General features: G+C 34.8%; 2 protein-coding genes across 5 annotated transcripts; both read left to right on the forward strand.

Annotated features, from left to right (window-relative positions):
* The first annotated feature begins 4,064 nt into the window (after positions 1-4,064).
* Positions 4,065-5,861, forward strand: LOC131058673 (uncharacterized). The gene is made up of 2 exons (XM_059221595.1): positions 4,065-4,568; positions 4,802-5,861. Exons 1-2 carry the CDS (start codon positions 4,198-4,200, stop codon positions 5,658-5,660), a joined length of 1,230 nt encoding a protein of 409 aa, XP_059077578.1. The 5' UTR covers positions 4,065-4,197; the 3' UTR covers positions 5,661-5,861.
* Positions 5,862-37,267: 31,406 nt separating this feature from the next.
* Positions 37,268-44,573, forward strand: LOC131039532 (uncharacterized). 4 transcript variants are annotated; one of them, XM_059221596.1, is made up of 3 exons: positions 37,268-37,799; positions 38,033-38,901; positions 43,599-44,573. In XM_059221596.1, exons 2-3 carry the CDS (start codon positions 38,888-38,890, stop codon positions 44,455-44,457), a joined length of 873 nt encoding a protein of 290 aa, XP_059077579.1. In that variant the 5' UTR covers positions 37,268-37,799; positions 38,033-38,887; the 3' UTR covers positions 44,458-44,573. The 4 variants fall into 4 exon arrangements, with proteins under 4 accessions (XP_059077579.1, XP_057828301.2, XP_057828300.2 ...); XM_057972318.2 differs by having other exon boundaries at positions 43,604-43,739; XM_059221597.1 differs by having other exon boundaries at positions 37,269-37,799; positions 43,791-44,573.
* The last annotated feature ends 27,516 nt before the right edge of the window (positions 44,574-72,089 follow it).

Consider the following 72,089-nt stretch of genomic DNA (forward strand, 5'->3'; position numbering starts at 1 on the left):
GAGAGAGAGAGAGAGAGAGAGAGAGAGAGAGAGAGAGAGAGAGAGAGAGAGAGAGAGAGAGAGAGAGAGAGAGAGAGAGAGAGAGAGAGAGAGAGAGAGAGAGAGACCTATATAAATAGTAAAGAGAGGGATGGGGATGGAAATAAATAAAGAGATGATAGAGAAGTAGAGAGATATAAAGAGAGGGATAGATAGGGATAAAAAGAGGGAGAGATGGAGAGATTGATATATTAGGAACGATAGAGGGGAAGAGAGAGAGAGATGCATGAAGAGGTAAGGAGATAGAGATAGGGGAGAGAAAAAATTACAATATATAGTATATTATGTTATATTTATAATATTTGATAGAGGTGCAATGGTTACGTCGATAGTAATATATGGTTTGAGTAATATATTGAAGGGCACACAAAAGTTGGAAGAAATAAACAGTCTTTTTCAGGAGTATTTATTTAGAATACCATTGAGTTGATCTTGAAATGTGGAAAAAAGTTGAACATTCAAATGAATGCAACTTATAATTTAAATCAACAAGCTATGCAAAATGCTTTTGTAATGCAAATTATTTTTACGATGTATGAAGACAAATAACTTAGGATATTGATTGTACATTGAGTAAATTTGTTGTTGGTTGTTGAGACATCTTATATACAATTGTTACAATTCAGGAAATATATAGAATTTTGTTATTTACTTCAAGGATATGTAAGTTTATTCATCCATTGGTTTGTCCCCCAAAATCTTATTTTTCTTTTTCAGAGCAAGGTGTCAAACAAATGTTGGATTGTATTATAAGTACAATAGAAGTTATGATCTTTGTGTAATAGTCTTGCAAATAGTAGATTGGCCTTATTTATAATTTTATTTGTGAATTATGAGTCACTTTACAAGTGTAGTGTCATATTTGTAGATTGTATGTCTTGGTCTATAAGATAAGTATAGCACTTGCGAATGACAAGACAATATGTATACGTAAATAAATATCCATACCAACTACCAATTGATAATATTAGGTCACAAAACTTATGATGAGGATCCCCATCATCACCAACCTCTCCTGCTAAGTGAGATGAGAACGAGAATGCAAGACAATTGTTATTATTGCTATTGGGTGTTAATGTTTAATAATGCCATGCAATGCCCAATGTGCCAAGGGTTCAAAAATATTTTTAAATTTTTTTTCACTTTTTATTTTCCATATTTTTATTTTGTAGGAATCCACTCCAATGCATGGCAAACTCATCTACAACAAGTCAACATCAAGGAAAGATAAATATATTTACTTCAATCAATTTCCATTACATAATGTAAATTATATATATATATATATATATATATATATATATATATATATATATATATATATATATATATATATATATATATATATATATCCCTCACTCAACTTATTCTCTCAAAATTTTATTTTGTAGAAATCACCTTTAATTCATGATGATGCCATCTTCAAAAGGTCAACATCATTTTGCAAGAATCAATGCCAAATCATTAGAAGATCACCTTCAAAAGGTCAACATCAACAACAAATAAGACATATCAATGATCAAAATTGATCTTAATCCTAACCCTAACCCTAACCCTAACCCTGACCCTAACTTAAGCTTTATCTTAGAATGGAAACCTTATTTTTTTCAACTCTTAATCTTGACCTTAAGCTAACCTTAACCCTAACCCTACCTACAATTAATAGGTGGTACATATTATTAATCTTGGTATATATTATTTAATATTCACATTAGATTGAGGATTGTAATTCAATTCATGAAAAATTGTGTTGTACATATTGCAATAAAAAAATTCTACAGATTTTCTCATCATTTTTTTATTGCAAATAATTTTAAAATTATTTAAATTTTCAATATTTTTTCAAAATGAAACAAGTTTTTTTTAATTTTATATAATATTATTGGATACAACTTATATGTGCACAATTTTAAAAAATGACAACAAATAATATATCAATAGACAAATTTCCTTACAATATAATTGAAACTATTAGTAGTGGTTATCTTTTTTACTTAATTTCATCAAGGTTGGGTTTTTAAAATTTGGTTCATGGTGAAGTTCGTGTTAGATGGGTAAAAAATAATAATTTAAAAAAACAACAATTTGAATTTATAATCAACTGCGGTCACCCATTTGTTATTTTTTTTAATTTACAAATAGCGTCATTTCAATGTTACCCTAGTTGATTTCATTGAATAACGTCATTTCAATGTTACCCTAATTGATTTCATTTCAATAATTTATGAATAGTGTCATTTCAATGTTACCCTAACTGATTTCATTTCAATCTCAACATAAAAAAAATTTAAATATTAAGTAGAACATCAAAAGTTAATTTTTCTTTGTTCTCCCCTCCCCCAATAAATTCTATTTTGTGAAAATTTTAATTAAAGCCCTATCATTATATGAATGTTGACCTCTTGCTTAATTTTATTTATATTTATTTCATAAATAAACTCACATAACTTATTTTAAGTATGAAAACTATGAAGTTAGGCTAAATCAATAACAAAATTAGATTAATGATGTAATATAATAATATTATTTTTTCCAATTTCAAAATTATTCAAAGAAATTTTGAAATAAAAAATCATTTTTACCTTTATGTTTGTCCAAAAATAATTAAAAAAATGTAAAGAAAATTTGTCCAAAAATAATTAAAAAAATGTAAAGAAAAAAAGTCATAAATTAAGATTACTTTTGTTTAAAGTTGCTTAAAAAGCTATAAATAATGTTCAAGTCCAAAGATGTAAAAGTCACTCAAGAATAATAAAAATTAATCCTACAAATAAAGCCAGACAAGAATAATAAAATCTCTCTATGAATGAAAGGGATAGAAAAAGAGAGTAAGGGAGAGAAAGAAAGGGAATGAAAAAGAGAGAGTAAATTTGAAATTTAGTTATTATATAAATAAAAATATAAAATATAAAAAACAGAATCAAATTTGTATTTTAATACTTAAAATTATTATACAATCAAATTTAAAAACCCGTTTGTATTCATCCATATTTTTTTATTTTTTAATATATATATTTCTATATAAATTAAAATGAAAGTTTAATAAATAATTTTCTACAATATTTCAATAAAAAATAATTTCAAGCTTAAATTTAAATTTTACAATTTAATATTTTCATAAAATTAAGCTACTATACAATTAAATTTAAAAATGTTTTTGTTTAAACTAAATTTTATAAAAAACATACAACAAAATTAAAATCAAAAATCAAAAATATTATTTATCACTTTAAATAATTTTAATAATTTTTAAATGTAAAAAATTAATAAAATTAATATTAATATTTCATTATATAATTACATATGATAGCTGAAAATAATTTTAAAATATTTTTTATAAATTATGAAATATAATTTTATATCTTAGTTTTAATTATAAATTATAATGAAAATAAAACTAAGAATATTAATTAATTTAATTATATTATCATTTGACATAAAATATAAGTGAATTTCTTTTTTATATATATTTTCCACTAATAAAAATATCATATAGAATTTAAAAAACATGCCATATTCTTCATATACAAAATATAAAAATGTTTTCTTTAAAGTAAAAGTAATAAGATGATTATTTTTTTTATATTGTGCCCTATGCCTTACGTGAAAAAGGAAAATGAAACGTAAGTATGTATTATTTCTTCAAATTGAAAAATAATGAAAAATAATGAAGCATGTTATTTGTCCGTATTAAGACTTCGTAGGGCATGCTATATGAATGGTCAAGCCGTCGGAAACAAGGATGTGACGTGCCAACCCATTTGAAACGGACACGGCTTTTGCGGGTTACTTCCATGAACCAAAAATAGTGTATTTGCCCGTGCAGTTAATGAAAATATCTAATGGACAAAACCATTCCAATCGTCTTGCATAACATAAAAGCCACAATTTCAAGTCAAAGTTTCTTCTGAATTTAAAATAAACTAGATAAACCAAACAGATGACTATAACAGGTCACACATAAACATATTGCTATATTACAACGTCCTATTACTTTCCAAGTATCTACGACAGTTGTTTAAATGAAGAGCTTACAGGAAACCGTCAAAAGCCGTGAGCAGGTTACCAATTGACTAAGTATACCTCTGGAAGGCCTATTACCATATAAATCACAAACTAGACCAAGAGGTTCCCACAACAATTTTTCTTTGATCAATCATGTATTCCACAATATCTATGGCGGCCTACAGGCAGGCCTATGCAGCGGCAGGAAATGGCATGGCTCAACAGCAGAGCCCACTTCTATTCCCACCGCCTGCGGATCCTTACTCTGCATATCTCTTACTTGAGGACGACGAAGATGATGAAAATGGTGACTCTGCTTCTACCTCATGCTGTTGGGGATGCTGCCCAAATTACCTGCGAGAATTGCCATTTCCCCAAGATAGATGCTTAACAGTCGAGTACACTACACATAACGGGGAAAACAGTCAAACAAAACACGATAGAGTGTATTTTATTCCTGTTTTGGGGCAACCCATCTCCTCCCATTGCTACTATTGCGTGCGAGCTGAAGGCAAGCGCAAGGGGTAAATACAATAACTACTTTTTTGTGATTCGTTCTCTATGGGGAATTTTCCCTCTCTGGGTTTTTCTTAGACAATTAATAGCAATATGTATAGATTAACAATGAAATTTAAAGTTATGCCATCATCCAATGTCCTTGCATGGTCTATTGCTCAGAGTATTGAATCTGTATGTATAGGTAATTAACAATCACATGAATAATACCTACCTAATTGTTTGTTGGTGGTATGGACAGACTAGTGGAAACATGCTCTACTGAAGAAGACATGTCGACACTTTGCTTTTGTAGATGTGTGAACGACATTCGTCCTAGACCTTTGCAACCCACCAACTCATATCAACATATTCAGATAATCTCCAAGAGGAAGTCTAGATTCACAGCAAAGAGTATAGTTTCTGATGGTTTCCCCCCTCAATTTTTGCGTCGTAAGGGTTGGAAAGTGTGTGCCAAACACATGCGTGGCAAACTTGGCAGACTTGCACATGTTGGAGGGGAAAATACTGACCTTAGAAGACTACCTCCCCCATTTGATTTCTCTTTGTTACAGAGGATTTCCCCTGTTGTTATTGTTGGGGAGTGGTACTGCCCCTTTATCTTTATCAATGAATTAGGTACCAGATTGGAGGATCCTAAAATTCAGCTCTTGGAGTGTCCCTTCTACAAGATGGATCTAGAAAAGTTCTGGGAAGAGATATACTCTACTCAAGGTACGACAGAAAAATATGTTGATGTGGAGAAAACATTAAGGGTAGAAGAAGGGTTATTGTTTGGAGAAGAGAGAACTGAGGAAATTACAGATAATGATGGAAGTGTTTTGTTTAGAGGTTTGGGGAACCAATCGGGAGAGGCTAGTGGTGTGAAACTTAGCTGGCCCATTATTGCCAAAATGAGGGCAGATCAACACAGGTATGGATTAGAACAAGCAGGAAGAGATGTAAGAGTGAAGAAATCATTTAGTGGCAGTGGGATGGAAAGAAAATTCGCCTGTTATGTCGTAGTGGAAAGATATGTTTTGAAAAGAATGGATGGGAGCATTGCCCTTACTTATTCATTCAGACATTCAAACCAAATTCAAGGGAAGTGGGAAGTATGAGGGGCAAAACGTAAGTGTTATAATGTTGTCTATTTTGTCAGATATATGCTATTTTTACACACCAAGGAACTATGCCATTTCATTAATCTTACAAAAGGCTTTTATGGGAGGCTTCTTCCTTAAAAGGGAAGAGCATATCTAAATCATGACTGCCAGTCTTTTCATTGAAGGTGTATTGAATTGGCTTCGTTTATACAACTAAATTTGTCTTGTATAAATAATGGTATTTCCTGTTTTATGAATAATGTGGTTTATCTTCTCATGGGGATCAATTATGTATATACTATATGGTAGTTAGTCCATAGGCTTTTTCTAAGTGGACTTACCAGTACACAAAACCCCAATAAGCCTGTTTCACGCCTTCAAATGAATTGGCGGCTGTCGCAAAACAAACAATGCTAGAAAACCTTTGTTTAACCTCTTAAAAAAATTAGTCATAAATGCAGTTGTAATGCTCTGTTCAGAAAATTAAAGAAATTAATGCATTCAACAATGTCTGGCTGTTGCTTTCAGCCATCCTCAAAATCTACCACAGCATTCCATCTTTAATGCTCCGCTGAAAAATTTAGGGAAATGAATGTCACAGCATTCTATTTTTAATGCTCCACTCAGAAAAATAGGGAAATGAATGCATTCAAGAAGTTAATGTATGCCACAATAAACAGCAGTACAAAGATACCATTATAAATCCAGGAACGTGATTTTGGTTATGGAGAGAAGAGGAGGCGGTAGCACAGGGTATGTAGTGCGTCCAGATGCCTTTCAACAAACTAACCAGGGGTTTCAGAGTAAGTTGTCACTTCAAAGAAACTCCTCTAGACATCAGAAAACCCAGAGAAACCAGAGTTTTTAGAAAACCGCGCGCTTCCAGAGCCAACAAATAGTTCAGGGGCTTCATAGGAATCAGAGCAAACAAAGCCACTTCTAGGCAGGATTTCCTTCACGACCAAGTTCATTCTCTCATCGTCGCTCTGATGATAACCAGCAAACCTATAATCAAAATCTCATCAATAACGAGATTTCTAAGTATCATAGCTTAGATTCTTGGGCTAGGAAAGTAGCAACAGGCCCTAATAGCATCCCCCTTCTGTCAAGGAAGCCAAACTTTGCTCCATCTAACCAGGCTTCCTTATTTCAAAAACAGAGACACCATCAGAGCTTGCAGACCCGCCTTCCGACTTCAAGAACGTTGTCTTCCCACAAAGATCAGAGGGCGTTGGGCTTCAAAAAGCCTTTTCCCCCTTGGCAAATCCCTCCCTTTGATCATAAACTTCAAAAATGGAACAGGAAAAACATGGGGAGTAAGTTGTTTGTGTTACCTTGAGACTCTCTAAATCCTACAATCGCCCGCTTTAAGGATAATGCCTTTTTTGCGCAATGGTGTGGTTGCAGAGGGAATAGCAAAGAGATCATATTCTGGTGGACTTCTTCTTTTCCAAGAATGATTTCAGCCAGACCGTTGCAGAATGACTTTTTCTTCTTAGAATGTGTGGACTCAACACTTCAAAATGCAATCATTAATGGCTGCCCACTATTCTTTCAAGGCTCGACTTTTCATTTCCTAGATTGGAAACCAGGCTTTGATCCAGTGAATCATAGATTTGAGAAGTCTCCAGTATGTCTTTCTCTACTGGGTCTTCCATCTGAGTTCTGGTGTTTGGAGGCTCTTTTGAAGATTGGTGATGCATTAGGATCTTTAGTGGGAATCGAGGAGGATTTCTTGAATGGTCTCAAAGGGGATGTGGCCAACATCTATGTTGAGATTGACCTAAAACAAGGTTTTTATAGTGAAATAGAAATTATTTCAAAAGTGGGTAGATGGAAGCAGAAAGTGTTGAGATTGGAAAAGGAGAGTCCTGGAAAATGTGTTCTCCAAAACCAAATCGTTAAAAATTGTTCACTAGCAACAGCTAGAGGAGCTTTGAATCCACTCCATACAACAACAGATCCAAGTATTGATGGCCTCGGTTCACAAAGGGTGGACAAGAGTTTGGAGAGTCTAACGGACTCACCTGTTTTAGATGTTGCTCTTGCAACTAAGGATATTACTCTGTAGATGGAAAACAGAGGCTTGGTTTCTCCGACTGTCTCCCCTGTTCCTGAAGATTCCCACCATCTTCATACTCCAAGAGCCAATCGGCACCCAGATGAAAAGTTAGAAAATTTGATTCAGTCTCCATCAGGCAGGGGATCCCAATCCCGCCCTCTTCCTATTTCAAGTTGTCCCCTCTCATTTTATCCCCGATTGTTAAGATCCAACCTCATAAAACAACAAGGATCTTGTTTGGCCAAAAGAAAACCCCTTCTCTTAGTAGAGGTGTCTTTAACATCTTCTCCCAGCATCCCATAAAGGCCTTAAAAAGGAAGAATAAACTCAGGCGTAAGCGATCTAGGGTTGCTCTAGCACTTATAGAATCAAGCAAAGGCAAACCCATGCATCTAGCTAATATTTTACAGGAGGAGGATGTTATTGCAAAAGATATTAAAGCTGATATGGAGGTGGAAAAACACCCACACTTCTCTGAAGATGAGCTACTCCCTTCTACAAGACCCTTATCTACAAAGTAATGTTTTAATCTTTCGGCAGAGATCCCTTATCCACTCTTGTTATCACCTTCATTAATTCCACAAGGTCTGGATATGATTTTGGATCAAAATACCCATAAAATCTTCCAGGAGTACATGAAAGACGATGAAGATTAGGATGCAGTTCTATATACCCCCCTAGCAATATTGTATTCTCAGATCAAAGAGAAAAGGAAATTGGGTTTGCAGCAGAATCAAGAGGGCATGGAGAAACCTGACTTTGGATCCTCCTCCCCCCCCCAAGAAGGGCCGCAGATCTCTCATTGAAGCTAGAGCTCAAGATGGAGTTGCCGAGAATCAATCAAAAATTACAGATCTTTGGAAAGTAGGGAAGGGAAACCCCCTTCCTTAAAAACAATGAAAATACTATCCTGGAATGTTAGGGGCTTCAATGCCCCTAACAAACAGAGGGTGATCAAAAGAAGGATTCTTTTGTTTAGTGCAGATGTCACCCTCCTTCAAGAAACCAAATTGGATTGCCAGCAAGTTGTCTCCTTTGGTGTTGGAATTAGCTCCTTGTTTCATTCATCCCTACAAATGACCGTAACCATAGAAGTGGCCTCTGGGGTATAATGATAATCTGGAAACCTTCTCAAGTTCATGTTAAGGGTATTGCTTCTAGCAGAAATTGGTTGCTAGCCAAAATCACTCATCTTCAATCAAACTCATCATTTTTTGTTATCAATACTTATGGCCCAGTGTCTCCTCTTTAAAAATGACTTTTCTAGCTCTCTTTAGATGGGGTCATATTGCAATTGGCTAATAAACAACTCATTATAGGAGGCGACTTCAATGCCATTAGGTATGCTTCAGACAAAAGGGGAGGCATCATTCGATTAGGCGGATATCAATAGGATTTCAATGATTGGATTGATAGGAATGGACTATTAGAAATAGACTCAGGGGACTCCTTCACATGGACAAATAGGAGAAAAGGTTTTAGCAATATTTCAGAAAAAATTGATAGATTCTTTTGGCAGGGTGACCTCAGATCCTTTCCTTTTGCTTTCGACTATTCAATCCTACCCTGCTTAGGCTCAGACCACTTTCCCATTATGCTTTCGCTCCAAGGTACCCAAGATGCCTCTAGATCTCCCTTTAGATTTGAGAATATGTGGATGAAAGACCCAAAGTTTCTATCTATGATTGAAGATTGGTGGAAGGAAGAATCATTTGAAGGATCAAAATTTTTTGGCTTCATTTCAAAGTTGAAATTAGTGAAGCAAAAATTGTTAAAATGGAATGCTCATCATTTTAAAAACATTTTTCCAACAAAAAAATCATTAGAGGAGCAGTTGGCAGTCCTAAATGATAAGATTATCTCTGAGGGAATGGATCAAGAATCTTTTGAACAAGAAAAGAACCTTCTCATGGAATACGAGGATATCCTCTCCAAAGAAGAAATCTTTTGGAAGCAGAAGTCCAGAGAGAATTGGCTCGGAATGGGAGATAAAAATACTAAATTCTTCCATAATGTGACAAAGATTCACAGGAGTAAGAACTGGATTTCTAAATTGGAGACGAATCAAAATCAAACTATAGAGGACCCTGAAGAGATTAAGAGAGAAATCACCACATATTACTCTAATCTTCTAAACAATGTTGAAGGCTCTCACCTAACAGAACAGAAAAAGTTTTGGGCTTTGATCCCAAAGATCATAACAGATGAGCAGAATCAGAAATTAAATGAGAAAATCTCTCTAGAAGAAGTATCTCAAGCTCTAAATCATCTTCCCTCTGGAAAGACTCCTGGAACGAATGGTTTCCCCTCATATTTTTTCAAGAAATGCTGGCATATATTGGGTCAAGAACATTCAAAAGCTTTAGAATGCACAAGAAGATCAGGTAAATTGCTTAGAGAAATTAATAACACGTTTATTGCTCTCATTCCAAAAAAGGAGAAAGCATCAAACCTAGGAGATTTCAGAGCTATCTCTCTATGCACCACAGTTTACAAAATCCTTTCAAAATTCATGACAAACAGAATGAAGCCTCTTATGGACAACATTATATCAGATGAACGGACTGGTTTTGTTCCTGGCCGTTCAATTCTTGATGGGGTTATTGTAGCACAAGAAGCCATCCACACTCTTCAAAGCACGAATAGACTAGGTATGATAATTAAGTTAGATATTTCAAAAGCTTATGATAATGTAGATTGGTGATTCCTTTGTAAAATTATGCAAGCCTTTGGCTTTGCCAAACAATGGATCAACTGGGTCTATGAATGCATCTCTACACCAAAATTTTCAATTCTGATAAATGGAAAGCCAACAGGCTTCTTCTCTTCTTCAAGGGGCATCCGATAAGGAGATCCTATATCTCCATTCCTCTACATCATAATGGGGGAAGCTTTAGGGAGGGCTATAAAATCAAGACAAACTAATAACCTTCTAGAGGGACTCAAAGTAACCACAAATTTTGTTGTCACACATCAACGATTTGTTGATGATAATCTTCTGTTGGGAGAAGCAAAAGTCAAGGAAGAAACTCAATTAAATCTGCTATTAGAATCCTTTGGAAAGGTCTCAGGACAAATAAGTAACAAAGAAAAATCCAAAGTATATTTCTTTTCCACTCCAATCCTCATACATGCTAAGATCCTAAGAATCCTCAAATGCAAAGCAGGGACCCTCCCATGTATACATCTGGGCTTTCCAATTGATAGAGGACTAAGGAACAATAAACTCTGGGATCCTCTAAAGCTAAAGATGGAGCAAAACACAAACTCTTGGAAGGGGAAGTGGCTTTCATGGGCTAGTAGGCTAGTTATGCTTCAAGCAATGATTTCAGCCCTACCTATCTACCTATTATCCATCTTGTCTCTAACAGCTAGTGCAAATTCCTACATAATCAAGAAGATGAGAAATTTCTTTTGGCAAAACTCTGAAGAAAGCATAAAATTGCCTTAATTGCATGGGATAAAATAATCAAACCTAAGACAATGGGGGGTTTAGGAATTAAATATCTAAAATTGCAAAACAAACCCCTTGGGGCAAAACTAGCTTGGAAGTTTCTAAAAAATCCTAACGCAACATGGGTTAGGATGTTGGCAAGTGAATATCTTCTAGATCGGGATCCTCATAATCTCCTTAGACCAAACAATCATTTGAAGGGATCTAGAACTTGGAACTTCATTGTCTCCTATAGAAATCTGATTTATGATTCCATCTCTTGGGATATTCATGATGGAACCTCTAGCCTATTTTGGGATGACTCACAGGGAGGATATCCTAGCATTGTAAATTCTCTCAAAAATCCAATAACAGGGCACTGGTTTAAGCAACATTGGGGATCTCGAGTCAGTGACTATATAGCCGTGGAAAGAACTTTGAATATGCAAAGCTGGAGGTGGAAGTCTATGGATGGATTGCCTATTCTAGGGGTTGAATTAGAACAACGTTTAGACCTGTTAAAAGCAAGAAACATCAACCCTAGAAGAGGGAAAGATACTTTAATTTGGGCCTCCTCAAAAACAGAGCAGTATAATTCTAAAGATGGTTACAGAGTTTTAGTCAGTTCTCCAAATCAAGATGACCAGGACATTCCAATTAGGTTGTTCTGGAGTAGTAAGATTATTCCAAAAGCAAGGATTTTTGCGAGGCTAGCTTTCCAAAAAAATAATTTAACTACAGAAAAGTTCACTAAAATGGGATATGAAGGGCCCTCTAGATGCATTATGTGTAAAGCTCATGCAGAGACAGTTGATCACCTTCTCTTGAATTGCTCCTTTGCCTCAAAATGTTGGTGATGACTTTGTGCAAAATTCGAGTGGATTTCAGCTCTGCCTAATGACATAATTTCTCTTCTTCAATGTTGGCCTCTTTCTTTGAAGGAAAGCACTTTGAACCAGATTTTGGAAGTGTCTCCGTCTTGCCTGGTCTGGGAAATTTGGAAAGAAAGAAATCGAAGGCTCTTTGATAATAAAGCCAGAAGGTTTTAATCAGTCCTAAACTCAATAGAAATGTCAATTGTTGAGACAGTAAACTGCAAATTAGCTTTCTCAATAGAATCGCCCAAAGTTTTCTCTTCTTGGGATGAAAGTATAAAGAAAAATTGGCAGAGAATCAAGATTCCTCCCTCTTTTGGGCAAAAATCCAAGTCTAGAAAGGAAGCTATTTGGACCCCTCCTAAACGTAGGTGGTTAGGATTGAATTTTGATGGTGCTTCCAAAGGCAATCCAGGCCCTTTAGGCATAGGATATGTGATTAGAGACCACTCAAGGTCAATCATTGGGAAAATGGCAAAGCCAATGCCACCGGACACTAACAATATAGCAGAATTTAAAGCCTTATAGCTAGGATTAATGGATTGCATTAATCATGGATTAAGAAATATCACAATGGAGGGGGACTCAAAGATAGCAATCAACGCAATCAAAGGGCAAAAAACCCCAAACTGGCGGCTACAAGCAATTCTAGACAGTATATCAGAAAACTTGGCAAAGCTAGAGCAATATGAGGCAAAACATATTTTTAGAGAAGCGAACACAGAAGCAGTGCCCTCTCAAAAATTGCAGCAGAGGGTACTTTTATTCATTGGTGGGAACAGGGAGCCAGTTAGCAAGGCTAACTATGACAAGTTAATTATGCAACAACGATTCCCTCTGGTTTGATGAGTGCAAGGAATGGCTATCAAAGCAAACGAAAAGGTCTAGCAGATCATCTTCCTTCTTTAATTAATTTTCAAATTCAATACATGGCGCTTAAGTTGAGGGAACGACTACCTTTTTGAATTCAAATCTTGACCTTCTCTGGCAATAAAGAGGACTCGGTAGTAGTGACGTTACTTAATTTGCCCTTTCAAAACAGTATTACCTTTTCTGTCTCCCGAAAAACTAGTTGGTGGTAGCCATCATTTCTAGCTCAAGGCATGCATTGTCCACAAGATAGACATCATTTCAAAGTCAGGGAGATTTGGCACGATTAGGGACAAATATCCTTCGCCACCTTTGTAGGCGAATTTAAAGCAAGCAACTCCTCATTAGTGTGCGTTAAAGAAAGTGTCGCCTAGGTTCTGCTTTACTTTCTTTGCAAGCTTTTATCTTTTCCTAATCTGCAAGTGATCTCATTAAAGATTAAGCTGCTTCATTCCCTTCTCAGACCGGTGTCAAATAATTCGTCATCCATGTCTGGAGAGGAGCCATATGGGTTTATTATGAGCGTTTATCCAAGGCCAATCTCATGCTTTGATGCAGACACTCCCATTTCCCTTTCGGCTTCCACTCGTCAAGTCTCTTTCAGAAAAATAATAGACTTAAGATTGAAGCAGCTATTGCTTCATCCAGAACCAACGATCATCTTGGCGATAAAGATGATTCTGGGAAATGGGCATTTGAACAGGGAGGAATACCCCCGTGACAACACAAGTATTTCATCCAGATTCGTTGCCTCTCTTTTGGATTTGAAGCTAGCTAAGCAAGTTGTTTGGATCCTCACAAAGAAGCTATTCCCAAATGAAATCCAGCTATAATTGCAAGAGATCCTCAACAAGGTGCACCATGATTTAGGAGCTCCTCGACCGAGTGATAGAATTTTGTTCATCATTCTTGGGGAACTAATTAAATATTATCCCTTTCTGTTGGACCTTAAAGGTAAGGACCTAGACAATCACAGAGCCTTTGTAGGAATGGGCCTTAGATACCTCAAATGGCATTTCCTGTAGAAGTTGAGAAAGCCAACTTCACAAACCCCGAAGATCACCTGCATGCAAATAACCTGTCACAGAAAGAAGAGATGGAGACAAACAAGCAAGGGTGCTCTGAAAGCTGAAAAATGTATTCATCCAAGAGAGATAAATTACAATGATGAATCCTTATAAAAGGATATTGTGCAACCCTAAAAGAAACCCTAATAGGTAGACATTTAATAATTAATATAATTATTAAATGTCACAAATGCAAACTAAAGTGAAATCTTAAGAGAGGAATAAAGGTAATTTAATCAACATGATTAAATTAAAACCTTTACTCTAACACCCCCCCTTAAGATGAGCAAAAGTGCAGTTACAAACATGTGCAAGAAAGCAAAGGTAACTACAATGCAAGAAAGTAAACTTGGGTCCCGGCAACAAGGCCTAATCAGGTACCCAATTACAACCAAATCTCTGTAAAGTGGAGAAATAGAGAAAACCTCATGGGAAAAACTCTACTCCAAAAAGAGATGAAAGAAATAAATGCACTAATAACAGAAAGATAGGAGGTGGATAACATGATACCCCCCATAGACAACTTCTATCATATAAGTACATATACAATGGTCTCCATAGGAGAAAAAGAAAGAGACTAGAAGCCCCCCCCATAATGAAGAAACTCCTGTCGCACATATGGATGCGTGAGGTAGAATCCAGAAAGAGATCTTGAAGCGGCATATAATATTCCTCCCCTTGGGAAGAAATGGATCCAAAGGACGAAGATGAAGAAACCCTGTGAAGAGAGAAGAATCAATCTGTCTCAAGATGTGTGCCATAATAGGATGCTGAAGAATCCCTCTGTCTGAACTGAAACAAAAGATGTCAAATCCAAACTGAACTGAAGACTCAAAAACTGCAACCTCTGAATGCACAGATGATGGTGGGCTAATAGCTGGAATATGGCTATCAACAAAGAGGAGCTGAAAATCCTCAAAGTAATCCTCCAAGTCTGCAATATAGGACTCTACAAACAAAGATGAAATGCCTGCAAGATAAGAATCCCAAGTAGCCATGTCTGAAAGATGTGTGATGTCCTGCTTAGCTGAATCAATAGGAGCCAAAGAAGAGGCAATATCAAACTGATCAGGAACAAAAAGAGATGATGTTGATACATGTATAATCTCAGTCTGAAGAGTAGGAACTATGAGACAATCCTCTGATTCATCGGAATATGTAAGGGTGTCTAAATATTGAAGTTCCTTTAAAGTATCATGATCAAAAGGTGTGTTATCTCTCCAACCAATGGGTACAAGACAATCTGAAGCAGGATCCTTTGGGAATGGAGAAAGACTGGGGTCTCCATAGATCTCCCAAAGACGTGTCCAAAGTGAGTGAGGACAATCAATGCCCGATATAGCCCACACAGTGTCAGAATCAACACTAGACAAAATAACTCCTACTATGTGATTTCTAATGATATCCCAAGCTAGTTTTCCCTCTAAAGTTGCTGGTTCAGGTATGAGATCATACAAATAAGGCAAAATATTAAGCCACCTACAGTGTGTAAGTATGCCCTTTGCCCATGACTCATAATTACCCCGTTCTAGAAATACAACTGAAGGGTGAGTAGAAAAACCCATGATAACTCTTCAAATTAACAAATCTGAGACTAAATGACTTTAATACTGATAAAGCGGATCAAATGAAGCCATCCCATGCAAACAAATTATTTCCAAGTCTGAAACGTCCAAGTAAGTGACAGATGTGTGAAAACACAAAGTACTGAATAAAATGTACCTGGTGCAGATTCTGGAAAAATACATGATAGATCTGGAAAGAGCACAGAACCACCTTTCCGACGCCTATTTGCTTTCGAAAAACGGAGTCCGTATGCAAAAGATATGGCTCCTGGAGTGCAAAAAACTTGTTCTGACTTCGACTGGCAAAAAACACTACAAAACGGAAAAATCAGAAAAAAAGATCTCCATCTTTTAGATCGGGCTCGGAACCAGCTTTCCAACGCCTATTTTCATTCGAAAATCCGAGCTAAAATGCCCGAGTTATACCCAATTTAGTAAAACTGCTCCAAAAAAGCCCAAATAGGCCCTTTAAGCCCTCAAGGGCTTAAAAAAAAATAAGCCCCTGGTCCTCTGGGTGACCAGGGGCAGGCGCAGGAGGTGGCGGCGCGGGGGCGGCGCTGGGGCGGCGTAGCTGGCGGCGGGCGGCGCGCTGGCTGGGCGCGGGCTGAGAGCGGGCCGGCTGGCTGCGCGCAAGCGGCAGGCGGCGCGTGGGCGAGATACCGCCGGCGGCGGTGGACGCCGGGCTGCTTACCGGCGGCGCGGCGGTTTACACTGGCTGCGCCCGGTTTTTTTGAAAAAACCGTGGTTTTTGTTTGTTTTTTTAATTTTTCCGCCTCGGTTTTCGTGCCCTAGGGCCGTACGGCCTTGGGGCCAAAATTTTTTTGCCTCCTGGTGCAACTGTGTCCAAATTGGATGAATTTTATATGGAAATAGGGGTTTTTGGGTGCTACGAGCTCAACGGTGAGGTCCGTTTGGGCTCAAAGTGCACCGAAAAAAAATACCCCTATTCCAAAATAAAAAAACAGAAGACACACAGATCTGATGCAACCAAAACCGGAAAATCAGATCTAACCCTCGTAGCTCCAAATTCTTCAGAAGACGAACAGGAAGCAGCAGGTCTGGAGCTCTGATACCATGTAGAAGTTGAGAAAGCCAACTTCACAGACCCCGAAGATCACCTGCATGCAAATAACCTGTCACAGAAAGAAGAGATGGAGACAAACAAGCAAGGGTGCTCTGAAAGCTGAAAAATGTATTCATCCAAGAGAGATAAATTACAATGATGAATCCTTATAAAAGGATATTGTGCAACCCTAAAAGAAACCCTAATAGGTAGACATTTAATAATTAATATAATTATTAAATGTCACAAATGCAAACTAAAGTGAAATCTTAAGAGAGGAATAAAGGTAATTTAATCAACATGATTAAATTAAAACCTTTACTCTAACATTTCCTTGGTGAGAATCCAAAAGATTTGGGTAGGGAGGATGAACTCCATGAATTTGCAAGGATGAATGGAATTCTACCACCAAAAGCAGAAGAAGAGGATCCCCATGCTGAACAGGGCAGGAGAGGTGGTGGCAGAGGTTTGAATCGTGGTTTTGGTCGCAATCAAGGACGGCCTCTATGCAGAGGCCTTGGAAGAGGCGGAGCCCCAATTCCCCCTATCGAGCCACATGAAGATCATTAAAAAGATAGGTTTAAATCTGTTGGTTTATGTTGAAGACATTGTTAAGCCTATAGTTGGTTGTTGGTTTCTAAGCTTTTTTATTCTAGATAATCTTTGCTAAACCTAAACTCATATTTTGAATGTTAATTTTTTATCTTCATTGCTATAAACTATGAAGGTTTTTTGTTATGGATGAAGAAACTATATAGGGTTTAATGCATTGCTTTGAAACTAGATTCCCTTACAACAAATCCAGGGAATGATTTCAAATGTATATTTTTAGCTTTATGATCTTTTTGGAATTATGGACCTATACTGTAATCTTTTCAAAATGAATATATAAACTCAGCTCTACCTTTACTAATTAAAAAAAAAAAAAGTTAATGTATGCCTCGCTATTTCTTATAGTCGCTCTTAACCACCACCCAAACTTTTCATAAATACTGTAGACTGAATTGTTCAATCCACTGACGCCCAAAGAAAGCTCCTAATAACTCACTAGCCAAACAACAAGTATTTCCATTAAATCTATCTTTTGTTCTACTGAGTTACAGTAATTTTTGGAAATTGAAAGCCATACAGTCCCTTAACCACCGCCCAAGCTTTCCATAAATACTATAGACTGAATTGTTCAATCCACCAATGCCCAAAAGAAAACTCCTAATATCTCATGAACCAATCAATAGATATTTCCATTAAATCCATATTTTGTTCTATTAAGTTGTAATATTTTTTGGAAATCAAAAGCCATATAGTCTCTATTGCATCTTGCTTGGAAAAACTACAGTAATTTTACTTTTGTTTAAATGATATGATGACTTATGTTTGTATAGATTTGAAACCCCAAATATATTCATACTATGGATATATCTTTGTATTAGATGTTGAGTGAAGAACACCAATGCGGTTTGCATACAGTACCCACTATCTACCTTCCGAGTCATATAATATGGATAGAGAAATTGTTTCCTTTGAGAAATCATAACAACAATTGAATCTTAATGATGGATGTTCTAGTGATTATATGTCTCCTTCTAGTTTTAAGAAAATGCGATTTGAGGAGAAGGATCCTTCCATTGTTCAATCAAAGAGCTTTGGATCAATTTTGTAAACCACTCCGGTTCTATGCTGGTCCTTGTTTGTTTAAGTGTTGATTTGCCTCTTATTGTTTTATAGCTATTTTGCTATTGTATAACTGTTTGTTGATCTGCTGGACTTATTGTTTCATCTTCCTCTTTCTACAAGAGATTTTTCATCTTCCTCTTTCTACAAGAGATCGAAACTTTTTCAAAATCCCTGCCTATCTAATAAAAAGAAGTAATAAAAGCCAAATATTTGTTGCTCCTAACAATAGCTAAATAATTGGTACATACATCTCCCAGGGAATCGCTGATGACCTCCTATGAAAGTCTCTTGTCAAAAATGGTACGCCTACTGGTTCAAGCTTCAGATAATATCTATGATACCCATTTAGTTTTGCATCCTCTGAAATTGTCCAAACTCATATCTTATGTAAATGATATTGTGGAGGGGAAAAAGCGATACCAGGTGACTAGGACCTAATCCCACTTTTGCCAACACATTGGGAATACGAAAGAGCCTAGGGAGATAGCTCACTTTGGCTACTTCTTGTGAGAAAGAGAGAGCCAAGGATTACCTCTTAGGGTTTCTATTCCTCTTGTTGTAAATGAAAGGAAGATATGAAATATTGATCAACTAGACTAGGAGATGAATAATGAAGCATACATAAACTGAAATTGCACAAACTTACTTTAGGAAAGATAGCAAGGGAGGAAGGGAAATATCTTTCCAATATATTACAAGTATAATTTACAACCCCTTTCTATAGAAGGTAGTGGAGAATGACTTAGATGGAGCATTTCCAAACATCCCAACCAACTTAATTTATAGAGGGTGTAAGGAAGTACATTCATAGAAAGCTCACCATGTAGACCATGACAATATTAAAAAAGAAACAAAAGCTTAATAAATCTAGTAAGTGGATAATTATTGGTGTAGTATATCAGTATTAAAAAGATAAAAAATGATATTGGGAATATTTCCTATTTTTTTTTATAAATTTGGCTAGTATTGAGTCACATACACAATGAATTCAAGTACTTGGACAATCTCTTCCTTATCACCAAAGAAGAAATCCTTTGAACAATGGGATTATGAAAAAAAGGAGAGAAATCTAAGAACGTTGACAAAAAATCTATCACCACACTCATAGGCGCTATTTCATGAGTGATTCCCATTGTTAGCAAGATTGGAGATCCCAGTGTTAGATAAGCTACCAAATTCATTTCTTACAAGATGTTTTATATTAAAAGACAAGATTCAATGCAAAAAAAATGTATCCATAAAAATATGAAATGGTCATAAATGGTATATAATTAATGTGTAATCATGAGGTAGAAACTAATAGATAGCTAGAGAAAATAAAGAAGAGCCATCATGAATTCAAGTATAACTTATTAAAAAATTTCCTATCCATATATTTATTAAGAGAATTACAATGGATTAATCCATGCTTATTAATATTCGACACTTCTAATTGGAACAAGTAATTGAAAATATGGAAAAAAATCTTAACACTACTATTCAAGTTGATATGGATATAAGTCTCTCATTGAAAATGTCTAGAAAATGATTCGATGAGGGAAATGGTTGAGCCATAGTACTATACAAATATTAGAGAAAGTGATAGTTTTCATGGTCAATCCAATAATTACATCCTTTTGGACATTTTAGAACTATGACTTTCATAGTCACACTTTCATGCAGCCATGTAAAGACATAGTTTATTATATATTCAAATATGAAACAAAATACTCTTTATTCTTAAAGAAACTCATAATTCTTCTAATAAGTCTATTTTTTACACTTTTCCATCCTAAGCTCTTGTAGATGATTCCAATGTTATCATAATAAACATGAGATTTTTATAAATAGATAATAAAAAAATTCATAAAATAGGAAATTTGTAGAAGTATCTTAATCTTATCTTCATACAATACTTAGGCTTTTCTAATGCCTTAAGTTTAAATAAAAAAACATAAAGAAAAGGAAGAGATGTGTCCTTTGATCTGCAATCCAAGCTGTCTTCAATAACATCTTTACAATGAAGACGAGAACAAGATTCAGGTGCTTTTTCCGCCCAACCTTGAAGTTTACACTTCCCCAGAATTCTTGGTCAATCAAAAATACCTGACCCTACACGAATTGCTTAGCAAAAAGAATTTAATAGACAAGATGGAATCTAGTGTGTGCCTAGAATGATACATGCATTTTTATTTTTCTAATTCAATAAAGAAACAAGCAAGTTCAATCAAGGATCTGGTAGAGTGGATAAATAAATAAATTCATCTATTTCAATGGTCAATTGGTTACTCGGCCGAGTATAATGCCATGCATAGCAATAAAATATAGTTTGGAAAAAGCAAACTCTCTCTATAACCCGCATTCGGCACCCGTCCTAGAAGGTAACTTTCCACAACACGAGCCTATCTAGTTTTGTTCATATAAATCTATAATAAATATATATATATATATATATATATATATATATATATATATATATATATATATATAAAAGACAATCTTTCATTTTTTTTGTTAATTCTAGCTTCCTATTTCTTGCATGATAAAAATACAATGTTAAAGAAGACAATCTTTCATTGAATAGAAATAGAAAGAATCAATCTTTTGTTACAACCAATTATATTTGACGGGAAAGCAATCTTTCATGGATAAACAAATATATATCTGAAAAGAGACAATCTTTCACTTGTATTTTGAAAAGTAAATAAAAAACAAGTATTAAAATAAGAAGGTGTAACGCATGTATGTATTTTTCCATATAAACTAAAAGAATATGAGTACACATTCTAAAATTCAAATAGTATAATTCTTCATTAACTAACTCTTTGTTTTCTATGGTTCACGTGTTTTGGATTATCTAGTTTCTAAGTTTTCTACATAAATTGTACAATAAAACTATCCTCGTAATGCATCTACGTCTATATGACTTTCCAGGATTGCATTTTGTTTCAAATCATTATGATTTTTACATGCAGAAATCTAATCTATAACTTTAATTCTTTTCTGCATTATCATTCTAAATCAAACTTTTCTTAAAACAAATCTAACTCTATTCTTTCAGATTGCTACCATAAAAGATTACTCAAATAAGTGCCTACCTGTGAATTTCGAAGCCAAATCTGAGATGACCGATGCTAATTCTCCTTTCTAATTCTTTTGATTGTGTTACTTTCCTTTACTTTCTTCCTAACTTTTCCAATATTCTTCTTTCTCTAAGTTTCCAAGTCTGTCGTTGTGTATGTTTTACAAAATTCACCATCTTATTTATGCTAAAATTGAGCTATCTTGTCTCCTATCTTTTTGGGTGTCTCACAATATTGTTAAGGTTTCTTACGCCACCTCGCAACTTCTCTAACAATTACCTTAGCCACAAGGGGATTATTTCAACCGAAATTTCCATGTACCTCCTCACTCACAGAGGTGTATTATATGCAGAGTGTTTAAGTTAAACTAAACTCCACGTTGTGCTTTATTCCTTGGAGAGTATGTGATTATTTCAAATGCTACAAGTATGTTTGTTGCATGCTGGATGTTATTATCGACTCCTTGTTGACTCATAGCTTTCTATGAGTCACAATATCATTTCCTTAGCAAGTTGTTTCCAATTCATGGTGGCATTAACTTCATGCCAAATCGACTTCTCTTGTCGACTCCATTTAACATGCGATAAGCTTGTCACATAATACTTGACTACAATTTGGTTCTACTAACTACGCTTTGCATGATTATGTATGTGTATATATATACATAATATGCATGATTATGTATATGCATACATATACATAATTTCAAAAAGTAATGAAATTAATTTATATATATATATATATAAAATAAGTTCTAATAGTGGTATGTGAGATTCCTCTATTCTAGCGAAGTCTATGAGCTAAGACAACTCTACCTGAACCATGTTCTCGCCTTCATTCGCGTTCACTTGTTCTTGTACTCATTTGCACTCAATAGATCATTAGCGATGATGATCCCAATTTATAATAAAAATAACACTGATCATTCAATTGCATTTACATAAGTAAAGTAATGTAAATCATTTCATTGCATTTGAATTCCTATTTCATTATCATCTTATTTCACTAAAAAATTCATTTCTATTTCAATTTCATTGCATAAATGAAAAGTAAATATTATTTTCCCAATAAAATAATTATTGGTAAATATGGTTCGTGACAAGCTATAACCGGTAAAAACCCTCAAAAGAGTCAATCGGCTTATGCAGCAAGAGAGACACAACGAAAGCAGTAAGAAAACATAACAAATTCACATAAACATATCATATTACAGCCTTAGAACTTCCGGCAATCATCCGGTAATCATTAGATTATCATCAAAGAGCATCTGGTAATTAACTGGTTACATGCAAGCTTCAAGCTATAAACAACCCAACCGGGACTCTAAAGATCAACCAAATCACAACATGTGAATCTCAGTCCTTATTCTAAGTTCTACTTCCTCTGCCTTCACAATTGATTACATAACATCATATTTATACCCACCGAAACATATCTGGGTTGGCCTCAAAAGATTAGATTCACCAATGCAGGAAATCAAATGTGTAATTAGGTCGGCCCTAAGATTTTAGAAATCTTTCTGGAAAATAACAACCAAGTGATGCGGTTCAGCAGGAAGGTCAGCGACTCGCCAAAGAACATTGAACAAGACCCAAGATGGATCAACACGCTAAGAATCGCCTCAATAATGAAGGAAAACTAACCGGTAAGCACAAGAACTATCTTGAGAACCCAGAAACAGCCAACTGGAAGGGATAACTGACTGGAGAAGAACCCAAATGAACTAGAAATCTAGAATCAACCACATGAAGCCATCAGGAAACTGCAAACAATATCTGCCACGAAGAACAAGCAACTACCAATACATACCGGTAAGGGTACTGAAACTGCACAAAGAACTAAACAAGAAAGGAAATGTTTTTGGTTGATGCAAGATTGCTCATCGACTAGGGATGCTCCTACATCAGACAACCCAGGTAGAAAAATATGTTCCATGAGAGGCAACTCATGAACATCTAAAAGGATTTGGGATGAAGATCCCATGCTCATTTTTTATCCAAACATCTTCTTTATCTGCCAATCTCTTCTCTATCTCTCTCAGTGCTTCAACCGACTTCTCTAACCTTTGACTCCCTTTGTTTTTCTTTGTTTGCTTCAGATCTGCACATTCTCCCTAAGTATTGCCTTCTTTCTTCTGCAACTCAGGATTTCTTCTGCCACAATAATTCATCCGGTTTGTCACTATGAGCTCTTTGTCATCCAGTTCCATCTGTCCATCAGACTCATCTGTCGGATCCTTCTGCCAACTCATGTCACCTTCCAGTATAATCTCTGCAACTGGTTCTATCAGATCTTTCTTCAAAACCTCTAGTATAACCTTTGCAACCAGTTATGTCAAACCTTCCAGTATAACCTCTACCATCGAGGTTCTTTAAAACCTTCTGATATAACTTCTGCCACTGGTTTCCTACAAATTTTCTTAGAAATCAGATTCTTCAGCTCCTTCTCTTTCTCCTTTAAATAAATCAAAGTGAACTTCTACCCATATTTTTCAATAGTAACAAGGTTTCTTCTACAGTTATAAATAGCTCCTCTATCATACTGCCAAGGTTTTCCCAACAAGACATGACAAACATTCATTGACACAATGTCACATAAAACTTCATCTCTGAAAGGCCCAATATTGAAATTCACCCAACACTACTCCTTCATCTCTTCCTTCTGATCATCTTGTAACCAACTTACCTCATAAGGACAAGGATGCTCAAGCCTCTTCAACCCAAGCTTCTCAACCATCTCCTCAAATACTAAATTATTAGTACTTCCACTATCTATAATGACCTTGCAACACTTACCACCTAATTTGCATATAGTCTGGAAAAGACTTCTCCTCTGAGTAGATCTGGTATCCTTTCCATTGAACATAAGGGATTCTCCTTGCTCCGGTGCATAGTCAAATCCGGTATCATCCAGTTCTTCACTTGCCACACAACTTCTTGTCATTTCTTACTTAAATTGATAGGATCTATATGTCTGGTTTCTCCACACTTGAAACATTTGCCAACAAATTCTCTACCGGTACTGCTGCTACCCTTCCTTGGTGTCTTTTGTTTCGGTTCTTTACTCCACTTAGGTTTTGCCTCCTCTTCTTCAACCGATTTCTTCACACTATCATTCATCTTGAATTTCTATTTTCCCTTATTCAGGCATCTTCTTCTCATCTTCTGCTCAGCCTTCAAAGCATATTGGTAAGCTTCTTCAACTGTTGAAACCTTCAACATACTCATCTCATCTTGAATGTTAAAAGCAAGCCCATTGATGTACCTCGCCACCTTTTCTCTATCCATCTCTCTATGTCCAAATCTGATTACCACCTTATAGAATTCCTTAGTATATTCCTTCACAGTCATGTTTCTCTATTTTAGGTTCCGCAACTTCTTGAATAACTCCAGTTCATAGTCTCTTGGAATGAACTTGGCCTTCAACCTTGCAACCATCTATCTCCACCGAGTGATATTCAATTCACCATTCTCCACTCTATCTTTCTGCAACTCTTTCCACCACAGGGCACCATGTCCTTTAAGCTTGGTCTATGCCAACCGAACTCTCTACGGGTCCTTGACATCCTCAAACTCAAAGTAGTCCTCCAACTCTTCAATCCAATCGATCAGATCCTCCGGGTTCAGCGTTTCAGAAAAATTAGAAACCTCAACTTTATGCACTTTACTTGCTTGTGCCACTACTCTTAGGAATCTCTCCTCTCTCTCATGTTCTGGTCCTTCAGCTTCCTCAAGCTCTTCACCGACTTCCTCATACTCATCCTCAGAGTCAAGGTTTCTTCGCAAACCAGCCAAAGCATTCTGGATTTCATTCCTCACTTCATTCTTGAAGACTTCCATCATTTGTTCTACCCTCTGGGGGTTTGTTTTCCTCAGCGAAATCTCTCCTCCCACTCCGGTGAACTTCCTCAACTGGGTGATCTGACTACCGGTTTCAATTACCTCCCCTCAGTGATCTAATGAACACCCACGCAGACTGCCTCCAATCGACGATCTATCCACCTCAAGGAATGCCTCAATGCTCACAAGCAGTTCTTCCACCAACCAGTCCATAACCAACTCTGATACCAATTGATGCATCCATAACCGGTAAAAACCCTCAAAAGAGTCAATCAACTTATGCAACAAGAGAGACACAACAGAAGAAGTAATAAAACATAACAAATTCACATAAACATATCAGATTACAACCTTAGAACTTCCAACAATCATTTGGTAATCATTAGATTATCATCAAAGACCATCTGGTAATTAACCAGTTACATGCAGGCTTCAAGCCAGAAACAACCCAACCGGGACTCTAAAGATCAACCAGATCACAACATGTGAATCTTAATCCTTATTCTAAGGTCTACATCATCTACATTCACAATTGATTACATAACATCATATTTATACCCACGGGAACCTATCTGGGTCGACCTCAAAAGATTACATTCACCAATGAAAGAAATGAAACGTGTAATTAGGTCAGCCCTAAGATTTAAGAAATCTTTCTGAAAAATAACAACCAAGTGATGTGGTTCAGCCAAGTGATGTGGTAATGAAGGAAAACCAATCGGCAAGCACAAGAACTGCCCTGGGAACCCAGAAACAGCCAACCGGAAGCGATAACTGACCGGAGAAGAACCCAAATGAACTAGAAATCTGGAATCAACCACATGAAACCGCCAGGAAACTGCAAACAAGATCTGCCATGAAGAACAAGAAACTACCGGTACATACCGGTAAGGATACTGAAACTGCACAAAGAACTAAACAAGAAAGGAAATTTCTTTGGTTGATGCAAGACTGCTCATCGACTAGGGATGCTCCTGCATCACACTTCATCCATACGAGGCATCTAATGAGTTATAAATACTGGTGTCTTTTGTTGATAATGCCCTACTAATTTTGTTAAGTGATAGTTGAATATTTATTTATCTGTACCATATAATATAAAAGTGTAAGAGTAACCAAAACCAAATTATTTTCTTGATAACAAGGACAATTTAGCTAAATAGAACAATAAATAAGAACACTTGGGTCACAACCCAGTCCAAATCATCCTACAAGTCTTGTTAATTGGCTCACGGAAAGGCTATGAACCAATTCATCAAATGAATGAACATCAAGTGAACTTCCTTTAATGGTGAACAAGTGACCTTTGTTGTATTGTGCATGTAAACCCTAACTCCCAACTTTGGATTGAGAGTAATGATGAATCTGAGGAATCACAACAAACTATTAATCTTGAAAACTATTTGTTTGAGCTTTTGACATATCTCTCTTGAAATGGTTAACATAACTTTGCAAACAATATATTTTGTAATTTTCTCACTTGATCTTGAGATTGAAACTATGCTTTCTTCTACTATGAACACATCAATTTATAACAAAATATTCTATACTTTATTCTTTGATGGACATCCATACTTATACCTACCCCTCACAAAACATGTGTCAATCTACTTAATTATTCAATGATGGTAGCCTTCTATGCAAATGGACACCAGGCTTCTTTAATGGTGTGGGACGCTACTCCCTTCACTTGGTGCCTATGCCTGACATTTAATCTTCTCTCTTAACTAAGAATGAAAAAAATGAATTTTTTTTATAACCTATTACAATATCCTCATTTTCTCCTCTCCTTCCATCAAACTATTATAATATACATTAATTTATATATGTCCCTATCATGCCTATAGAAAAGGATATGTCACATTAAACTATATAATCCATGTACTTGTATTATCAAGATCAAGGAATAAAAGAATGACATATAGTGAGTTAGAAATAGATATACCTCATGAATTTATTTGGATACAAAATTTGGAAGGCTTTTCAATAATGTTAGTGTTCACTCTGATTCCTAACGTTTCAGTACAAACCAAGTGAAAAACTTGGATACAATTAAAATGAATTGTCGTAAGAACAAATGACTTAAAACATTCATGCCAATGGACGCCATGCTTCTTTAATGGTCTGTTGCTCCCTTCACTTGGTGCCTTTGCCTCATATTTGATATTATCCCTTGAGCAAGAATGATAGAAAGGAATGTTGTCCATAACTTCTTCCATTCTCTTCATTTTCTCCTCTTCTTCCATCAAACTTTTGATTTATACATTAATAGATGGCATTATCATGCCTATGGAAAGGGATGTGTCCCATATTAAACCATTTACATGTATTATCAAAATCAAGGACTAAAAAAATGGTGTCCAATGAATTAGCAGCAAACACACCTCATGAAAGAATTTCGTTATAAAATCTGAAGAGTTTTTCAATATTGTTAGTGCTTGTTGTGATTCCTAATGCTTCAATATTAACAAACATAGTGAAAGACTTGGATACAATTAAAATACATGACCTTAAGAAAAAAATCCTCAAAACTATCACAATATTAACTCATAAAATATATATATATATAGACAATATTATGAAACTCCACTAAGTTGTTATAAAACAATATAGAAAAAGAAAATAATAAATGTGATTATACAACCCAAAATCAACCTCTCTATAACTCACTCTCTATGATGAATTTTAAAAGAACAAATTTAACTAGCAATTGCACCTTAGTGTACAATGGGTACGCCGATGAGGTGTGGAAGGTCAATTAGGAAAAAGTTAGATCAATTTCTTGTATATACTTGTGTTGTACATGAGGTCAATTGGTAGGGCATTTAGAGAGAGAGAGAGAGAGAGAGAGAGAGAGAGAGAGAGAGAGAGAGAGAGAGAGAGAGAGAGAGAGAGAGAGAGAGAGAGAGAGAGAGAGAGAGATCAATGGATAGAGAGAGGGATACATGTTTAGAGATATAGAGGGAGAGAGGAAGATAGAGGGAGAGAAATAGATAGAGAGATAGAGAGAGTTCGAGGGAGAGAAAAAGATAGAGAGTGATAGGGAGATAGGTAGGAAGAGATAGAGAGACAAATAGGAAGAGAGAGATGAAAAGATAGAGATATAGATGGTGAGATAGAGTGATAGATAGATAGAGATATAAGGAGAGATATAGAGAGGGGTAGAGGGGGATAGAGAGATAGGCAAAGTGATAGACAGAAATAGAGAAGTAGAGATGGAAAAATATGGATGGAGAGATGGAGAGATAACTAGGGAGAGATACAGATAAAAAGAGGGAAAGACAGAGATACATGGAAAGAGAGAGAGTAAGGACATTATAGAGATCTATATAGAGGGATATGTAAAGAGATATAAAGATATAGAAAGAGAATTAGGGAAATATGGATATAGAGGTAGAGAAACATATGGATAGAGAGATAGATATAGAGAGATAGCAAGGGATAGGGAGAGAGACAAAGAGGGATAGGGAGATATAGATAGAGAGATATGGATAGAAAGAGACAGATAGAAGGCAATATAGAGAGATAGGAAAAAAGATAGGGATGTAGAGTTAGAGAGAGATATGGGTAGAGAGAGGGAGGGATATAGGGAGATCTAGAGATCTAGAGATGGGTAGGGAAAGAGAGAGATAGGGATGTAGAGGTAGAGATATATAGATATAAAGAGAATGAGATATAGATGGAGAGGGGGGGGGAGATAGGGATAAAGAGATAGAGGGTGTAAGAGTGGGAAAATATCCCACAAAATTAATTGATTTAAATAATATAGAGATGAGGGGAGGGGGAGATAGAGATATGTGAGAACTAAACAAGAGATAGATAAAGAGATATGGGAGCAGAAAGGAGAAATAGGTATATATAAAGAGATATATAGGGGCTAGAGAGAGAGAGAGAGAGAGAGAGAGAGGGAGGGAGAGAGAGAGATGTGCATGTAACCTATATGTAGATCATTTATTTATTAAAAAATTATTCTCTATTAAATTTTCATTGTTTGACTATGTGAATTATTTAAACATTGAATGATTTTTAATAGTAAAATGTAGCAATAAATCATATAGAATGCTAGAAAAAGTAATTTATGAAAACCCTAACAACCCAAACAAAAAAAGAAACTCCATTATAAATTGTGATGTAGCTCGATTGGACCATTCATTATTGCTCTACAAGCTAGTTAGCATCATATGTCTACCAATATGCTACTTTTAACTACTATACTTGGTAGGTAGTTACATTCATTGATCTCTCTCATTCCCATATACATTATATGATATTTATTTTGCCATTTTTATATTCTAAGTGTAATGTAGAAGAAGCATTTTTCCGTCAAAAAAAGGTTAAAATTTTACTCAACTTGAGATATAAAGAAAGAAGCCTATGCATGCCTAGTATTATCTATTCCCAAAAACTAGAAGACAATTGGTCTTTTACCAAAGAATAGAAATCAAACAAGAATTTATATAGAAAAAATGTAAGTTGTAATTTTGAAAAAAAAAATTAATTTTTAAAATAAAATTAATCCCATTAGTATTTAAAGGGATAATTTATAAATTCAAATTATTATTATTATTATATAAAGGTTCTTTCCTTTGAATGTTTCACAAATATTCTATTAAATGTCAATTTTTGCTGGTACAAAGGTCAATATTTTTTTAAGGAATAAGATCATGATCATGTCTAAGGTGGATTTCTTTAACTTATTATCTACCTCAAGTGATATTGTTTTTTTAATTTTTTTTGCATTCCATGTCACCTACATCTTGTCCACAATCCACATAAATAATTATGAAATAAAATAAAATAAAGGCATACCTTAATTGATAATGAAGAACTTTAATTTTCACTCTAAATGAATTCATCTAGTGATTTAGTATCATATTACATTTAAAAATTTAACGATTAGTAGGTCTTATATTAAAGCTCTTTATTTATGATAGATTGAAATTCATGTCGATGAATGAAACTAGTGAAGTCTTACTCGAAATACTCAATCAAATCCAACAGTATCAATCCTAATTTCTTACTCCAAGTTGATAAGTATTATAATAGTATCTTAAAAGGAAACATGCAATTCTAAAAGTGCAGATCATCAAAAGAAAAGGAAACAACCTTGAACGTAGAGAATGTGGGAAGCCGTGTTTGCAAAATTTTGAATTTAAGATGGACATCGCTAATGATTGAGAAAAAGAATTGACAAAATGTATCTCATGTCAAAGATATCACCACTCAACATGATACTAAAAAAGAAAAAAGCGATGAACGGACATAAAATCGTAATCGTTCTTTATTGTTGTCAATATTTTTAATACATTGATAGACATTTCCACTACTTTCATTGAATTTATTTCACACCTGTATTCTTATATATTGTTAGATAGATGAGTATTGCTATGTTGTGATGACAATAAAACCCAAACAAATAAATTTGGAAGCTTTAAAATTTAAACAATGCTTTGGCTAACATGAATTCTAATTTTTATTATATAACAGTGGGATTGTTGTAAAGATGTCCCTTGATGCATAAAAACTAAAAGAAAATTTTAAAAGTCTACTTAAATGAATTGTGAAAATCAAATTCTGCTATTTCTTTATCTTGACTATAGTTACAAGATATATCCAAATTGAGAATTAGTGATTAAAAAAAAACGTAGAAAACATTTTCCTATTAGATTATTTAAAAACTTTAAACTTCTTTTATTTGAATTTGTGAAACTTAATTTTATTATTTATTTTAAATATTATTTTTCTTTAAAAATTTATCCACGTTCTATTTATTAATTACGATAATGAATTTATATTTTTATTAATGTTAAAATTATTTGATACTAATTATATTTTTTATACATATTTAATTTATATTTTAATTCTAATAAAACTAAAAACTAGTACTATTTTTTTTTAGTACCTGGCTATCGAGGCGGGAACTAATGTTTTCATCGTGTTCTTTTGCTATTAATCCACTACTCGGGAATCACGTGCAGAATTTTATCCTATGGTCTGCATTTTATCATATAAATTTATTTTTCACTCTTAACTTGTATTTTTTGATTGGCGAGTCTTAATTTTCCGAGTGGTTTTTTTAATTTCGCCATTGACACATTTAGGAAAAATAGCGACCAAAAAATGAGGCAAAATGTTCAATTCTCCCATGCACGTGTCCGTATTGGTGGGTGTGTGGTAGTCTGCAAGCTCATTCATGTATTGTCTCCGACATAACATTTTGAAATCATATTCATTTAGGAATTTATGCATTTTGTGGATGTATATGGCTAGCGAGATGTGGCCCTGCTTGGTCTCGAGCGCACCCTCCACATCATGGGCAACTACGGCCTCACCTTCGTCAATAAATACTTAATTTTAGTCTCATCTTCAAAGCCCAAGAAAAAGCTGACAAGATTGACTGTGAAGGGTTGACTACAAAGGGTTCCATCCATCAACCTCGACAAATTAAAAGCAACGAAGATGCAACGGCTACGATGCTTTTGATCGTCTTGCATCCCATTTCTAACCGTTTCTACTGTCGATGTCTAAAATGAGCCCGTCCCTTTCATATAAAGCACGCCTTCAGCGTAATTATGATTTTGGGATCCTTCAAATCTCAATTAAAAAATAATAATTACTAGCAATTGCACCTTGGTATGCAATGGGTATGTCGAAGAGATTTTGGAAGGACAATTAGGAAATTCTTTGTTTTATTATTTGCATACACTTGCACAACACATGAGGTTAGTGGAGAAGTGATAACCTAAAATCAATTGTTTGTCCATTACCGAGAGAGAGAGAGAGAGAGAGAGAGAGAGAGAGAGAGAGAGAGAGAGAGAGAGAGAGAGAGAGAGAGAGAGAGAGAGAGAGAGAGAGAGAGAGGCAATGAGATGGAGATGGAGAAGGAGATGGATATGAAGAGAAGTAGAGGGAGAGATAAAAAGAGAGAGGAGATGGGGATAGATAGAGATGAAAGAGATAAATATATAGAGGGGGAGAGATAGAGGTGGATGAATAGAGGGAGGGAGATATGTCCAAAAAGAGATAAAGATAGAAAGGAGAGATAGAGAGGAAGAGATAGAGGGATATGAAGGAAGAGGGAGAGATGGAGAGAGATATAGATGGTGAAATAGAGTGATAAAGAGATAGAGATATAAGGAGATATAAATATAGGAGGAGAGGGAGATCAATAACGATAGAGAGATAAAGAGAGGTACAAACAAAGAGAGGTAGATATTGACAAACAGAGATGAAGAGAGGGAGAAATATCTCAATATATATGGAGTGGTAGAGGGAGAGGGAGAGAGGGAGAGATATAGTGATATAGGGAGGTAGAAAAAAATATGGATAGAGAGAGGAGTGAGAGAAAGGTAGATAGAAATAGAGAGATAGAGATGTAGAGTAGGAGAGATGGAGTTAATATGAGAGAGAGGAGGGGGGGAGAGGAGAAGATAGCTCAATAGATATAGTGGCTCAGGGAGAGAGATAAAGAGATCTAGGGAGATAAAGGTAGAGAGATATGGATAAAGAGAGCAACAAGAGGTAGGAGAGAAATAGAGAGAGAGATATCTAGAGTAGGAGAGATGGAGTGAATAATGAGATATTAATAGAGAGGAGGAGAAATAAGGAGTGTGTATATGTGAATGTGAGAGAGAGAGAGAGAGTGACCAAAATAGAGAGAGGAGAGAAGATAGAGAATTAGAGAGATATAGAAACATGGAGTGATGAGGACAAAGGGAGGAAGAAAATGACATATGTAACACAAGAAACATAGAAGGGATGAGAGAAATAAATATAGAGAGAGGGAGAGATGGAAGGATAGAAGAAGAGGGAGATGGAAAAATAAAGATAGAAAGAAGGAGATAATGATAGAGGGGGAGATAGAGAAATAGATATGAAATGATATAGAGAGAGGTAGAGAGAGAAATATATAAAGAAAGATTAGGAGAGATGGAAGAAGAGATAGGGTGAATAAGGGAGAGATAGATAGTGATTATAAGATAAGATAAAGAGGGAGAGGGAGATATGGGAAGAGAGAGATAAAGGGGCCAGGAGTGAGAGATAAGTGAGGCGATAGATACAAGTAATAGAGAGAGATAGAAAGATAAAGATATAGAAAGGAAGGGAGAAAAAGGGTGTGTGTGTGTGTGTGTGTGTGTGTGTGTGTGTGTGTGTGTGTGTGAGAGAGAGAGAGAGAGAGAGAGAGAGAGAGAGAGAGAGAGAGAGAGAGAGAGAGAGAGAGAGAGAGAGAGAGAGAGAGAAACCTATATAAATAGTAAAGAGAGGGATGGGGATGGAAATAAATAAAGAGATGATAGAGAAGTAGAGAGATATAAAGAGAGGGATAGATAGGGATAAAAAGAGGGAGAGATGGAGAGATTGATATATTAGGAACGATAGAGGGGAAGAGAGAGAGAGAGATGCATGAAGAGGTAAGGAGATAGAGATAGGGGAGAGAAAAATTTACAATATATAGTATATTATGTTATATTTATAATATTTGATAGAGGTGCAATGGTTACGTCGATAGTAATATATGGTTTGAGTAATATATTGAAGGGCACACAAAAGTTGGAAGAAATAAATAGTCCTTTTTAGGAGTATTTATTTAGAATACCATTGAGTTGATCTTGAAATGTGGAAAAAAGTTGAACATTCAAATGAATGCAACTTATAATTTAAATCAACAAGCTATGCAAAATGCTTTTGTAATACAAATTATTTTTATGATGTATGAAGACAAATAACTTAGGATATTGATTGTACATTGAGTAAATTTGTTGTTGGTTGTTGAGACATCTTATATACAATTGTTACAATTCAGGAAATATATAGAATTTTGTTATTTACTTCAAGGATATGTAAGTTTATTCATCCATTGGTTTGTCCCCCAAAATCTTATTTTTCTTTTTCAAAGCAAGGTGTCAAACAAATGTTGGATTGTAGTATAAGTACAATAGAAGTTATGATCTTTGTGTAATAGTCTTGCAAATAGTAGCTTGACCTTAGTTATAATTTTATTTGTGAATTATGAGTCACTTTACAAGTGTAGTGTCATATTTGTAGATTGTATGTCTTGGTCTATAAGATAAGTATAGCACTTGCAAATGACAAGACAAGATGTATACGTAAATAAATATCCATACCAACTACCAATTGATAATATTAGGTCACAAAACTTATGATGAGGATCCCCATCATCACCAACCTCTCCTGCTAAGTGAGATGAGAACGAGAATGCAAGACAATTGTTATTATTGCTATTGGGTGTTAATGTTTAATAGTGCCATACAATGCCCAATGTGCTAAGGGTTCAAAAATATTTTTAAATTTTTTTTCACTTTTTATTTTCCATATTTTTATTTTGTAGGAATCCACTCCAATGCATGGCAAACTCATCTACAACAAGTCAACATCAAGGAAAGATAAATATATTTACTTCAATCAATTTCCATTACATAATGTAAATTATATATATATACCTCACTCAACTTATTCTCTCAAAATTTTATTTTGTAGAAATCACCTTTAATTCATGATGATGCCATCTTCAAAAGGTCAACATCATTTTGCAAGAATCAATGCCAAATCATTAGAAGATCACCTTCAAAAGGTCAACATCAACAACAAATAAGACATATCAATGATCAAAATTGATCTGAATACTAACCCTAACCCTAACCCTGACCCTAACCTAAGCTTTATCTTAGAATGGAAACCTTATTTTTTTCAACTCTTAATCTTGACTTTAAGCTAACCTTAACCCTAACCCTACCTACAATTAATAGGTGGTACATATTATTAATCTTGGTATATATTATTTAATATTCACATTAGATTGAGGATTGTAATTCAATTCATGAAAAATTGTGTTGTACATATTGCAATAAAAAAATTCTACAGATTTTCTCATCATTTTTTTATTGCAAATAATTTTAAAATTATTTAAATTTTCAATATTTTTTCAAAATGAAACAATTTTTTTTTAATTTTATATAATATTATTGGATACAACTTATATGTGCACAATTTTAAAAAATGACAACAAATAATATATCAATAGATAAATTTCCTTACAATATAATTGAAACTATTAGTAGTGGTTATCTTTTTTACTTAATTTCATCAAGGTTGGGTTTTTAAAATTTGGTTAATGGTGAAGTTCGTGTTAGATGGGTAAAAAAAAAATTATTTAAAAAAACAACAATTTGAATTTATAATCAACTGCGATCACTCATTTGTTATTTTTTTTAATTTACAAATAGTGCCATTTCAATGTTACCCTAATTGATTTCATTGAATAACGTCATTTCAATGTTACCCTAATTGATTTCATTTAAATAATTTATGAATAGCGTCATTTCAATGTTACCCTAACTGATTTCATTTCAATCTCAACATAAAAAAAATTTAAATATTAAGTAGAACATCAAAAGTTAATTTTTCTTTGTTCTCCCCTCCCCCAATAAATTCTATTTTGTGAAAATTTTAATTAAAGCCCAATCATTATATGAATGTTGACCTCTTGCTTAATTTTATTTATATTTATTTCATAAATAAACTCACATAATTTATTTTAAGTATGAAAACTATGAAGTTAGGCTAAATCAATAACAAAATTAGATTAATGGTGTAATATAATAATATTATTTTTTCCAATTTCAAAATTATTCAAAGAAATTTTGAAATAAAAAATCATTTTTACCTTTATGTTTGTCCAAAAATAATTAAAAAAATGTAAAGAAAATTTGTCCAAAAATAATTAAAAAAATGTAAAGAAAAAAAGTCATAAATTAAGATTACTTTTGTTTAAAGTTGCTTAAAAAGCTATAAATAATGTTCAAGTCCAAAGATGTAAAAGTCACTCAAGAATAATAAAAATTAATCCTACAAATAAAGCCAGACAAGAATAATAAAATCTCTCTATGAATGAAAGGGATAGAAAAAGAGAGTAAGGGAGAGAAAGAAAGGGAATGAAAAAGAGAGAGTAAATTTGAAATTTAGTTATTATATAAATAAAAATATAAAATATAAAAAACAGAATCAAATTTGTATTTTAATACTTAAAATTATTATAGAATCAAATTTAAAAACCCATTTGTATTCATCCATATTTTTTTATTTTTTAATATATATATTTCTATATAAATTAAAATGAAAGTTTAATAAATAATTTTCTACAATATTTCAATTAAAAATAATTTCAAGCTTAAATTTAAATTTTACAATTTAATATTTTCATAAAATTAAACTACTATACAATTAAATTTAAAAATGTTTTTGTTTAAACTAAATTTTATAAAATACATACAACAAAATTAAAATCAAAAATCAAAAATATTATTTATCACTTTAAATAATTTTAATAATTTTTAAATGTAAAAAATTAATAAAATTAATATTAATATTTCATTATATAATTACATATGATAGCTGAAAATAATTTTAAAATATTTTTTATAAATTATGAAATATAATTTTATATCTTAGTTTTAATTATAAATTATAATGAAAATAAAACTAAGAATATTAATTAATTTAATTATATTATCATTTGACATAAAATATAAGTGAATTTCTTTTTATATATATTTTCCACTAACAAAAATATCATATAGAATTTAAAAAATAATCACGATCAAATAAAACAAAAAGAATATACCCTTAGCTCGTAGAGTAGCCTCCATGTTTTCTTTAAAGTAAAAGTAATAAGATGATTATTTTTTTTATATTGTGCCCTATGCCTTACGTGAAAAAGGAAAATGAAACGTAAGTATGTATTATTTCTTCAAATTGAAAAATAATGAAGCATGTTATTTGTCCGTATTAAGACTTCGTAGGGCATGCTATATGAATGGTCAAGCCGTCGGAAACAAGGATGTGACGGGCCAACCCATTTGAAACGGACACGGCTTTTGCGGGTTACTTCCATGAACCAAAAATAGTGTATTTGCCCGTGCAGTTAATGAAAATATCTAATGGACGAAACCATTCCAATCGTCTTGCATAACATAAAAGCCACAATTTCAAGTCAAAGTTTCTTCTGAATTTAAAATAAACTAGATAAACCAAACAGATAGCTATAACAGGTCACACATAAACATATTGCTATATTACAACGTCCTATTACTCTCCAAGTATCTACGACAGTTGTTTAAATGAAGAGCTCACAGGAAACCGTCAAAAGCCGTGAGCAGGTTACCAATTGACTGAGTATACCTCTGGAAGGCCTATTACCATATAAATCACAAACTAGACCAAGAGGTTCCCACAACAATTTTTCTTTGATCAATCATGTATTCCACAATATCTATGGCGGCCTACAGGCAGGCCTATGCAGCGGCAGGAAATGGCATGGCTCAACAGCAGAGCCCACTTCTATTCCCACTGCCTGCGGATCCTTACTCTGCATATCTCTTACTTGAGGACGACGAAGATGATGAAAATGGTGACTCTGCTTCTACCTCATGCTGTTGGGGATGCTGCCCAAATTACCTGCGAGAATTGCCATTTCCCCAAGATAGATGCTTAACAGTCGAGTACACTACACATAACAGGGAAAACAGTCAAACAAAACACGATAGAGTGTATTTTATTCCTGTTTTGGGGCAACCCATCTCCTCCCATTGCTACTATTGCGTGCGAGCTGAAGGCAAGCGCAAGGGGTAAATACAATAACTACTTTTTTGTGATTCGTTCTCTATGGGGAATTTTCCCTCTCTGGGTTTTTCTTAGACAATTAATAGCAATATGTATAGATTAACAATGAAATTTAAAGTTATGCCATCATCCAATGTCCTTGCATGGTCTATTGCTCAGAGTATTGAATCTGTATGTATAGGTAATTAACAATCACATGAATAATACCTACCTAATTGTTTGTTGGTGGTATGGACAGACTAGTGGAAACATGCTCTACTGAAGAAGACATGTCGACACTTTGCTTTTGTAGATGTGTGAACGACATTCGTCCTAGACCTCTACAACCCACCAACTCATATCAACATATGCAGATAATCTCCAAGAGAAAGTCAAGATTCACAGCAAAGTGTATAGCTTCTGATGGTTTCCCTCCTCTGTTTTTGCGTAGGGACGGTTGGAGTGTAGTAGCCAAAGACATACGTGGCAAACATGGCAGACTTCCACATGTTGGAGGGGAAAATACTGATCTCAGAGGACGATCTCCCTCATTTGATTTCTCTTTGTTACAGAAAACTTCCCCTGTTGTTCTAGTTGGGGAGTGGTACTGCCCCTTTATCTTTATCAATGAATTGGGTACCAGATTGGAGGATCCTAAGATTCAGCTCATGGAGTGTCCTTTCTATAAGATGGATCTCGAAAAGTTCTGGGAAGAGATGTACTCTACTCAAGGTATGACAGAAAAATATGTTGATGTGGAGAAAACCTTAAGAGTAGAAGAAGGGCTATTGTTTGGAGAAGAGGTAACTGAGGAAATTACAGATGATGATGGCAGTGTTTTGTTTAAAGGTTTGGGGAGGCAATCGGGAGAGGCAACAGGTGTGAAACTTAGCTGGCCCATTATTGCCAAAATGAGGGCAGATCAACACAGGTATGGATTAGAACAAGCAGGAAGAGATGTAAGAGTGAAGAAATCATTTAGTGGCAGTGGGATGGAAAGAAAATTCGCCTGTTATGTCGTAGTGGAAAGATATGTTCTGAAAAGAATTGATGGGAGCATTGCCATTTCTTATTCATTCAGACATTCAAACCAAATTCAAGGGAAGTGGGAAGTATGAGGGGCAAAACGTAAGTGTTATAATGTTTTCTATTTTGTCAGATATATGCTATTTTTACACAAGAAGGAACTATGCCGTAAGTGTTATAATGTTTTCTATTTTGTCAGATATATGCTATTTTTACACACCAAGGAACTATGCCGTAAGTGTTATAATGTTTTCTATTTTGTCAGATATATGCTATGCCATTTCATTAATCTTACAAAAGGCATTTATGGGAGGCTTCTTCCTTAAAGGGAAGAGCATATCTAAATCATGACTGCCAGTCTTTTCATTGAAGGTGTATTGAATTGGTTTCGTTTATACACCTAAATTTGTCTTGTATAAATAATGTTATTTCCTGTTTTATGAATAATGTGGTTTATCTTTTCTTGGGGATCAATTATGTATATACTATATGGTAATTAGTCCATAGGCTTTTTCTAAGTGCACTTACCAGTACACAAAACCCCAATAAGCCTGTTTCACGCCTTCAAATGAATTGCCGGCTGTCGCGAAACATTGAAACAATGCTATAAAACCTTTGTTTAACCTCTTAAAAAAATTAGCCATAAATGCAGTTGTAATGCTCGGTTCAGAAAATTAAAGAAATCAACGCATTCAACAATGTCTGGCTGTTGCTTTCAGCCATCCTCAAAATCTACCACAATATTCCATCTTAGGGAAATGAATGTCACAACATTCTATTTTTAATGCTCCACTCAGAAAAATAGGGAAATGAATGCATTCAAGAATGTATGCCTCGCTATTGCTTTTAGCCGCTCTTAACTACCACCCAAACTTTCCATTAATACTGTAGACTGAATTGTTCAATCCACCGACGCCCAAAGAAAATTCCTGATAACTCACTAGCCAAACAACAAGTATTTCCATTAAATCTATCTTCTGTTCTACTGAGTTGCAATAATTTTTGGAAAGTCCTTTAACCACCGCCCAAGCTTTCCATAAATACTGTAGACTGAATTGTTCAATCCACCAGCGCCCAAAGAAAACTCCTGATATCTCATGAACCAAACAACAGATATTTCCATTAAATCCACCTTTTGTTCTATTGAGTTGTAATAAATTTTGGAAATCGAAAGCCATAGAGTCTTTATTGCATCTTGCTTGGAAAAACTACAGTAATTTTGCTTTGGTTTAAATGATGCGATGACTTGTGTTTGTAACTTTGTATAGATTTGAAACCCCAAATATACTCATGCTATGGATATATCTTTGTATTAGATGTTGAGTGAAGCACACCAATGCGGTTTGCATACAGTAGCCTCTATCTACCTTCTGAATCATATAATATGGATAGAGAAATTGTTTCCTCTGAGAAATCATAACAGCAATTGAATCTTAATGATGGATGTGCCAGTGATTATATATATCCTTCTTGTTTTAAGAAAATGCGATTTGGGGAGAAGGATCCTTCCATTGTTCAATCAGAGAGCTTTGGATCAATTTTGTAAACCACTCCGATTCTATTCTGGTCCTTGTTTGTTTAAGTGTCGATTTGCCTCTTACTGTTCTGTAGCTGTTTTGCTATTGTATAACTGTTTGTTGATCTGCTGGACTTATTGTTTCATCTTGCTCTTTGTACAAGAGATCTTTCATCTTCCTCTTTGTACAAGAGATCGGAACTTTTTCAAAATCCCTGCCTATCTAATAAAAAGCAATAATAAAAGCCAAATATTTGTTGCTCCTAACAATAGCTAAATAACTGGTATATACATCTCCCAGGGAATCGCTGATGACCTCCTGTAAAAGTCTCTTGTCAAAAATGGCACGCCTGTTGGTTCAAGCTTCAGATAATATCTATGATACCCATTTAGTTCTGCATCCTCTGAAATTGTCCAAACTCATATCATATGTAAATGATATATGACACACTGAAATTATCAAAATAAATAAACAGAATGGAGACAAATCCTGCATCACAAGAGCAATCTTTTTCATTAATCTTAATCTGTATAACTAACGACTAACGAGTAAAAGCTAAACTAACTCATTCAACAACATTGTTTAAGGCAATTTCATACCAATTCATTGTGCAAAATAACCTGTTACATACACAACCAAGCCCCAAAAAACACTTTTAAGCTCAATGCTACGTTCAAGAAAAAAACATTCTAGTGTAGTTGCATATTTCGCAGCAACTAGAAATAACATTACAAACAGATTTGCAACAAACCCATGCATATAAACCATCGTTCTCATATAGAACACATAAAAAACTACCAAATGATGAATATGTATAAATATCCTAACTTCATCATCATATTTCTCATAATACAGCCTACTATTTAGCTGCCTATTTATACATTCACCATTACACACTCAAACATATAATGCCCCCAACTGATTGACAAATACTATGAAATATGTCTAATAATTTACTACTAATTCCTGATTATGGGGATCAAAATGAACTCGTTAGGAGACCTCATATGCCCTGTAGGAATAAGTCATTGATAACATAGACCATAGGCCAGATCAAGAGTAAGTGGTGACCACGACAGAGACATTATCATTAAGTATGACAACATGATCCTTGGGATTTTTAAAGCAATGCAGCCAAAGCCAAAAAATAATCATATTGGTCCTCACAAGATTGAAATTTTGAGGCATTCACAGCACAGCAAAGGAGACAAGCTCCAAGCCATAACAATAGCATCTTGCTACTCTAATTAGTGCTATTAAAACCATCTTAGGCGAAAGCAGGAGTAAGTGATGATCACAACAAGTATGATGCCATTATCTTTGGGATTCTCCAAGCAGTGCAGCCAAAGCCAAGAGAATCAAATTGGGCCTCACAAGACTAAAATTTTGAGGCATTGAGATCACAACAATGGAGACAAGCTCCAAGCCATAACATCAACAATTAGCATCTTGCTACTCTAGTTAGTACCATCAAATCTAATCAGGGGGCTAGTTAAAAAGGAAATGATCCAAATTGTAGATTTCTAGCAAAAGGTAGACACTTCGATTCCTCTTTGGTCCTCCTGAATTTGATCACACGTGACAAGTTGGAGAATGGCTGGCCTTCACCACCAAAAACTCATTAAATACCTTGTTGACAAAAAAAAAAGACATTGTAAATACATGCATCATAACATTGCTAATATTCCAGTTTTCTGAATTTATTATTCTTAAGGGATTAAATTTTCCAGTTCAGTGTTTAGGAACTACCATGCCTCAAATTGTGTCTTGTTTTGCTGTGCAGTATATCCTATCTTCAAAATCTGTTATAACAGGCATAATCAGTTCCTATAATCAATTTCTGTACAGAGTTGAGCACAAAATGAATGAGAATGTATGTTATCAAACCAATTAAAGCTCCATTATCATCGACAACATATGCTCCATTTCTTTTATCCATCATGCATAAGGATGAGATGGTTCTTTGTTCTTCTGCATCCCAATTGAGAAGGTTACAAACATAAATGCTCCCTCCAACTATTATAAGTAGCTAGTATCACTCACTTCTCTCCACTTTGGCTCATGACATTAAGTTCAAGAGCGTCATGCATTCAAGGAATTTTGTTTATTGCATTTCCTGAAAAACAATTGATTAACTTAATGATGTTCAGTTACCCTGTTTGATTGAATTTAAAGCTTCAATCAGCATTTATTTTGTGAACAATTTGAACATGAACGGAAATGGCAAACGAAAATTGAGACAGGTTTAAGTGGGTCAACGCTTAAATGTGTCGTTTAAACCTAGCCCCTTTCCCCACACACTCTTAAAATATATCCAATATAGAGATATATTAGTTGAATCTCTGAAAATAATTTAAAAGAATAAATAGCAAGCGGATGGAAATTCTTTGGGAATCCAGCATTTGAAAAAAAGCCACAATTACAAGTCAAAATGTCTTTTTTGATTGTGAATCGGATAGATAAAATCAAATGGATTGCTGTAATTGGAAGTCTAAGCGTCTTATTGATCTAAAATATCATAGATGAAAAAAGAACAGCTCACAGATAAACGTTGATCGCTGTCTTGTGACATCCTCACACTTTCCAAGTTTCTACGTTACTTATTTTAATGAAGAGCAGCTCACAGGGAATGGTCAATAACGTGAACTGGATGCTAATTGACTGGTATAAATCTGGAAGGCCTATTACCATTTAAATCACACTATACCAATCATTTTCATCTGATCAGTCATGTATTCCACAATATGTATGGCGGTCTACAGGCAGCTATATACAACTGCAAGAAATGGCAAAGCTCAACAGCAGAGCCCACTCCTATTCCCACCGCCTGCGGATCCTTACTCTGCCTATCTCTTACTTGAAGAAGATGAAGATGATGAGAATGATAACTCTGCATCTGTCTCCTGCTGTGGAGGAATCTTCAATACTTTCCTGCAAGAATTGCCATTTCCCCAAGACAAATGCTTAACAACTCGATACACTGAACGTAATGGGCAACGTAAACACACTCACACAGTTTGTGATAGAGTGTATTTTATTCCTGTCTTGGGGCAACCCATCTCTTCCCATTGCTACTATGTCGTGCGAGCTGAGGGCAAGCACAAGGGGTAAAAACAAAACCTTTCATTTTTATGTGATTTTTTCCTCTGGGTGTTTATCTTATACGATTTAAGTAGCAGTGATATTGAAAGTTATGCTATTATCTCTTGCTTAGAGTATTGAATCTGTATTTATGGGTAACAATCATATGAATACCTGATTGTATGTTGATGTTGTGGACAGACTAGTAGAAACATGCTCTACTGAAGAAGACATGTCGACACTTTGCTTTTGTAGATGTGTGAACGACATTCGTCCTAGACCTCTACAACCCACCAACTCATATCAACATATGCAGATAATCTCCAAGAGAAAGTCAAGATTCACAGCAAAGTGTATAGCTTCTGATGGTTTCCCTCCTCTGTTTTTGCGTAGGGACGGTTGGAGTGTAGTAGCCAAAGACATACGTGGCAAACATGGCAGACTTCCACATGTTGGAGGGGAAAATACTGATCTCAGAGGACGATCTCCCTCATTTGATTTCTCTTTGTTACAGAAAACTTCCCCTGTTGTTCTAGTTGGGGAGTGGTACTGCCCCTTTATCTTTATCAATGAATTGGGTACCAGATTGGAGGATCCTAAGATTCAGCTCATGGAGTGTCCTTTCTATAAGATGGATCTCGAAAAGTTCTGGGAAGAGATGTACTCTACTCAAGGTATGACAGAAAAATATGTTGATGTGGAGAAAACCTTAAGAGTAGAAGAAGGGCTATTGTTTGGAGAAGAGGTAACTGAGGAAATTACAGATGATGATGGCAGTGTTTTGTTTAAAGGTTTGGGGAGGCAATCGGGAGAGGCAACAGGTGTGAAACTTAGCTGGCCCATTATTGCCAAAATGAGGGCAGATCAAGATAGATATGGATTACAACGAGGAGGAGGAGATGTAAGGGTGAAGAAATCATTTAGTGGGAGTGGGATAGAAAGAAAATTTGCTTGTTACGTTGTTGTGGAAAGATATATGTTGAAAAGAATGGATGGGAGCATTGTTCTTACTTATTCATTCAGAAACTCGAACCAAATCCAGGGGAAGTGGGAAGTATGAGGGAAAAAACTTAATTGTCATCATGTTTTTTATTTTGTCTCACAGATGCCATTTTAACACTTCAAGGAAGTATGACTATGTCATTTCATTAATCCTACAACAGTCTTTTTATTAAAGGTTTTGAATTGTCTTGTTTATACACCTAGATTTGCGGTGTATAAATAATTTGATCTCTTTTGTTGGGGAATCAATTATGTATTCTTTATTTATCCGATTTAAATAGAGGTTTTTAAATATTGATGATAGGAAACATAGGGTATAAGGTTTTGATATTTGTTTTTATTATTAATTTTAATCTGATTTTAGTTGTTTAATTTTTCGTATAGTACATATTTTTATGTTTGTTTTGTTTAGATGTACGTTTTGTTTTATTATGCTAGAATTTATTTTCAATTGTATTATCTTTTGTAATTTTGTTATAGACATCCATTCCAGCTTATATTTCAGCAATGATTGTTTCAAATGCTTGAGTTATTTCTGTAGAATAGTTTCTTCCCAAAAAACTCAAAATCTACATGAGCAAAAAACTCAAAATCTACATGAGCAGCACTTAAAAGGACTCAAGTCTGAAGTTTCTACTATTGTGCAGACTATCCAAAGAATTCCAATCAAGAAGAAATGTTATTTTCTGGTTCCAAAAATTCTTCATTTTCATTTGACTGATCCATTTCTTCTACATCAGTCAAAACAATATCATCAGGGCTACGCTAGATTCTTCGTGCTATACTACCACTAGCAGGTGCTTTAGAAGAATTTCTTTGGCTCGAAGGTATGGCTTTTTCTGGATGAGAATATTTGGTTGAATCATAATTTATAGTCAATTCAAGTCTAGTAATTCTTTAAAAAGAATTGACATTGTCTTCTCTTTTCATTATTGAGACCCCATCTAGTAAACATATATTTCTTGAAGGAGTTAATATACAATAATAATTTAAATTTTAAATAATATAAAGAATGTAATTTAAATTGTAATACAAGAAACATTTCTTATCATGATACATTATAACAAAAATAAAACTAATAAAAATGTAGATAAAAACAAACAACAAAAAATACCAATTGTTACTCTAGAAAAAGGAAAAACTTAAGTGGGAATGTAAACCAATTTTATATGGAATTAGATGAACTAGTTGCTTGGGTTTGGGCATTTTCCACTCCAATATGAAGTTATGATGTCTCTTATACATATCAATTATGTTTGGAAGAAAGGATTGCAAAAGTGGGAAGTGGTATAATGAGGAAGGAGCAATTAGAGGAGCAATGGTGTGAAAATGGTAGATCAAGAGAGATAATAGAATAGAGAAATAAAAAGAATTGCACAATCAAGTATTAAGTCTTATCAAGTAATGTCGTTTCCTTATCAAGTTGTTGTGAAATGTGTAGGAAAAGACTTAATAAGAATCACCAATAAGAAAATTACACAAAAGAATACCATTTGATTGTTCATTAATAAACTATTGTCCCTCTCTCACCTATGCCTTATATAGAAGAGCTATGTAGAAACGAAAAAAAAGAGGGAGGCATAGGCATAGGCAGGTGAGTTGTTTGCATAAATACATCTCACAAAAATCTGACCTCGTAGAATGCCATCCATGTAGAAGAATGTTTAAAATGGGTTTTGTTGAAAAGGTTCACATTTTTTTACCTGATACAAAGCAACATTATACCTACTGAGGTTTGAGCTGGAGATTTGGAATAGGGTATCCCATGGAGGATTATCAAACCATAATTGAAAATGGATTTTTTAGTAATTAAAGATGTCAGTTCTTATGACCACAACCTTCTTTAAACTTATTTCTAGCATTCAATAAACAAATATTTTTTATAGAAACTATTTCTTGAATGATTCAAGTAAGAATATGTGTAGCATAAATTAGGTAAATAGGATTTATAATTCCTTATAGTTTTCTAATGCCTAGGTTTGGGAGAAAATATAGTTGATCCTTGATATTGAATATTATTTTGTATTGATCTTCATATTCAAGGAGATAAACTTTGGGAAAAGGCGAAAGATTTTTTTTAAACACTTATATTAGGTTGTATATTATCGTTTATACTAATATCTAAATCATATACCTTGTTATATATCAACATGTATATTGTTAGCGTCCATATATCAAGTAGTATACATTGTTATTAGTATTGATAAATATCCATTGGATGGCTTTTTGTTACTATTAATATTATATGTGGTATGAACCACTTAAGGAATTAGTAACTAAATTACACATGTACATGATACCTATGAAAATTGAGATTGAGGACTCTATATTGAGCCTTTTTATGATCATGGTGCACAATAACTAAGTTAATGGAAAAAGTAATTATGAAAAACATACAAAAGTTACGTGGTAACTAAAGTACATTTACAAGATACCTAAGTATAATAGTAAAATTATTTATGAATAATATATAAGTAGCATGGTACCCCAAGGGTTATTGTCAGTGATTGCTACCCCATATTTACTTAAAACTTTTGGACACATTTATTATCTTGTTCAAGTTCTCAATTAGCTCATATATCTCCATAATATCCCTAATTAGATGGAAAAATAGGATCATCAATAAGTTCTTGGAGGGATATCTACATTATTTTACTTCCAATAAGTAGAGTCAATGGGTGGCTTGACTATCACTAGTAGAATGGTGGTATAACAAGTTCTTTCTAAACTCAAGGAGAGTTAGGTCATGCCAAAAAATTAGATGAAACAATACAATGACCAACATTGTGGAAGAATTTTTTATTTGGGTGATTGAGTTTTACTAAGATTACAACTTTATAGGAGAATATTCCTAAAGAAATAACCAAAGAATAACAATTTTTCACCAAAATATTTGGTCCATAACAAATTTGTAGTGAATTGGTAGTGTCATCTACAAGTTTGAGTTACCTGCAACAATAAAGATACATCTAATTTTTCATGTCTTGTGTTTAAGTAAGGTGATTAGTCAATAGATCACTACATAGGCAATGTTACTAGTGCTAGAAAAAGAAGAAATAATTATCTTATATCTAAATTTAATTCTCAAAGTATGCACAAAATATTGAGGACTAAGACAATCAAAAAATACCTCATTAAGTGAAATAATTTGTTGATCAAATATACCTTCTAGGGAGATGAATATTTAAATGTGTAGAAGTGTCCATAATTGATCAATATTGAGGATAATAATTATTTTAATCTAAGGGAGAATGCTACACCCTTAATCATATAATGTGCATAGAGATATGAGTAGTTAGCTTGAGGCTAGCATATCTCTTAATTAATTTATGTGGTCATTTGTTTTATTCTTAATAAAGCAATAAAGTCACCTTAGGTATGCCTGATCAGTCTCCAAGTGGGAGATTGTTGAAATGTGGCGACTGATCAGCAAAGTACTGTACACTTAGCACGTATCCTCGCGGGGGGTCTGGGGCCGCGCTGGGCCCCGGGCAGGGGTTTGGGGGCGGCAGCCCCTGAGAAAAGCGGGGGTTCGGGGGCGGCAACCCTCGAGAAATTTTTTTTTGCCGTTTTTTGTTGATGAAAACCGACATTGTAATAAAACCCTAAAAAGACCGACTTTGTTTGTTGCCCTAAAAACGCATGTTATAAGCGGCTGGGATGCTTAAGGCATTGTAAGGTTGATGTACTATTTTTGCTGGATAATAAGAAAGATTGGACGGCTGTGTATGGTGGACGTAACCCATTTTGGGTGAACCACATTAAATCTCTGTGTTATCTGTGTCCTATTTTATTTCTTTATCTTTTGTATTTAAATCTGCATATAATTGTTAGTTCATATTTGCTCCGGATCTGCTTGAAACCCTAACAATTGGTATCAGAGCCAGGTTTTCTGTAAATTGGCAGGACTTTCAGATTTGAGTGGGAGCAATGGAGGATTCCAAATTCAAGGTCGAAAAGTTTAACGGCCAGAATTATCAGTTATGGAAAATGCAGATGGAGGATTACCTGTATCAAAAGGATTTGTGGCGGCCATTGGAAGGAAAGGCAAAGAAACCAACCACAATATCAGATGAAGAGTGGGACATTTTAGATAGAAAGGCACTGGGATCCATTCGATTGTGCCTTGCGTCGTCTGTAGCATTCAATATAACAGAAGCAAAAACGACTGTAGATTTGATGGCAACATTGGCTAAGTTGTATGAAAAACCCTCGGCTTCGAATAAGGTATTTCTTATGAAGCGTTTGTTTAATTTGAAAATGAGTGAGGGAGGATCTGTAGCAGAGCACTTAAATGAATTTAATACAATTACTAGTCAATTGTCTTCGGTAAAAATTACCTTTGCAGAAGAGGTTAGGGCTCTCTTGATTTTATGTTCTTTGCCAGAAAGCTGGAATAGCTTGGTTATGGCTGTAAGTAACTCTGTCTCTGGTAAAAATACTTTGGTATTTGATGATATTGGTGGTGTTATCCTAAGTGAGGAAATGCGAAGGAAAAGCACAGGTGAGACTTCAACATCATCGGGTAGTGTTTTGAATGTGGAGAATAGAGGAAGATCAAAGGAAAGAGGAAAAGGCCATGGGAATGAGAAGTCACGAGGGAAGTCAAAGAAAGGACGCTCTCAATCTAGAGGAAAGAAAGATTGTTGGTACTGTGGAAAGCCTGGTCATCTAAAGAAAGACTATTGGTCTCGAAAAAACAAAGAAGGAGACAAAAATGAAAATGACAGTAAGGAAGCTAATATTGCAAGTAATACTTTACAAGATGCTTTAATCTTATGTCTGGACAATGTTAATGATTCCTGGGTAATAGATTCTGGGGCTTCATTTCATGCTACACCCCATAAAAAATATTTTCTAGATTATGTTCAAGGTGATTTTGGACAGGTATATTTGGGTGATGATGAGCCCTGTCAAATTGTTGAAAAAGGAAAGATAAAGATCAAGTTGCAGAATGGTAATGATTGGTTTCTGCAGGAGGTAAGACATGTTCCTAATTTAAGAAGAAATTTAATTTCTGCAAGGCAACTAGGTAGTGAAGGTTGCATAGTTACCTTCTCAGACAGTATGTGGAAGGTCACTAAAGGATCATTAGTAGTAGCTAAAGGTGCGAAGGTAGGCACATTATATCTGTGTACTGGTAACACTTACTCTACCTTAGCTGCTATAGATAAAGTTACTACAGAGACAACAACAATAAATGTTGCAAGAACAGATTCGATAATGTGGCACCATAGGCTTGGGCACATGAGTGAGAAAGGGATGAAAATCTTTCACTCCAAAAATCTATTGCCAGGACTAAAGAAGATTGATTTAGAGTTTTGTGAAAACTGTGTTTATGGTAAACAGAAAAGAGTCAGATTTCTCAAGGTTGGGAAAGAGAAGAAGAGTGAGAAGTTAGAGCTTGTACATTCAGATGTATGGGGACCAGCTCAGGTATCATCTCTTGGTGGCTCTTGTTATTATGTTATTTTTATTGATGACTCAACCAGAAAAACATGGGTATATTTCCTAAAACAAAAATCAGATGTTTTTAAAACTTTTAAGAAATGGAAAGCTTTGGTTGAGAATGAGATAGAAAAAAAGTTGAAGTGTCTCAGATCGGATAATGGAGGTGAATATTGCAGCAAAGCATTTGAAGATTACTGTTCCTTAAATGGGATTCGAAAGCAGAAGACAGTTCCAGGAACTCCACAGGAAAATGGTGTGTCAGAGAGAATGAATAGGACCATCATGGAACGTGCGAGGAGCATGAGATTGCATGCTGGATTGCCCTTACATTTTTGGGCAGATGTTGTACATACTGTTGTCTATTTGATAAATAGAGGACCTTCAACCCCTTTGGATGGTGGTATTCCAGAGGAGGCATGGACTGGTAAAAAGGTAAATTATTCTTTTCTAAAAACTTTTGGTTGCGAAGCTTTTGTCCATGTTGATAAAGAAAACAGAACCAAGCTTGATGCTAAATCTCAGAAATGTACCTTCATTGGATATGGGATAGATGAATATGGCTATCGGTTATGGGATTTTGAAAATAAGAAAATAATTAGAAGTAGAGATGTTATATTCAATGAGAAGGTTATGTATAAAGAATAGATGTAGGAAAAGAAGCATGAACAGAACAAACAAGAATATGTGGTGTTGGATGAGATTCCTGAAAATGAAATGCCACAGGTACCTGATGCTCAGCAACAACAGATTGTCCTACAAACTCCTGCAAGTGTTAGACGTTCTACGAGGACAAGTAGACCCCCTGAAAGATTTTCTCCTTCTTTGTATTCTATTTTATTAACGGATTCTGGTGAACCAGAAGAATATGAAGAAGCAATGCAGGTGGATGCCAAACAACAGTGGCAGCTAGGCATGAAAGAGGAGATGGACTCCTTGATGAAAAATAAGACTTGGGACTTAGTCCCTTTACCTACAGAAAAAAGAGCCTTGCCTAACAAATGGGTTTATCGGCTGAAGGAGGAGGAAGGAGGTCAGAAAAGATATAAGGCCAGACTTGTGGTAAAAGGTTTTGCACAGAAAAAGGGTATAGATTATGATGAAATATTTTCTCCAGTTGTAAAAATGACTTCAATTAGAACTGTACTTAGTCTTGTGGCTGCAGATGATTTACATCTTGAACAATTAGATGTCAAAACAGCTTTTCTCCATGGAGATTTGGAGGAGGAAATTTACATGTTGCAACCATAGGGATATGAGGTCAAAGGTAAGGAGAACTTGGTGTGCAGGTTGAAGAAAAGTCTGTATGGTCTAAAGCAAGCACCCCGACAATGGTATTTAAAATTTGATAGTTTCATGGCTGAACACGGTCATCATAGATGTCATTCTGATCATTGTGTATATTTTAAGAGATTTGATAATGGCAGTTATATTATCCTATTGCTTTATGTTGATGACATGCTTGTTGCTGGGTCTAACATGCAACATATAAATGATCTTAAACAGAAATTAGCCAGGTCATTTGCTATGAAGGATTTGGGTGCAGCTAAGCAAATTCTCGGTATGAGGATTACACGGGACAGGAAAAATAGAACCTTGAATTTGTCCCAAAGGGAGTATATAAAGAAGGTGTTGAAAAGATTTAACATGCAGGATGCAAAAGCAGTTAGTACACCTTTGGCTAGTCATTTCAAATTGACTAAGGAGATGTGCCCAAAGGCACAGGAAGAGGTTAATAAAATGTCTAACATCCCGTATTCATCAGCTGTTGGCAGTCTGATGTATGCAATGGTATGCACAAGGCCAGATATTGCACATGTAGTGGGAGTTGTGAGCAGGTTTATGAGTAATCCGGGTATGGAACATTGGAATGCTGTGAAATGAATTCTTCGGTATTTGAAAGGAACTACTACAAAGGCATTATGTTTCAAAGGATCCAATGCTGCTCTAAGTGGATTTGTTGACTCTGATCTGGCGGGTGATATTGATTCACGGAGGAGTACTACAGGGTATGTTTTTACTATAGGGGGAGCTGCAGTCAGTTGGGTTTCTAGGCTGCAAAAGGTTGTTGCACTTTCAACCACTAAAGCTGAGTATGTTGCTGCTACAGAAGCCAGCAAGGAGATGATTTGGTTACAATATTTTCTGAAGGAATTGGGTCAGACACAAGAGGATAGCCCATTGTATACTGATAGCCAGAGTGCCATTCATCTTGCGAAGAACTCTGCTTTTCATTCAAGAACAAAGCACATTCAACTCAGGTACCACTTCATCTGGACTATTTTGGAGGAGGGCCAGTTACGGCTTGAGAAGATTCACACAAGTGAGAATCCTGCCGATATGTTCACAAAAGCAGTTCCACAGGAGAAGTTGATTTCTTCATCAGTTTCTATTGGTCTTCTTGATTGATAATTGTGGAATTTATACTAGTCAAGTCCTAGTCTTTTATCCAGTGGATGTTGCATGTATAGTGGTGTCGTATAGTATCAGTCTCCAAGTGGGAGATTGTTTGGTGTGGATCCTGATCAGTCTCCAAGTGGGAGATTGTTGAAATGTGGCGACTAATCAGCAAAGTACTGTACACTCAGCACGTATCCTCGCCGAGGTTTGGGGCCGGGCTGGGCCCCAGGCAGGGGTTCGGGGGCGGCAGCCCCCGAGAAAAGCGGGGGTTCGGGGGCGGCAACCCCCGAGAAATTTTTTTTTGCCATTTTTCGTTGATGAAAACCGACATTGTAATAAAACCCTAAAAAGGCTGACTTTGTTTGTTGCCCTAAAAACGCATGTTATAAGCGGCTGGGATGCTTAAGGCATTGTAAGGTTGATGTACTATTTTTGCTGGATAATAAGAAAGATTGGACGGCTGTGTATGGTGGACGTAACCCATTTTAGGTGAACCACGTTAAATCTCTGTGTTATCTGTGTCCTATTTTATTTCTTTATCTTTTGTATTTAAATCTGCATATAATTGTTAGTTCATATTTGCTCCGGATCTGCTTGAAACCCTAACAATCTACAAGTTTGAGTTACCTGCAACAATAAAGATACATCTAATTTTTCATGTCTTGTGTTTAAGTAAGGTGATTAGTCAATAGATCACTACATAGGCAATGTTACTAGTGCTAGAAAAAGAAGAAATAATTATCTTATATCTAAATTTAATTCTCAAAGTATGCACAAAATATTGAGGACTAAGACAATCAAAAAATACCTCATTAAGTGAAATAATTTGTTGATCAAATATACCTTCTAGGGAGATGAATATTTAAATGTGTAGAAGTGTCCATAATTGATCAATATTGAGGATAATAATTATTTTAATCTAAGGGAGAATGCTACACCCTTAATCATATAATGTGCATAGAGATATGAGTAGTTAGCTTGAGGCTAGCATATCTCTTAATTAATTTATTTGGTCATTTGTTTTATTCTTAATAAAGCAATTAAGTCACCTTAGGTATTAGCCACAACATAAGTAGGTATATATGAGCTAGTGGTAGTTTATTTATGTTAATATTACTAATTGTGTTGTCATTGGACATATTTAGAGGTTTCTCCCTTGAAGTGTCTTATTATTTTCAAATATTATAAATTATTTAGATCATATGTTCTATTATATTCTTCTCTTGTGCAATTTATTTCATTATAAAAGGCATGCTTCAAATCCATGTATTCAATTTCTCTTCCCATGCTTTTTAATCTAACTCTCCACTTACAAGGTGCAATGTCTCTTTGCAAAGGTAAATAATATTTTTGACTTTATCTTGATGCCAACATGAACCTACAAAACACTCAAAACAAACTCTACAAAATAAATAAACCACTTTTACACCACCTATATGTAATTTAGGATCAATATTCTATTCAATAGTTGTTAACGTGTGTTAAGAAACTAATGTAACAAGAATTGAAAGAACAATATTACCACAAAGAATAACAAAAATAAACCCCAAAGATTCCCAATTATAGATGAAAACTTTAAAAAATATGACCATGATCTCATTTAAAACTATTATAAATAGTAATCGAAACAAAAAAATTGTCTCATATTATATTCTAGTGCATTGAAAGAAAACTTAGGATATTTCCTTAGAGATGAAAATCTTCAAACCTTGAGGGAAGCATATTCTATGGTTATAAATGTCATGAGAAACACATGAAGGATTCATGTAAACACATAAAGAGGGATGAAATATAGATTTCCCAGCTTATAAAAGTCAATCTAGCAAGCCACTAGCAATAGATGATAAATTACATAAGTCAATACATGATCTAAAAGGCTTGTGTTCTAATGTAGCAAGAAACTTAAAAAAAAAAGGTTTACTAATTCTATAATTAGGCCCAAAGTTGTTGTCCCAGTATAGATAAAGAAAAACGTAGATTAGAGATTGAGATAAAAGATCACTGCATAACTTAGAAAAGATGAGCATCCACGTAAATCCTATAATACAAAATAAGATTGTTCTAGGAACCAAGAAAATTAAAATACCTACAAGTGCAATGAGGTCCCAAAAAAAAGAAAGTGAGCCCGAAACCATGCGGGTTAAAGGAGACATATTAGTAAGGAAAAGAAGCTAGCATAAATTGTTTTTGATATTAAAAGCAGCCAAAACTAGGGGGCTGACCCAAGTACAGTCAAGATAACAAGAGATAAACAACTGTTAGCAGAGAAACAACAAAGCCACGACCTCCTAAACTTTCCCTATCAAAAACTTTAAACATACTACGCATATTAACAGAGTATATAAAAGTCATAGTTAAAATATGTCACGCATGGCAAAAGATAGTTAAGTCCAAGATTAACCAATAACCATAACTATAAGTCGAAAGACCATTAGGGCCATTCAAAAAACCAAAAAACCAACCCATAGAAAACAAAGCTACTTCTTTTTTCCATTGCTCCTCTTGGGGAGGAGCTTCCTTGCCCATTCTTCGATGAGGAATTTGAAGAGGTCTTCATAGTCCTCTTCCTCCTTTCCTTTACCTTTGAGAGTGCTTTCCTGCAAGAGACATAGAGTGGTTGCAGAGTTGTGCATGACATTCAACGCAAACCTGGAGACATCATGCATCTTATTCTCAATGGCCTCTGTTCTGCTGGCAATTTCCTGCAAGTTCTCAAGCATGTCGTCCACTTTCTTCTCCAAATCCGTCAGTTTGCCTTCTACTTCCTCCACCACCACCATCTTTTCAAACTTGAGAGTAGGGGACGGAGAGTTTGCCCAGGATTTGGGACCAGCATCCGGGCTCGTGGAAATTTTAGGGCTCTCAGACACATGGGTGGATCTTGCAGAATGGGGGGTCGAGGTGGAATGAAATGGGACTACATTACCAGAGGGGATGGAATTCCATGTATCATGGGATGAGGAGGAGTCCTTTAAGGGTTTCTCTGGGGGTTTGGACGCCAATCTCACAGAGCGACGGGGAGTGTTATCGTGTGAAGGAAGTCATATAAAAAAAGTGTCATAGGTATATGAGCCAATCTTTTCAACAATAAAAAATCATTCGTATTAATATTCGTGAACCCCACGCAAGGAGGGCACACACGTTTGTATAAACTACCGACTAGGTATACTTTTATGAATTGTTGGTATTAATTATGAAAATAAGTTTGAATTAGCAATTTCCATATTGCAATCATTGTTTTCATTTTTATGATTTTAATTAATGACTAATATCTTCCAAACCACTATCATACAATATTTGAAAATATTTAACAATCTGAAAATATTGTTTAAATGTGTAATTTTATTTTTTTATTAATTAAATAAGTTTGTTATTTATTAATATATTAAATTATTTTTATTAACATTTATATTTTGATATATTTTGATTTTTACTTAGTTTTTCTATTTTAATTGTTAATTTAAATTTAATTTGAGTTTTTTTTTGGCTAATTTAATAGTTGGATTGGACCAGCATCCTTTTAGATTATCAAAAAAGTCTTACATCTTCTAAACATTAGCATATATTAACTATACATCAACTAGGCCTCTCTTTGCATTCATCCACTACCATACTATCTCTTGTTTATACCTATATATCCAAACCTATAGATTAAGAAATTCCACTCTATCTAACAAAAAAGTGGAAACATATTATCTTCCTATTCAGAACTATGGAATATGTAATTCTACTCTATCTAGCAATTTGAGTTACTTATTTATTAATTTAGTAAAATAAATATTTTTTATAAATATTTGGATTTTGATATATTTGATTTTAATTTTAATTTTTTAAAATTGTTTATCGTTTTATAAAATTGTAAAATAATTAAAAACTATTAGAATTTAATTTATTCATTATATCCTTCTTTCTATCTCTATTTTCTCCTCCTCGCCCTCTCTCTCTCTCTCTCTCTCTCTCTCTCTCTCTCTCTCTCTCTCTCTCTCTCTCTCTCTCTCTCTCTCTCTCTCTCTCTCTCTCTCTCTCTCTCTCCCCCCCCCCTCCCTCTTTGTCCCTCCATATCTCTCTCTATGCATCTCCCCTCTCTATCTCTATTCCCCCCTCTCTATCTCTTTATACCTCTCTCTATTACTTCTCTCTATCACCTTATTTCTCTCTCTTGACCCCTTTATCTTTATCCCCCTACCTCCTTCTATTTGTATATCATTATCTCTACCTCTCTTTTATTCACTCCATCTCTCCTACTTTATATATATACCTCCCTCTCACTCTTCTCTATATCTCTTTATATCCCTATCTCTCTACCTTTGTATGTCTATCATCTCTATTTATCATCCTCTATCTCCCTATCTCCCTCTCCCTCTCTCTATATTGAGTTATTCCCCCCTTTTCTCTCTCCACATCTCTTCTCATCTCTCCTACCTGCCATATCCCTCTCTAGAAATAGATCCCTTATTTCTTTCTCCCTCTCCATTTGCATTTTACTATCTCTACTTCTCTCTATTTGTTTCTCTTTGTCTTTGTCTCCCTCTCCCCCTCTTCTATCTCTCATTTACCTAACTCTCTCCCTCTTTCACTCCCTATGTATCCCCTATCTATCTCTCCATCTCTTCATCTCCATCTATTTATCTTCCTCTTCCTCGTCCACTATATCTTTTTATCTACCTCTATATTCCTTCTCTCCCTCCACCCTATGGGCAGGAACTTGACGCTTTGCGTCTCTTGTTTTTTATCAAAAAAGAAGCATTAACTAGGGCGCTGACCCTTTACATGGCCAAAAGGCTATCAAAAAATTAAACGATGTTATTTGAGGTGCCGACCCTTTACAAAGCCAAGAGGCTGTGAGAAAAAATAATAGCACAAAGGCGGCAAACAAACCAAACAAGGGAACAAACCCCAAGCAAACAGATTTAGACAGGCCAAAAAACTCGTCAAACCTGCAACAACCCAACCCAAACTCAAGAGTGGGGGGAAACACCCAAAAATTAACAAAGGGGGGGTTGGGAAAGGGAGGCAGATCTTCCCTTCCACTTGTGACAAACAACCGTCCAGGCAACACTGTCATTAGGAACATTCAAAGAAAAATTAGGCGAGGAGGGCCCCGCAGAAACACTACCAGACTGATGCTGCAACACAACAACAAACTATTGCTGACGAACAACAACATGAGAAGAATCGCCAGCAGATTGTTGCTAAAGAACAACAACAAGAGCAAAATCGCCAAGAGAAGAGCAAAGTTGTAGAGCGGGAGTAATAGAAGTAGGAGCCTCCATGATAGCACAAACATCGGCAAAGGCATCATCAACAATAAGGGGCACCTCGTCATGGGAGGAGAAATCATCCTCTAAAGAGGAGTTAATAGAAGTAGATTCAGAAGAATTAATCGCCAAGTGATCTTCAGTAGCATCCTTCCACCAAGTAGCAGCACCTCTATGACGGGAGATGGAACAATTCGAAGCTAAGTGACCCGTTGAGAAGCATCTTCAGTAGCAAAAGGGGAGGCCCTCAAAATCCAACGATTGGGTCCAAGGCCTATCCCCAACCATGAGGACCACATCCCTAGGGAGGGGTTTTGCGTCTCTTGTTATGTTTGTTTTGCTTAGATGTACTTTGTATTTTATTTTTCTATAATTTATCTTTATTTATAATATCCTTTCCAATTTTGTTATAGACATACATTCTACCTTATCATGGAGCAATCATTGATCAATTTGTCAATAGCAATGTATAGTCAATTCAAGTCTAGTAGTTCATTAAAGACATAATTGACATTATCTTCACTTTATATTATTGAGGCCCCATCTCAGATGGATATCTTTCTTGAAGGAGTTAATATGGAATAATAATTTAAATTTAAAATAATATAAAATACTTAATTAAATTGCAATACAATAAACCTTTTTTATCATGCCACAAAATAATAATAACAATAAAACTAATAAAAAGTAAATAAATAAGTTACCAATTGCAATAGTAGAAAAAGAAAAAAATTATGTAAACAAAGACCTTTTTTTACCTATGGAAGGATGGGTTAATCGCTTGGGTATGGACATCTTGAGGAAGGAATGGCACCTCTTATATTGTTATAAAGTCATGGTATCCCTTATACACACTGATTATGTTTCAAGGAAAGGATTGCAAAAGTGGGAAGTGGTATAATGAGGATGGAGAAAAGGTGTGGAAGTCGTAAATTAAGGAACATAATAGAATAGAGAAATAAAAAGGATTCGCACAATCAAGTATCAAGTCTAATCAAGTGATATTAAGTCTTATTGACTGATACACAAAAGAATACCATTTGGTTGTTCATTGATAAACTATCATCTCTCACACCCATTCCTCATGTAGTAGAGAAGGCGTAGGCTAGTAACATGAGTTGTTTGAAAAAATGCCTCACAAAAATTTGACATCGTAGAATGTCATGGGGGTAGAATAATGTTAAAATGGATTTGTTAAAAAGGCTTACAAAATTTTAAATAATGCAAAGCAATATCCTATCTAGTTGGGTTCGATTTGGAGCTTTGGAAGAGGGTATAGATTCCCATCAAAGCATAATTGAAAATGGATTTTTTAGTGTTATAACTTATGATTACAAATGTTGCTTCTATGACCACAACCTTCTCTAAAAACGTGTAGAATTCAATAAAGAAATTATATAAAAACTATTTCTTTGACAATTTTAATTTGTGATTAAGACTCCTTGTAGCATATATTGGCTAAATACAATTTGAAATTCCTTGCATTTTCCTAATGCCTCATGTTAGGGAGGAAACATAGTTGATTCTTAACATTGTATATTATTTTTATGTTGACCTTCATATTTAATGAGAAGGATTATATGCAAGGGTGGAAGACATTTATCTAGCTATTCATTATCATTTATCCTAATCAAAACTATATACCTTACTATACATCAATATGTATATTGGTAGAGTCCATGTATCAAGCAGTATACATATAATTATTAATATTGATAAATTTTAGTTTGAATGGCTTTTTGTTAGTATTAATATTATAGGTGGTATGAACTATTTGGAGGCATTGATAACTAAAGTTAAAATGCATAATATTTATGATCATTGAAATGGAGGACTTTGTATTGTGACTTAAATATGATGGCATAGCCCATCCATTATATTTTGGGTCTATTAGGAACTTGGCTTAATATATGTCATGCCTTAAAGCTAAAATGATTCATGTCTGGGACAATATTGTCACTAATTTTGCAACAATGCCCTTATTAATAAATGTTACTTAGATTGTGTTGGATAGAGTTATTACTATTTAATACGATGTTGTATTTATGATACCAAGGTACAACAAACAATGATACCTATATTAAACTTATATTTTAGCTTTAGAATTACGATATACCTTTAAGCATGTAAGGTGGAACCCAATAGACTATAATAAGGCTCCACTAATATAATGTGGATGGGTTGACTAAAAGCACCTTACGTATGGGCTAACTTGACACACTATAATTGAAATAGTATATAATCATGCCTAGATAGTATCTTTGTAATAATGATGAGTAGAATGGAAATATTATCCCATCACAATATTGTAATTAATATTTTTAATTTGTGGTTATGAATAAATATGTTGATTGTCATTATCTTATGTATCCAATAGTAATACAAGTGACCCTACTTCAGACCATATCATTAATATCCATTGTTAGGCATGATAGGGGTAGGAATCTCTAAGAGCTAGTAAACCATATACAAAGGTTGATAGGGAAACTAATTAAGAAACCATGTGATGTCAAAATATTAATTGACTTGAGACATAGTGCCCTTAAAATCTCCATCCTTAAAAATTCTCGAACTAAGGAGCATTATACATATTGGGTACTAAATTATGATGATTAATCATCAAGTTTAAACACCTTGAATCTATATTATTTAATCATCAAGTTTAAACACCTCGAATCTATATTATTGTCGTCTTAGGTTAATTTCTAGTCACATGATGGATTTTAAAAGATTTGATTTGATTTGGTAACATGTCTTCATCTTATTACCACTAAAATCTAAGTGTGAATGATTTTTGTGGATTATTTTATTTTGATCTTCTCATCGTTGTTCCTCGTGGCCATTTTGTGTCCGTTTGAACTTCGGTGGGCTGAGTTGTGCCACGTGTCACCCTAGCGGGGTTTTGTAATAGTCTCTTTTGTTTGACCCTTAGGAGCTCCACTATGCTACCGCGTGCCAAATCTTCGTCCCAGATTCAAGGAGGGCCCCAATGGTACTAAAAGGTTGTCAGACTGTGCGCTGATGCCCTTTTTGTTCTTATCTTGGTGTTAAATTTTATGTCAGTAAGGTTCAACTCTTATAGCAATAATTTCACTAGCATAAGTAATTGAATCATGTTGTTTGAACTTTGATTATTTGTGATAGACATTTTATTGTGATATCATGTCAATTTGATCAGATCATTTTAGCATTCATAGATAGATAAATGATATATGTTTCAATGAGTCTTAGAAAATGTCCTCATTGAAAGATCTGACTACTATGTTTCTATGTTTGTAAACCTTATGCATCTTGTTCTCTCCCAGCGTATGAAGGGGTAATAGTAGTATGTACTTAATTTTGAGATATCATATTTGCTATCCAGTGGTGGTGCTTGTTTTTCAAGATGTTGTGACGAATCGTCTTAGTATTAGTTGTTATCTGAATTCCTTCTTCCCCTTTTCCTAAAAAATCAAGGTAGAAGAGTTGGCTTCTAAAATCCCTAAGGTCACTTAGTAGATCGCAAATTCAAGTCCCCATTTGCTAAGCTTCCCACAAGATTATGTTACCTTTCTGAGAAGTAATTTTTCAAGATCAACACTAAATATATGAGTTGAATTGCAAACCTATTGTTACTATAGGGAATCACTTACTACTAACCATTAATCATGTTTAATAGAAGTGACAAGTGTAAATATTGCATATTCAGTAAATTAGACTATTTTAAGAGTGTTCGATTGCACATAAGGAAAATAAAATTAGAAGGGGTTATTATTAGTACTTTTTTAGTGACTATATTTATATGGTAATCTAATTGATTTACTATTGCCAAGTATCTTGGGTACAACTTGAGTATTATTCGTGTCCTTAAAGTAAGTTTATAATTATGATTGTAATATTTCAAAGTTTGGATATATTTAATGACCTAGTTGATGAATAATGTGTTCTAATCAAGTGTGGTGAGTGCAGGATCGTGATGGGCCAAACAATGGCAATATGTACAAAAAATATGTCTTTACTTATTCAAAATCTTAAAATAGATATTTAAATTTTTGTATGGGTCAAATAGAAACTTGGTTTTTGTTTGGTAATACCAAACCAGAATAGATATCCATTCTAACAAAATGGATATCCCTTTTTTAGTTCCCAGTTCTACCAAAAAAAATTGTATATTGTGACCCTTGGGTTTGCTAAAACATGGTGCTAGAAAACAAGGGTGAGAATAACAAATATTAAATAACCTAGCAAAATGAATATCAATTTTTTTATACCAAAATGTTCTCCTTTGATCAAGAACTATCCATATAGGTAATTTTTTGGTTTTTTTAAAAATTAAACCAGAGTTATTTATATGATTTAGGGTTTCAATTTTTTATTCTAAGCATTTTTTAATTTTATTTTTAAATGTCTGGTAAACTTTTTAACATGGCCGACGACGCTAGCATGACACACCCTCCAGCTCCACATGAAATGTTTTTTAATCCAAAGCTATGAACCGATGAGGCCACAATCGGGGGACCTCATCCCCACACTTCACTTGCTCAAACCCACAAGCACAACAACCCAGCGAAGACACAAGGCCTGCGAGCACATTGGCCCAACAAGGGTTCGAACCTTGGTGGTCGCTTCACCAATGAAGTGTTTTAACCGCGACACTACATGTCCGAAGACATTCTAAGCATTAATTTTGAATGCAATATAGTAGATATCATTGTGTTGTAAATATTTAAATTAAAAAATATATTTAATTTAACAATACGTTGTTTTAAATCTTAATTTTTTTATGTTTTAAATTTTAAATATATAATATGGATGAGAAAGCTCAAAACCCAAACTCTCATCCACTAAACCCTCCACTAAAATCTCCAACAATCCAAGAACAAATTTTAAAAAATAATGAATCAAATAGCTTAATAGAAATTTCTAATATCCACCCTTAATTGACTTCAATGGCATCCACCTTAAAGGGAATTATCACCGATGTTTGAATCCTCACAAGCCAATGTGATTCATTTCATCAATGGCGGGAAGCTAATATGGTAGAATTTTCTATTGGATTATCATATGACCAAGTGACATATTTAGATATTACCAAAGCCATGTTAGCATAACATTTTATCAATCCTAAAACTTGATTGCATGTTGATATACATAAGCCTAAGTTTTCAATCAAATGATGCATACATTAGGGTATCATTAATAATTTTGAATGTAGAAGTCATTAGTAGTCTTGTATATTTACTTGTTAAATATGGGTTCTTGAATGCTTTGTGACAACATGTTTGACATGCTCTTGAGGACTTCTATCCCCCATGTCTTATTTAATTGAACATCCCCATGAAGGGGGAACTTTATTTTTATATGTTCATTTTTTGAGATGACATAACACCCTTTAGTCATGAATAAAAGTACTTGAATGATGTACCCTCCTTCCTCAAATTGTAAGATTACAATGATCCTAAATGTGGAAGATAGGGGCCATAGTAGGTTGTACTCTTGATAAGACTAGTGAAATATAAATGTGGCTATTAATTGATAATTTGGGAAGCTACGGGATTCATGTACCATCCATCCTAAATATGTCTCATTAAAACTCAAATGTAATTATTATATTTTTTGTATTTTAAAATGTAGTTCTAATGAAATTAGTATTCAATTGAAAGATAGAATAAATGAAATGCAATCAAGTTATTCAATTTAATTTTGGTTCCTCTAATTCAATATTTTATATTTTCAATATATTAAAATTTACAAATTTGAAATTGTATGCAGGATTTATGGTGATCAAAATATCAAGATTGAGATCAAAATGGCCAATATACCAATGAGACTCTTGAGTGCAAGGATTAACTAGGTTTAAACTACTTTAACTTCCCAAGGTGTGTCCCATTGTTCATCTCATAGGCTCCCTAAAGTCAATGTTTTGCTCTTAGATCATTGAGCAAATGACTTAGGAATGACAATTCCAAGAACGAGTGATATTGTGATCTATATGATATGTTCAAAATCATGATATTAAGCTAGGATGAAGATAATGATATGATAAAGATATTAACAAACTACCCTAACATGATATACTAAGATGGATATGTTATGATATGAAATGTTTCTTAATGCTAAAATGTTATTCTAACAAAGAGAGGCTAAAATGCTTGATATAATTAGACTATAATGTAGATGCATGAAACTTGGATATCTATGAAGAATGAAGAATGTGAGCTCTATTTATAGAGGAAATAGGGCAATGGATGGTTAAGATTCAATAATCTTAACAATGGCTAGGATTGAAAGTTACTCAATCCATGTTTACAATTTTCACCAATGAAATGGTGACAATTGTCAACAAGAGGTGGCTTGAGAGGGGATGCAAGATGCATCAAATGTCTGAAAAGACATGAGGGTCACCCTAAGAGAGTGTGGTTAGAGTTAGGTTAGGGTTAACCAATGGATAAAGCTTTTACCCAAAGGGTAAACTATTGTGCAAGGATTAATAGGATAGCTAGGGTCAAAGCCATGAGTGCTTCATGAGACCCTTGGGTTAAATGAGGGTTAAGTTAGAGAGAAAGTCTCTAACCATGTGGTAAGGTTGAGTTAACCATTAATGGTTTGACTTCTCTTAAGGAATGTGCAAATGTTTAAGAGATGAATTAGGCTAATTTAGGATGATTAGAAGAATCTAGAAGGCTCTAGAAGAAGATTAATTATGCAAGTGGATTTGTTAGGAGAATGCAAGCGGGAGAAATAGAATTTTAATTAAAATGAAATGTTTTATTTCAACTAAAATAGATGCAACTTGCATTTATAGGAAAATACAAGTTGGGGTGGGAGGGGGGAGGGGGGTGTGGGGTTATAAATAAATGTAATACAAGTTGGGGCAAGGGGGGCGAGGGGGGGGGGGGGGTTTATTTATATGCAAGGATCAATTTAATTAAATGTAATACAAGTTGGGGCAAGGGGGGGCGTGGGGTGGGGGGGGGGGGGTTATAAATAAATTTAATTTATTTATATGCAAGGATCAATTTAATTAAATGTAAATTTAATTAAAATGGAGAAAGGGGATTTAATTAAATAAAGTGATTTATTTAATTAAAGGCTAGAAAGGGAAGGGGTTAGATGAATTTAATTAATTAAATTGAATAATTCATTTAATCAAATAGATGAAAATGAAGAAATTAATTAAATAATATTTAATTAATAAAGGGATGTGGTTTTAATAAATATTAAATATTTATTTAAGAAGGTGGTCAAATTTATAGAAATAACTATAAGATCATGGATGATTCTTGGAATTGATTTTTTGTATTAAATTTTATTCAAGATATTATGGATAATTATCTTAATTTGTGAAACAAATTTAATTCACTTGTCAATTTAAATTTCATAAATATGAACTCATCATAATATGATTTGTGCAAAGATTGATGTAAATGTTTTTGATTAAAGGGTCAAACATGTTTTGAAGGGACCTAAAACCCTATATGAAAAACGCTACCATCTACAAAATATCAACAAGACAACATAGACAGAACAACAAAATAAGAGTTATGAAAAATTTCAAATACAACAAGGCCCCAAGCCAAGACAAGAAAAAAACACCAAAAAACAATTACCTGAAATTTTCTAAAATATCAGCAACCTCAACCTCACACTCAGAAGCCTCTTGAGCAAGCTTTTTGATATTTTGCAAATCCTTCAATGACTAGTCAACAACCTTTTTTGTGATGACCTTTGATCAGTGTGCACGACCATTTGCCCTCATCAACACCAACTTGATTACCTTTAACCTCCAGATCAATAAATTGGGGGTTGTCATGCTACATTTTTTCAAATTTGTAAACCAAAACCCTCATACTGCTTGCAGACCCTTTAATCACATTATGGCTGAACTTAACCAATTTAACCAGATTAATGTTTATATCCTCCATTTTTGTTTCGAGGATTGCAATATGTCCTTCATAGTCTAATTTCAAATTGGCCACATCTGTTACCACTTTTTGAGGAGATGTCATCACGTTTCTACCTTCTTTGTCCACCCACAAATCACCATGCTCCACACCCTCATCTAACCTAGCTTGAATAGACCTTATCTTAAGGCTCATTTGTTTGATTTCATGGAAATACCACTTGTGCAGTTTAAAAGAATCCACTGCCACATCCCTAGTGAGACCCAGGACATCATCATAGTTATTTGCATCCAAGTTTAAATGTGGAGAATCAACATTTAGCTACTAAGGAAATGGAACTCTCGCAACCCTATCCTTAGAACCCTCTACAAAGTCATCCAAAGGGGAAGAGTGGTGATCACTTTGTTCCTCAGAGTGGAAAGAAATAGGGGAGGTTTTTCTTTTCTTTTCCCCTCTTTAGGGTCCTTCTTGAGCTTGGTTTTCCCCTTTTGATCCCATCTCTAAACTCAAAATTATCCTCAATCCCACCCGTCATCCTCTAATATGATAGATTTTGACTCCTCTTCCTTCAAGGGGGTAAATTCCTCATAAATTTTAGGCTTTCTTTTAGAACCAGCTCCTGGGAGGGCAGGGATTTGATGTGCTCCATAATAAGCATAATAAGGCTTTCATGCAAGATAGGTTTTTTCCTGGGTTCTTCTTATGTTCTCTAATACCCTTATTCTAGGAAGACGAGATAAAATGAAAATGAAATCCTATACTTATGCCTAAAATGGTTAACCAACACAAAAAGGACGTCCCAAAACATTAGTGTAGCGGCCATCAAGGGAGAATTACTACATAAATACCTACAAGATTGATGTAAAGGGTGGTGTGTTTGTGAGTAATTGGTATAGTATGAGGATGAGAAACCACAAGGTCTTTATCGGGTACATATTTCATATTTAAAGTGAGATATGTGATTTCTAATTGATCTATTTAGATCTTAAGATTGATCATTGATTACCTTGAGAAATAATTTATGCATGTATGAGTTATAAATGATATATATGTAAAATAAATTGTCACAATATATGTGTCCTTGGTTTTCATTCTATAAAAATTATAAAACTATCCTTCTTAGAAAATTAGAACTCCCTAACTGGTGGTAAGAAAAAGTAAAAGTATTTTGTAATGTAGAAACGCATATCCTCTTTCTTGATTTTTTTAGATAAAATGATGAATCCATAAAGTCTAATTTATAAATGTATCCACTAAAAGAAAGAATTAATTAGTGCAATCTATTAGAATACAACATGTTGACATGACCATGAAGTAAGTGAAAACGTTATCACTATAAATTAAGAGTTAGAACCTTTCTATCATTTTAAATATTAGTTTTGAGCTCATGATAAATTTGCATCATTATCTCTTTTCCAAGAGTCAAATTAAGTGATTAATAATTGAGGTTTAAGGTTGGGAGATCATGTACATAACTCACACAATAAACTCAACTAGCTAGGATTATCAATAAAACTACAAGTAATCTTCCACAATAGAGTAGAAAGGGATGAATGCTTGATTATAAGATGTGATAATAATGTATAAAAGAGATATTGCTTGTATAAGGAAAGCGAAGAGATAGGACAATATAAAATTATAACAAGAGTCACAATCATATGACATGAGACACAAAAAGTAAACACCCTAAAAGTGCCCAAGTAAACTTAACAATACAAGTGTGAATAGGACCTGTGAGATTTTGCCAAGATCTAGAGGCAATGGAAAGCACAAATAAGAGAGACAAAATATAGATGTCAGGACTAAACTGTATTCTATCAAGATGCAAAATGTGATCAATTGGATCATTACAAGATGTTCAATGAATGTTCGTACAAACAATGTAGATGAGCCTGCTTATATAGGCAAAGCTATATGGATATGTGAGCACACAAACATGACATGTGGCTCAATAAGAAACAAGGGTAGGTAGGAAATAGGTGTGGGTAGGTAGGAGAAACAATAAAATATTCCACATGAGGTGGAATGTAACAAGAAGATAAGATCAACACCATAAAAAGTGGAAATTCTCCTACACACACTATCCCGATGTGGCACAAACACCCAAGTATCTCATACCCAAACTACTATTAAATGCATGTATCTAAGTAAACTTAAGTAAGGTGTAATAATATCCATGATGAATAATTATTTACACCAACAACCCCCTTAAGTGCAACTTAGGGGAATGCACTTAAGTCTACAATGCAACTAAGCAATGCAAGATGGGTCTCGGCTACGAGGCCATGTTAGGTACCCATGAACAAATGCAAATGCAATCTCCCATAAACGGAGAAAGAGAGAAAAACCCAATGGGAAAAAACTCCCCCCCAAAAGAGAGATGATGAAAGCACACAATTCTCTCAATGATGAATAAGAAGAACGAAACTTGTCCCCCCCATAAGAGAGAAGATGAGATCATGAAGCCCCCCCTCAATGTAAAATCTCCTACGAAGATGGTCCAAGATGTTGACCAAAATACCTCCCTATAAGGAAGAAAGAGAGTCAATGTTGCACCAATAATGTCAAAGTGTGACAAAACCAGGTACCCCAATGTTGATGACGATGAATCACTCGCTACAACAAAATGAAGATCAGGCATGGAGACAACTTGCTTTGAGCATCATCTGGATACTCGTAAATAGCAGAAATACTGGTACAATCTAAGTTTCACGGGAGTCATGCACAAATGTGTACAATCTAAGTCTCAACTGGAACCATGCACCAAGTCTCACAAGATATTCCTAATCTACGTGTACAAGAGGATTACATCAAATATGTCAACAATGACAAGATACAAAGAGGTGTGGCACTTTATGATAGTGTGAGTACAACATTGTTCATGCAAGAGCATGCAACATGATAGTGCAAATCTAGAAACATGAAAATGATGCCACCAAGAAGCCCTGTAGAATACTGTAGAAAAAGACGCCTCTAATTGGGATGTGGCCAAGAGATATAAAGGAGCAAATCAACTCCCCCCCCCTTGACTGCTGGTTGGAAGCACTACCAGACAGGAATGAAGTGACAAGAAAAAAATGTGTTCCCAATTTGACTTATTCCATGAAATTTGTGTTTTTCAAATATTTTAAAAATCTAAATACAAACAACAATTTATTATGCACCCATATAAAAACAAACTTTATTAAAAAATAAAGAAGGCAATTTTTTTTTTTGAAAAAGAAAAAAACTTTAATAAAATTATTAAAGAAAAAAAACCTTTAAAAAGTTTATTTTTTATTGAAAAAAAAATTATTTTTAAAAAATAAGAAAAAAGTAAATTTTTTTATTTATTAAAAAAATTAAAAAACAAAAAATATGCAAATACAAAGAAGGTTTGATTACAATTCTTTTCTAATTGTCATCAAATTGGGGTGAATTCACAAAGCTGGTTCCCACTTTTGCCAACGAAAGAATTTGGCGAAAGTGGGAATTTCGGATTTGACAATGTTCGAGCGAAACACAAATGTTCACTCGGACTACCCCTGGGAGTCCGAGCGAATCAAACTGTTCAGTTGGGTTCGATCGAACAGCGGGCAGTTTTTGGGTTCGAGCGAACCCATTAAAATATCAATATTTAATGGGTTCGCTCGAACCCCCCCATTCACTCGAACCCTTTGCAGTTAGGGTTTTTTTAATTTTTTTATAAATATCGAAAATGACAGTTAAAAGGTCATTATTAAATTTGACTTTTTCTGTCTGGTGGGGGTTGGATCGAACCAGTCGTCAGCATCACGTCATCGAGCCTTGTCTGCAGCAGTTAGCATCTTTCCTATTTCAGTTTTCGACCTTTGTTATATCAGGTGCACAAAATAACCCTTTGTTTGGTTTAATAATGTCTTTTTTTATTAAATTTGTAAATAATTTATTTGTTAATTTAATTTTTTAATTAAATAATTATATATAGTTATTGGTTTTCAACATTTTAGAAAAATGTTTGATAATTTATTGTTTTTCATTATTTTAGAAAAATGTTTGATAATTTAATGTTTTGATTGAAATGTGTAAATTTGTTTTTAAAATTACATAATTGTATAGATGTATATTTTTTTCAACATTTTAAAAAATTGTTATGAAAAACATAGAAAACTACCCTGTAGTAAATCAGAACTTAGAAAAACATTAGCAAAAAAAGAAAAACGTTAAAAAAATTAATTTAAATAAACATTAGAAAATTTAGATACCAAATTTAAACAAATTAGACAAAATAAATTTCATCTACAATGTGACCCATTTTCACATCCTATTACACGCACAACATGACCCCTTAAGACCACATATGACACTATACGTTCCCTTAGGAGGTCATAGAGGATCACATATAATATAATAGTGTACATGTATGACATTCCCTTTAGGATCACATCTAGTGTCCTAAGGGGTCATACGTAATTCTAAAGGGGTCACACGTGTTATAACACATGCGGGACCCCTTAGAATCGCATATGACCCCTTATAAAATTGTAGGGTGAATGACATACCCCTTAGTCCATCAAATAGTGTCTTAACACATGCGTGACCCATTAGAATCACATATGACCCTTTATAAAATCAATCCTAGTGTGAACGACATATCCCAAAACCCATCACATAGCGTCTTAAGGGGTCGTATGTGGTCCTAAGGGGTCACGCATGCATTAACACATGCGTGACCCCTTAGTAGGTCACATAGGACCCCTTATAACATCCTACTATACATATGACATTCCCCTTAGGATCACATAGTGTCATAAGGGGTCATATGTGGTTCTGAGGGGTCATGCATTTGTTATAACATATGCATGACCCCTTAGAACTGCATATGACCCCTTATAAAATCCTAGTGTGAACAACATACCCCTTAGTCCATCACATAGTGTCTTAAGGGGTTGTATGTTGTCCTAAGGGGTCACGCATGCATTAACGCATGTGTGACCCCTTAGTAGGTCACATATGACCCCTTATAACATCCTACTGTACATATGACATTCCCCTTAGGATCATATAGTGTCCTAAGGGGTCATATGTGGTTAGACCCACATATGACCCCTTATAAAATCCTATAACCACATATGACCCCTTATAAAATCCTAGTGTGAACGACATACCCTTTAGTTCATCACATAGCGTCTTAAGGGTCGTATGTGGTCCTAGGGGCCACGCATGCATTGACACATACGTGACCCCTTAGTAGGTCACATATGACCCCTAATAACATCCTACTGTACATATGACATTTCCTATGTGTCCTAAGGGGTTGAATATGTGGTCCTAAGGGCTCACGCATGCATTAACACATGCGTGACCCCTTATAGAATCCTAGTGTGAACGACATACCCCTTAGTCCATCACATACTATCTTAAGGGGTCGTATGTGGTCCTAAGGGGTCAACATGCATTAACACATGCGTGACCCCTTATAACATCCTACTGTACATATGACATTCCCCTTAGGATCATATAGTGTCCTAAGGGGTCATATGTGGTTAGACCCACATATGACCCCTTATAAAATCCTATAACCACATATGACCCCTTATAAAATCCTAGTGTGAACAACATACCCCTTAGTTCATCACATAGCGTCTTAAGGGGTCATATGTGGTCCTAAGGGGCCACGCATGCATTGACACATACGTGACCCCTTAGTAGGTCACATATGACCCCTAATAACATCCTACTGTACATATGAAATTTCCTATTTGTCCTAAGGGGTTGAATATGTGGTCCTAAGGGCTCACGCATGCATTAACACATGCGTGACCCCTTATAGAATCCTAGTGTGAACGACATACCCCTTAGTCCATCACATACTATCTTAAGGGGTCGTATGTGGTCCTAAGGGGTCAACATGCATTAACACATGCGTGACCCCTTATAACATCCTACTGTACATATGACATTCCCCTTAGGATCATATAGTGTCCTAAGGGGTCATATGTGGTTAGACCCACATATGACCCCTTATAAAATCCTATAACCACATATGACCCCTTATAAAATCCTAGTGTGAACGACATACCCCTTAGTTCATCACATAGCGTCTTAAGGGGTCATATGTGGTCCTAAGGGGCCACACATGCATTGACACATACGTGACCCCTTAGTAGGTCACATATGACCCCTAATAACATCCTACTGTACATATGAAATTTCCTATGTGTCCTAAGGGGTTGAATATGTGGTCCTAAGGGCTCACGCATGCATTAACACATGCGTGACCCCTTATAGAATCCTAGTGTGAACGACATACCCCTTAGTCCATCACATACTATCTTAAGGGGTCGTATGTGGTCCTAAGGGGTCAACATGCATTAACACATGCGTGACCCCTTATAACATCCTACTGTACATATGACATTCCCCTTAGGATCATATAGTGTCCTAAGGGGTCATATGTGGTTAGACCCACATATGACCCCTTATAAAATCCTATAACCACATATGACCCCTTATAAAATCCTAGTGTGAACGACATACCCCTTAGTTCATCACATAGCGTCTTAAGGGGTCATATGTGGTCCTAAGGGGCCACACATGCATTGACACATACGTGGCCCCTTAGTAGGTCACATATGACCCCTAATAACATCCTACTGTACATATGACATTTCCTATGTGTCCTAAGGGGTTGAATATGTGGTCCTAAGGGCTCACGCATGCATTAACACATGCGTGACCCC

Source organism: Cryptomeria japonica, chromosome 5, assembly GCF_030272615.1.
Source record: "Cryptomeria japonica chromosome 5, Sugi_1.0, whole genome shotgun sequence".
NCBI lineage: Eukaryota > Viridiplantae > Streptophyta > Pinopsida > Cupressales > Cupressaceae > Cryptomeria > Cryptomeria japonica.

Excerpts from the sequence above, each read along its gene's own strand:
- LOC131058673 (XM_059221595.1), top strand. The coding sequence starts at position 4,198 with ATGTATTCCACAATATCTATGGCGGCCTACAGGCAGGCCTATGCAGCG. Across the intron at positions 4,569-4,801 it reads GCTGAAGGCAAGCGCAAGGG|ACTAGTGGAAACATGCTCTA; the intron begins GTAAATACAATA and ends TGGTATGGACAG.
- LOC131039532 (XM_057972318.2), top strand. The coding sequence starts at position 37,429 with ATGTATTCCACAATATCTATGGCGGCCTACAGGCAGGCCTATGCAGCG. Across the intron at positions 37,800-38,032 it reads GCTGAAGGCAAGCGCAAGGG|ACTAGTGGAAACATGCTCTA; the intron begins GTAAATACAATA and ends TGGTATGGACAG.